Source organism: Solanum lycopersicum, chromosome 3, assembly GCF_036512215.1.
Source record: "Solanum lycopersicum chromosome 3, SLM_r2.1".
In the NCBI taxonomy this organism is placed as follows: domain Eukaryota; kingdom Viridiplantae; phylum Streptophyta; class Magnoliopsida; order Solanales; family Solanaceae; genus Solanum; species Solanum lycopersicum.
Genome location: NC_090802.1, coordinates 34,472,274 through 34,544,362, shown reverse-complemented (window position 1 = coordinate 34,544,362; position 72,089 = coordinate 34,472,274).

Below are 72,089 nucleotides of genomic sequence, written 5' to 3'. Positions count from 1 at the left end.
GGAATCATCGGTGTGCGATATGACCCTTGAAAATAGAATCCATCACGGCGTGTGATACGTCCCTCGAAATATTGAAACCATCACGGCGCATAATCCGTCATTTGAAATGATACATCTTCTTTAATTTCTTATTCTTTCGCAATAAACATAAAGTTTGTCACAACCATGTCTTAGTTAATGTAAATGACATGTTCACACAAATAAGAGGAGATGACCATTTTCATAACAAGGAAAAATTCACAACAATGCAATTGTGGTACAACATTAACAAATAAGCAATAAACCTTCAAATCATTCTTAAACATCACACACCAATAATTTTTCACATTACCTTTTTTATTATGCTTTTTTCCATTATTAGAATTACTCAATATGGACAAGTCAACCCATCACCAATTCTTATTACTCCCAAACACATATTACAAGTAAATACTCCAATTCCATACACTTAACAAGGTTTAGATATCCACTTGTCTCAAGTAATCGAACAATCACTTCAGGACTTGAGTCTACTCCTTTCTTTTGTATTCCAAATTAATGCAATCTATTCAAATAAATATTTCTAATAAGATTTCAAAACTAACAAAACACATATTATTATATGTATAGAATTGACCCAAAAACTTACTTAATTTATAGTAATGTTCCTATGCCTTGATTCCAACCAATATGTCAAATCTTATATTTTCAAAATTTCAAGTATATGGTTAACTCATAATTTCTTCAAACATTACAACCCTAATGATTTTTATATAATATAATACACTAAATATTTCATTACATATCTAACTAAATCAAAACGTAATCATGATATAATTAATTATAATGCGGATTTGGAAAGGAAGAACGGTTAAAACAGAATATAAGATTATAAGTCAATGATAAATTACAATTTTCTAAATCAATAATTCATTCCTTTTGTTTTCTTCTAATCTAAAAGTCCAAGGGTCATTCTAATCAAATTACTGGCCATCATTAGGTAATGATGGCCGTCAAAAGTTTGTCTCTTCCAATTCACATATATCTAACTTTTATTACTATAATCTCACTACTTTATATCCATATACATACATTATAAACTATTACTCATAACTAATTGTGGCTACAAAGGTAATTCTCTTACCATAATGTGAACTCGTTCGTTCCCATGCCCCTTTGATCCAGTAACCTCTTCCTCCCTTTAATTTTTTTTATAGTTATATATATTTAATGTGATAAACCCTAATGTATTTTAATATATGAGTCAAATAGTATAAGGTTTTAAATAAATTATGAGATTTCCCATAAACCATTAACCAAGTAAATCAATTGTAATATATTCCCCGCAATTAAATAACCGTAGTTATCAAATAATTTAAAATTCTGAAAACAGCTTCATCGATTAATCATATATTACTCGACTATCGGAAGGGATAAAACTATATTTTTTAATGAAAATTTCTAAAGATGACTTTTTCGGGTCATTACAATTGTAATGTAATGTTTGAAACATGAAAGCAAATACCTAAGAGTCTCCAAATAGGAAAAAAAATTACTCAAGTACTTAGATTCTGATAGAATTTTCAATTTCAGTACAACAAAAAAATATGAATTCTATGCTGAAACAAATTCCTCCCTCAAATTACTCTACACAACCCTCGAAATTAATGTACACTAAGTTATGAACCATTAGAAAAAAAGTATAAAGTTTTGATGATTGTTAAGATTTCAAGTAGGCCCACAATAAGTTGAATTTTCATTTTAACCATAGATAACGAGTGATTAAAAGAAATTAAAAACATCGTTAATTTTTTACAAGTCTTAGTGGGAATATTTCTCAATACAAAATGTTATTTATCTACATATTGAATTATTTGAAGAAATAATATTTGCATTTGATTTTAGAGCTAGAACTCGGATTCAATAATGATATACATAATAATATAATTGACTAGAGATTGAGAAAGAACAAATTAGTATTGTTAGATTTGTTTATGAATATTTCTATGATTAAAATGATTTGTGTATTGAAAGATATATTTGATATCAAAGTGTAGAATTTTTTTTAATATAGAAAGCCACTTCATATGCTAAAAAAAAGGTTACATTACTTGTCACAAATTATAATTTTTAATTGTGACCTTTTTGTTTTTAAAATTGATTTGCTTGTTATTTGATTCTATAAAGTTAATAACATTGTTTTTGTGTCCTTTTGTTTCGTTGTCGCTTCAATTGGATCAAATATTATTTTTTTCCTTTTTTATATTAGGTGTTATACCTGTTAATGTGTACGTTATCAAATAATTAAACAGAAAAAAGTTCATTAAAGAATTCTTCTCAAAATGTAATACGTTATATTCTTTCTATTTTCAAATTTGAACTGAATAAAGTGTTTAATGTGACATGGCATGTCAACTAAAAGAGAACATTTCTTTTTATTTAGCACTTTTGAGGAAAAAAATAAATGAGTGATTTTTATAGTATTAATGATCAAATATAATATTAATCAATTGATAATTTTCTAATAAATGACTGTGTGAGAAATTAACTCAATCATAGCATTACTTGTCTATAATGTTTGATATATGTAATCTGGCTAATCTTTGTAAAGAGACAAGACTCAAGAGAGACTATACAAATAGAAAAAACATTATTCTTTTGGTTTTATAGATAAATAATTGTTTTTTACGGTTTTGAATATATAAATTCAATTATTTTTTAATTTTAATTAGTTTTTCTTTTAATCCTTTTTAGTTTGTTTCATAAAGAATGATTCTTTCTATTTTGACAAGTGATTTTTAATTTAGACTTTTTCATGTGGTATATGAACTAAAATTGTATTTAATAAATATAATATATATATATATATATATATATATATATATATATATATATATATATATCTTTAATTTATCATCATATATATACATAATTCAAAAGTCTTATTTACTTTATTAAATTTCATATTAAGTCAAGTCAAAAAAAGATATTTTGGATTAGATTAACATAATATAAATTTAATCCAATGCAAATGCTTTAATACAAGCAGATAATAAAGTCAAACAAAACATTTAATGAGGAAAATTTAGCCTGCTTATAAAATCTTGCAAAGAAATTACTTTGAATGACACAGTCTTCAGTCTCCACTTAGGATATAAATATGATATATATGAGAAGAATTCCTTCTCTTCCTTAAGAACTTATTGCTGAAATATGCCTATGGCATCCTGTTATGTCATTGATGCACTTTAGGCGTGTTCCCAATGTTTTGGATGTCCTTGTATTAGATTCAAATTTTACTCATGTTCATCACCTACACTCTATGACTCGATCTGGTGGAATAAAATTTCTTATGGGGAAAGCTGAAGATCTATACGTTGTAGATCTAAACGAAGAAGGAAATACATCTCGATGGAATTTTAATTGACACGATCAATAATTCAATAGACTGTTTGTTAATGGTTCGTACTGAATCTTGAAGCACGATAACGAGAGTTAGAATTTTCAATCCCAATACAAGAAAAATGATACTACTTCCCTATTAGAGAAAAAATAGACTCGGTCAAATCTTTATATTACTATTCGCTGGATTATGACCCCATAGAAAAGAAGTACAAAGTTTTGATGCAAGTTCCTAATTCAAGTGGGCACGTAGGAAAAAAAATTCACCTTAAGCATAGACAAATATGTAGAAAAGTTAAAGATATCATTAATTTTTTCCATGTTTCAGTATGAAAAGTTGCTCTATTAAAGGATTTATATATATATGATGGATTAGTCAAAAGAATCAATAATTGCACTTGTTTAAGAGCTGAATATTGAGTTATTGGATTGAATAATGATATATGCGACAAGATATTTAATTATAATTTGATAGAAGTGAAGGGCAAAGTATCATTCTTGGACTGTTGTGGAAGCTTCACCGATGAAAATGATTTATGAATTTTAGATAATTCTGAAAAAGAAGAATGAAAGATTCATGGAATTCACATTCCTTTGCATTGGAAAGATGTGGAAGATATATTGAAATCAAAATATGGACCTCCTCAAGAATTCTGGATTCTCGTAATGGCGAAATTATATTTATTGCAATGAAAAATAGTATTTTATTTTTTTAGTTTTATAATGTTGAGAAAAGTACTAGGAGATATTTGGAAATTCACGGAGCTCCAATAGAGGATGAAAATAATGGCAATAATATTCATCTAGAAGGTCTCTACTCATGCTATAATAATAAATAAAAATATTTCAACTTATTACTAAGTTTGGACTTGTGACCTTATTTTTTATTTTCTTTTTTAGTCGCTCTAAATGAATATTATTGCTCTCTATAATATTATTAGGCTTTATATATGTCAAAGCATAGGTTTTTTATATATAAAAAAAAAGTTTATAAAGTATGAGTTGTCTAATAATAAAAAGCATAAGAAAAATCTTCTTGAATGATAATATTTTATGTTTTTCTTTTTGTCTAATAGTTAAGAATTTCAATTTTGAATTGAACAAAATATTTAATGTGAAATGAAAGGTCAATTATGAGAGAAGAAATCTTTTATAATATTCATTATATTCTGAAAATAATAATAAAAATAACAGTTTGAGTGATTTTACAATTTACAAAAAATTATAAAAATTGATTATGTCATACACATAAATAACTATTCAAGGAATTAACTCAAAGACTCTGCGTATGAAAAGAGATTACTAATTTACTCTGAGAGAGAGAATTAATGGGTTATCTTGCAAATAATAATTACTCCAATTACGCTAGAAAGGTTCTCATATTTTGTGTATAAGAATTAATTTTATTTAAAAGAAAAATATAAATTTTAAAATATTAATCAAAATTAATGTATTTTAATCTTCAAAACACAACATAAAAGCACCTAGGGAACATACTTAGTATGCATTTGATCATATACATTATTACTTTTAGATTTACAGCTTCATAACCTAGCGAAAGTAATATAAAGATATCATTAATTTTTTCCCATGTTTTAGTATGAAAAGCTTCTCTGTTAAAGGATTTGTTTATATGATAAATTACTCGAAAAAAATCAATACTTGCATTAGTTTAACAGCTGAATATTTCAGAGTTATTGAATTGGGTAATGATATATGTGACAAAATATTTAATTATGATTTGATAGAAGTGAAGGGAAAAGTATCATTGTTGGACAGTTGTGGAAGCTTCATCGGTGAAAATGATTTATGGATTTTAGAAAATTTTAAAAAAAATGGAAGATTCATGGCATTCACATTCCTTTGCATTGGAAAGATGTGAAAGATATATCCAAACCAAAATATGTACCTCCTCAAGGATTTTTCCATTCTCGTAATGGTGAAATTATATTTATTGCAATGAAAAATAATATTTTATTTTATTAGTTTTATGATGTTGAGAAAAGTAGTTGGATGTATTTGGAAATTCACGGAGCTCCGATAGAGGATGGAAATAATGGCATTAATATTCATGTAGAAGGTCTCTACTTATGCTATAATAATAAATAAAAATATTTCAACTTATTACTAACTTTGGACTTGTGATCTTATTTTTTTTTTCTTTTTGAGTCTCTCCAAATGAATATTATTGCTCTCTACAATAATATTAGGCTTTATATATGTCAAAGCATAGGATTTTTTTTTTAAAAAGTTTATAAAGTATATGTTGTCAAATAATAAAAAGCATAAGAAAAATCTTGTGGAATGATAGTATTTTATATTTTTCTTTTTGTCTAATAGTTAAGAATTTGAATAAAATATTTAATTTGAAATGAAATGTCAATTATGAGAAAAGAAATCTTTTATAATATTCAATATATTTTGAAAATAATAATAAAAATAACAGTTTGGGTAATTTTACAATTAAAACAAATTTGATAATGTCATAAACATAAATAATATTCAAGGAATTAACTCAAAGACTCTGCGAATGAAAAGACGTTACTAACTTACTCTTAGAGAGATAATTAATTTGTTATCTTCCAAAATAATAATTACTCCAATTCCGTTAGAAATATTCTCATATTTTTTATTTAAAAATTAATTTTATTTAAAATTTAAATATACATCTTAGACTATTAATCAAAATTAATGTAATTTAATTCTTAAAACACAAAAGAAAAGAATCGAGGGAACATAGTTAGTATGCATTTGATTGTATGCATTATTACTTTTTAAGTTATCTCTTCTGTCACTGCAAAGATTTTCGAAGTGAATACTAAAAAAAATGAAGGCCAAATTAAGATAAAAATGCAGGCATGACTATAACTTTATTAGTCTATTACTTAAAACTCGATTTAAAAAATATTTCTTGGATTGTAATGTAATGTTTGAAATATGAAAGTCAAGACTTGAGAGTCTCCAAATGAAAAATAAAATAAAATTTACAAAAGTACTTAGAGTCGGTAGAAGTTTCAACTTCAGTACACGAAAAAACATTATTGTTGATATTTCACAAGTCAAAATTATTTTTTGATTCTAGAAATTCTGATAAAGAAGAATGGTAGAGGGATGACATTCTCATTCCTCCACAATGGAAAGATGTGGAAGATAAATAGAAACAAAAATATTATCCATTTCATGGATTCTATGATTCTCGTGATAGAGAGATTATATTTATTGCGACAAAAAATAGTACTTTATTTCATAACTTTTATGATGTTGAAAAAAATAGTTTGAGATATTTGGAAATTCATGGAGCTCCAACGGAGTATGGAATTAATATCATTAATTTTATGTAGAAATTCTATACTTATTCTACTTGCTAAATTTGGACTTGTGATTTTATGCATGAAATAAGTATGTTCAACTGTGTCTTGGATCTAAAAGAGATGAGGATCCTTCAATATCATTGTTTCTCCCGCTTCCCATTTACCTTCTTCTACTTGTTGGTTCCTGTATCGTCTTGAAAATCTAAGACACATTGTAAAGCCTAACATAGATGTAATGCGGTCTAAGAATTGATTCAAAGTTAGTTTGAAATTAATATAGGTCATTTAAGAGGTTTAAGGACCAAGACGTCCAAGAACGTTCATGACGTCTATGAAGTTGGTTGAAAAGGATGTTAGTGAGTCTTAGGCTATTTGACTAACTTTTAAGTGTCAGAAATGTACAAAAGTTGGTGGAAAGGTAGATAATAGATCTTTGAGTTTTTTCATTGCTTAAACGTTTGGGTAAAACTCCCCGAGGACAACCAAGTGTCCTTGAGCAGAACCGTTGTAGTTTGATGCAACACTTCCTGACATTGTGCATCAATGGGGAAGAAAATGTCCCTTGTTTGGATCGGCAGGGAGTCGACTCCACCGTCATTACACACTTACACTAGTGGAGAAGGCCCCTTCAACCACAAAGCCTCTGAACTCATCGATTGAGTGAAGAGGCACCGGCTACAGTTCATGTGTTGATCGACGGAATGTCAATGTCGTTGTTGTCCCACACTTAGACAATTGGAGGAAGACCCTCGCATGCATAGTCTCTTACCAAGAAGACAGAGTGCAAGATGGGGGGGGCTACACGTCGACTCAAAAAAGGCCCGTCGATCGGGATTTTATTTGTGAGGGTCAAGTTTCCAGCCTAATTTAAGTTGGTCTCATTGAAGTATTTAGGGTGTTAGGTGATTTAATTAGAGGTTAAGGGAGCCTAATTAAGTTTACTTAAGACCCAATTTAAATACTTTTAACCCTCATTAATCTAAAGACACTTCTCAAATAAACTTATCTATTTTTCTCTTATTTCTCTCACTACATGAACTCATCATTGAAGACTAGCAAGGACTAGGGTTTGGGTGATGTAAAAGGATGAATTCACCATCAAATTGTTGACAAACGTTAAGGTATGGGTCCTATTAACCTTTGAGACTCTTTCCTCAAAGGGTTCCTTCAAAATAGATTTCAAAAGTTTTGTTTTCTTACTGGTTTCATCCAATTACGAGATTGAAGTTATAAATTGAGTTGTTTATGATATCTTTAGTTTATATTAAGTATATTAACATGTAATTCAACTTTTTTAAGTTAATTGTTGATGGTTTTGTTTAAATTGAAGAATATGATCCTCCATCCCTAACCCTAGGTAGTGATCTTGACCTATATTGCATTGTGATAATTCAATTGAAATGGTTTTTTATTAGATTACTATCCTATGGTGTTACTATGATTAAAATAAGAGTAATTATAGGACTATAATGCTATTTCTTTGGATGTGTTTTATGTTATGAATTGTAAAGGTTAAGATATGTATGTTGTCACAAGTTGTGATGTAAAGTTGAATTGTGTAATACATATGCAATTGACCTTGTTATCTTATTGGTTATAATTATGTGATGATGTTACTCCCCAAATTGGGTTGAGTTGTGGGTTGATGATAAGACATTGATGCTAGAATAAAAGGAAGACTTTGTATGTCTTGGAATCTCTATCTTTACTTCAAATTGGGATTAATTGTTTCTAATTAATGATATTACACTAGGGTATGCCTTATACTAGTATTATAGGGTTGTATTATGTTGAATTGAAATATATTTAACATGTTGTGAGTTTGATTAAGGTGTATGTGATACAAGGATGGTTAAAACTATAAGCGTGCCATAATATGCTTTGAAATAGTAATGTGTTAACCTCACTTATATGAATTGTGATGAAAGAACTTATACTCATACAATTTTTATTGATTTATTGATGATGATTATTACACAAGGGTAGACCCTATGGCCTAAATTAATCTATGATTGATAATTAAAGTCTAAAAGACATCTCTAAAAGGGATTCTAGCTTAGATCAAAATGAACTTGATGGAGGAGTGTCCCTTCCCACATAGGGAAGGTAGGAATACTACATTGTTCTTGAGATTGGAGACCATAATGCATGGTGCATAAAGATGGTCCAATTTATATATCCTAGTTCTTGAACTATGTTACCACTATAGAAATATTAGCTAATGGATCCACGTAGTTGCTATGTTTCATTTTTTGGTACTACCATGGCAAGTAGACAGCCTTCTTTCGGTGTCAGGTATTATGACATTGGATTCCACAGTAGCTCATGTGGTCTATGTTGATTAGGGAATCATGTTCCCAAAAGTTAAAACTAATTAAAGGACTTGAACTCTAATTTTGATAACCTAAGTGTTCTAGCTTTGTCTAGGTAGGGGTATGGTACTCTACCTAAACATTGCACTAGTTAGCGTTGAGGGGAGTCTTACGAGAAAGTTCTTATATATGTTTATGTTATGATGATATACGCTCTATACATGGTGACCATGGAACAATGTTTATACTATATGTTTATTAGTTCATTTATGAATATGCCTTGACATATAATGTTAATATATGATGAAATGTAAACCTAAACGCCATGATGCGTAAACTTGGACATTGGTCATGTTTTATTTTTTATGATACTTTATTGAGTAAGGTTATGCTCTTTGCTTTGTTATTGCACTTGTTAACTTGATTAGGACTTCTTATTAGTTGTCCTACTTATTATGATATGTTTGACTCTTTTCATTCTTGTTATATTATTCTTCAATGTTAGGGTTGTAGAAAATCATTGTTTTGCAGTATGTTGAGATAAGTATTACTTGTTATGATAGTAATCATTTTTAGTTGATTCATATGTCTTACTTCACTTTGCATTAAGTTCCTAAAGGGGTAAAATGGCATGTTTTTTACTAAAACGTCCCTTTTAGAATGTTATGCTTCTGTATGTGCATAAGATACCATACATAGTACATGTGGAGTACTAACCCCATTTTCTTCACTTTTTCCCAAACATTTTAGGTTCTAGTCATTGCAGAGTATTGAAGAAGACATCATTAAATTCTTTGATTCTTCCTTTCATCTAAGTAGGGTAGGTCCTCAACATTCGAGGGCGATTCAATCCTCTAGCTTACGGATTTTGTAATGAGGTTATTTACTCTATCATTCCTTTCGTTTTTAGTAGAGTATATAACTTTTGTATGACTTATACATAGTCTTGTTGAATTGATGTTAAGGCTAAGCCTATATTGTGATAATCATTTAGATAGTATGAGATGAGAAAATTGTTGAGACTACTTCTATAATTTTATAGGTGATGAATAATAAAAATAAAAGGCTATGTAACCTTACTATATGAATGGTCTATGTATACTCGATATAAATATATATTATTTGTATGTAAAGGTATATGTAAAACCTCCAAGTAGTGATAATGAGAATTTTAAATTTTTTCGCATTTTTCAATCTATGAATGTAATGACTTGAGACTAAGAGACTAGTCTTAGTCTTTGAAAAGGATGACTACGCCGGTTACATCTAGGGGGTAAACCCGGTTGTGAAAATCTTGGTACCAGAGCCAAGTTGAATATATTTGAGGTAGTGTCTCTCTCTCTACCACATCTATGTAGGTTTGTATTCATCAGTGTGAAGCGCTCCACACTTATGAGTAGAAACCGATATGATGCTTAAGAATCACTCTCTTTCATAGAAATCTTGTATCGTGTCGATAGTATATACTTATGGCATGCTTTTACATCTAATCCTATTGTTTTGCTTATAGGAAGGATGAACACTAGAAGGACTGCGGCTCGAAGAATTTAGGAGGAACTTGCTAATGCGGGAGCTCCTCCCCATGATCACCAAGTTCCTTCATTTGGGGAAAATGCAAATTTTGACCAAGCCTCGGGTAACCTTAAATCTATGACAGAGTCGAACATGAGGGCTATTCTTACTCAAATGGCCCAAGCCATTACTATAAATAACAAGTGCGAAGGTTCAAGCCCAAGCCAATCAGCAAATTACTCCCAGTCCTCATCAACAAGTCACTACTATGGCTTCCCGTTAAGAAATCTTACTCGAATAAACCCTCCTACTTTCGATGGGTATAATATAACATTACAGAAAAGTTACATGTCTGCTGAAGAGCCCAATATATCATTAAAAATGTGAATTGCGGGTACATAGGCATCCCAATGCCCACTATTCATAAATGTTGGGCATAGTATAGAAAATTGGCAAGAGTTATCATCCAATTTCTATATAATACCCCAATAAGCAAAATATTGGCTATATTAGAAAATATTGGCTTAAACGGTGTTAGCCAGTTTTCTATCATTAATGAGCTTGTTTCAGAAATGCACCTGCAATGAAGACCCTAAGCTAAAAACATTTATTCACAACTCAGCAGTTTAGATACGAGACATCCATGTGTCAAGCCTGGGTATCATTTCACATGACCATTTGAAAGGATCATGTAGATGAAACAATGCCCAAGGATATAGTGGATCCTTGGAACAATAAGTAAATATTTCCAAATGAACCATAAATAATGGTTTGTTAGGAAAGTGCAATCAACCCATGTGCAAGCACTTGTGCAGGACATGTGAAGAAGATGCCAAAGGAAGGACCACCCTAACCGAAATCGGTTAGGCTAGTTAGGTGGGAAAACGTGAACAAGGGACCACTCCATGTGGGGCCTAAACTCCCTAAAAATTCTAGACTCTTACCTACTGCCTTTAATAACTAAATCACCTAGGAGTAACCTAATTGGATCGATTAGTGCACCCAACAACCTAGGACCAAAACCGGGTTGACACTAAACTAGTACTGGTTTAAGAGACAGCCTAGTACCTAACCTACGATGGTTAAAAAGGTTAGTTATGGTCCTAAAAACATAGGTTTATCTCAGTAATTCCTCTATGATATAAAAATAATTAGTTTATAAAATCAAATATTTAATTTAAAAAGTCAAAAACATAAAATAAAAAAGAAATTTTAAGATTTCGGTGAAGAGAAGAAAGGGACAACGTAGTACCTAACCTAGGATGGTCCAAAGAGTTAGTTATGATGTGAAAGACTTGAGGGTACTTTATTAATTACCATATTCTACTTAATTAAATAATTTCGCAACTAAATTAATTACTTTAAAGGGGATAAACCGAAATCACAAAGCTATATCTAGATTTCGGTAAAAATATGAAAAACACAACCTAGTTCCTAACCTGAGATGGTTCAAAGGATTAATTATAATTATAAGGACTTAAGGGTACTTTAGTAATTACCCTAGGTAACTTAATAATTAAATTTGACATTTAATTAATTAAACTAAAGGTGTCAAATCAATATCATTACACTTAGAATTAAAGAAATATCATAGTACCTAACCTAGGATGGTCGTAAAGGGTTAATTATAGTTCCAATGACTTAAGGGTACTATAATACTTACCCTAGGTACCTAAATTAATTAAATTCAGGATTTAATTTATTAATATAAAGTCAAAATGTTTAATAAAATCATAGTCCACACCAATTTCGAAATTTGACTACGTTTTATGTTCTCCTATCTTTAGTCAACTTAGGAGGGGCGTTTTAGTAATTGGTTAATTAATTTATTAATTAACTTATTAAACACTAAGTGGAATGAGTCTAGATAAGTTATTAAACCTAAAAATCACTTACAAACTCATATACAAGAAGTCGCAAACATAGTAAGCGACAAACGAAGGAAAAAGGCAAAAAATTTATCGACTTTTCTAGGGCGATTTCAAGGTTTATTCAATGTTTCGTTAAAGGTGGTCTTCGTACATTAAGTTCTACATAAATAGGTTTCTCTCACGGACTTCTTTCTTGAAGATAACTTTCTTTCGAATGATTCAAAGATCTTGAAAACTATTGGTCTTTCCCGTCGTTCTTGTCGAACGCCAATCCTAGTATCCTTGTTACGATTTCAATGTGAAATAGGTTAGAAATCGTGTTGTTGGTATGTGTTTCTGGATGATATTAATGTGTATGGTTTTTGATTCAATTATGATTTAATGAACCTATTAATTGGACTCGTTTAATGCGAAGTGTTATTATGTGAATTAAAAGAATGATACTACGTTAAAGATACGTCAAAAAATTTAATGTATGAAGATGTTAGGGTCTGGTGTGCATACTTGCTGTTAATATGACATTATAAAGATGATATATCTATCAAATGCTAATATGATTATACCCAATATGTTTGAAATAATTATTCCTAAAGTTATGTTATATGGTTGGCTAAACATATCTCCATGAAATCATAAGTTAAATTAATGTTTAAGTTATGCCAGTAAAATGGATAACATTGTCTTTCCCAAAAGTTGAATGGAACTTATTTATTTTAAATAATGATTAAAAAATTGACTAATGAGAATTTCATGAAACTATATTAGAATGAAATTTTGGCTTGTGCCAATAAATTGGGTATGAAGTCTTTTCCAAATTTTCTAGGCCAATACTAAATTTACACCAATCTTATGTGCCCAATATATTGCAATGTCAAATTAAGCATGACCAACATAACAAACTGAATCCATACTAAGGGAATTTCAATCAATGTTACAAGTCTCAACATACCCTATACTATTTTATATGACTAAAATGTTGGAATTCCAAATTAATAAGCACATCTAAAGTGATTCAATAAATACATAACTAAGGTCATGCCATTCATTGGAGAAACTCCCAACATGCTCTAAAAGAAAGACATATGAACTAATGAAACTCTTTGAATGAAGTGTTCATCGTCCATAAGCATTGATATGAAACTACTACACTAAAGTAAGTATGTAACGTGAGTTATGACATAATAAAAGGGGTCTAAAGTAAGTGAGTGACCAGAATTGGGTGTTAAAGGAAGTTAGACAAGTTTCACTTACACCTAACCTACTACGTTTAAAGAATACGCACGTATGAAGGTGTAAGAATGTGTGAGGCAGTATCATTAACACCAAAGGATTATATGTAAGGAAAATTTTAATTAATCAATGTAAAGTAAGGATGAAGAGTTATAAATAGAGTAAGTTAATCTCAATCTAGAAATTAACGTCTATAATGTTTGAGTCAACATTAGAAGATAATGAAGAAACGAACATTCACTTGATGAGGTGAGTAATTAAGTTAATCTATGATGCTAATTAAAATTTTGACAACATTATAAGAGGATAAGATGAATGGTGAAACAAGTCTAAACCAAGAATAAGTAAAGGCCAATAAAAGTACTCACCTAAGAGAGTGTTGAATATCAGGAGACAATTCTCAATCATACTCTATATGTAAGTGTAAGGACAATTCACAATTAATACTAACGATGAGATAAGAAATTATCTAATGATAAATGATGTTCTTATTCTATCATCCATCTTCCATGATGTATGAGTTGAATGTAATGGAACTTTATACTGAGCACCAAAAGGCAAGATATGAGGGGTGATTCCTTCATTCGGGAAGGCCGAGGTTCACGTAACTCCCATGCTATGAGAATGTCCGGCATGACGGGTTGGTTCTCCTTATATCTCCTAGTCATTGAATCTATTTTTCTAATATAGGGATCTAGCAGGGTGCGACTCGCTATATACGCTATCATATTCAGGTCACTTTGGCCAGTGATTCCACCTCTTTTCGATGTGCGGTAGACACAGGATTTCATATTGCTCACATGATCTATGTCGGTTAACGATAAAGTTCCCAAATAAAGAATGAGTCCATACTCAAAGTATGAAAGATAATGAAATAAACAATACTAAAGGTGTTTGTTCAAGACAATCAGGAGGTGAAATCAAATTATAGTAATGACATTAGTTTATTCTTTGTGATTGCACTGCATGATCCCGATGAGAGTCTTAAACATTATCTTAGGTATAGTTGGTGTTTACATCAGCTTACGAATGAATGAAATGAATAATGTGAGTATGAATGAACGAATGAAGCAGAATATGTGTTTGCTAAAGAAGTCCCTTTGGCTGAGGTCCCATATGTTGGGTCCTTACTTGAGATGTCTTGATGCTACATAAATGATGCCAAAGTCTCATGTATATGAACTGTATAAAATATAAAACACGAAAGTATAAAATCAACGGCTTTATCAAAAGAGAATTGCTTATGAAAGGTAATGAATATATAGTATAAAGAATGACTCACTATAAGGTAGGGAAATCATTATTTTGTCCTTGGGTTATTTACATCGATTCATTGTGGTATGGGACAACAATGAATCATTGAACTTGTAAGTAAAACATAGTACAAAAAGCATTATTGAACTACACAACAACAAGAAGAAAAATCATGAAAAATAATGTGTACAAAGATGAGCTCTTGGCCTAAGAGGATCGAAATCTATAATCTTAGCCCGAGTTGTTCTAAAAATTATGTTTATGATACTAATGTTTTATAATCATATAGAAAATTAGTTTTGTGCTTTGAATGCATTAAAATACATCATATTCATACCATAATTCAGAACGAACAATTTAGGAAAGTCTAGTAACTAGGCTTTCCAAAAATAGTATGTTGTTTCGGAAGAGCATTCTTTGATCATACATAGCCTTATGTGTATGTGTGCATACGCACATACTTAGAACAAGTGGCATACTAACCGTTACTATTTACTATTTTACAGATGCTGGTTAAGGGACATACTTACAACTCTTGCAATGATTTGGACATCAGCATTTCTCCAGACCATTTGGTAAGTCCTTTTAATTTCGAGGATGATACAGTTTTAATGGATGGTCTCCCAAGCGTTTCTTTCGTACTTTAATTTCAATGCTTTTCAATAATTTTGTGTTTGGAAAATGTGTTTATGATATATTTTTATTCTGTTTCGAATTGATTGTTATGAAAGATGGTTGTTATATTTATCTTAAGCTTAGTATATGATGAATTAATTACATAACTATATGAAGAATATGTATACTTTATACTTTTAAAAGTTCTAAATTTTTTGCTAAAATTAACCATATGAATGAGACGAATGCAAGATGAGGCTTGTCTGAGCACTGTTCGAGCTTAACAACGCCGGTTGCGATTCGGATTCCCAAATTCGGGTGGTGATAAAATTTGTATTAAAGAATCAGGTAAAAGTACCTACAAACTAAAGCTCAACACAAACTAGAGTCTATTCAATGATTGAAAATTCTCCCTTATTCTACTCTTTATCGTGATATCTAGAGCTTTGACACTTTCTGTCAATATAAGTATGTAACCTCCTTATTGTGTGAATTCATTGAAGAATACACATAATAATTAGGATAGACAAGTGGTCTATGGCACTAGGATCAAGATCTAGCTTTCCTAGGAAGGGGCTGTGGTTGAAATGACAACCATGGAAGGAAGACGTGTGTTGAGTTTGGTTGTTTGCATGGAGGTGAAGGCATGGTAATGTCTAAAAGCTTTCTATGAGTATTGATGAGGAGAAGAAGGATAATTTGGTTGCATACAAAATCAAGAATATGTCTTAGAGATTGGTTTTCTTTAAAAGTGTTATATTATATTAGACTGTAGAAATAGGTTAGTATGACTTAAGTTTCAAAATAAGTTGAACTAAAATGAGAAGGGTGTGGTTCAAATCCAACAGGGAAAGGTAGATGCTTAGACTCGGCCAAATGTGTTAGCTGAACCCCCCATGAGAACCTGGCTCTATGCGTTGAAAGGAAGAGAGGAACAAGAGAATTCCATTGATGTTGATAATGGTAACTTGCTTGTCTTCTCCTTTCTTGTGTATGCATTATTAGATCCAGAATCAACCTTGTCTGTGGTAACTCCTTTTGTGGCTAATAAATTTGACTTACTTCCTGAGATCTTACATGAACCGTTTCTAGTTATTACTCCCACAGAAGACAGTGTTATGGTTGAAGGGGTATTTAGGGAAATAGAGGGCATAGTTGCAAGTCCCTTTGAAATTAAGTTGGCTATCACATGTTTAAAATATTAAGGCCAACAAGATGTTATATAAGGGTTAGATATACTCTTCCTAGGTCTGGTTTATGTTTAAGAAACATTAAGTTTAATTGTTTTAGTAGATTTGGTTTGGTAAGTCCCTAATCTTATGTCGTATAATAGCAGTATGTGAGTTTAAATAAAGTTATGTTGCATTTTATGTTGTCGTCTTTGTTTAGCATAGGAAAGTTTTCTTTGTCACATGATCTGTGATGTGCATTAAATTAAGTGTGATTGAGAAGGAAATTCCTAAATCTAATATATGAAGATTCCCATAAACTTGAAGGTTATGAATCATCCAAATAAGTGTGATTAATATATTCACAAAGTAGAAACATTTAAGCCTGATATAGTAACTTTCGGAAATCACATTCTTTATTTAAAATGATGCGTAGTGTCATTCGGGGACGAATGTTCCTAAGGGGGAGATAATGTAACATTCCATAAAAGGTACATGTCTAGTGAAGATCCCAATAGGTCTTTAAGAATGTGTATTGGGGGTACATAGGCATCCCAATGCCCAATTTTGAGAAATATTTCGCATAGTATAGAAAAATGGCTATGGGGTATTAGCCAATTTTTATATAGTACCCAAATGATTAAAATATTGGGCATATTAGAAAATATTTGATTAAAGGGTGTTAGCCAATTTTCTAACATAAATCAACTTGTCTAAGAAATGCATCTGCAAAAAAAAATTATTCAGAACTTAGTACTTTTTATATGAGGCATCCAAGTGTCAAGCCTAGGTACCATTCCACATGACCATTTAAAAGGATCATGTAGATTAAACAGTGCCCAAGGACATAGTGAGGATCCTAGGGAAAATAAGTAAACATTACATAAAAATACATAAATAATAGTTAGTTAGTAAAGTGTAACCAACCCATGTGCAAGAACATATGCAAGACATGTGAAGAAGCTGCCAAAGGAGGTTACCACCCTAAACGAATTAGGTTAGGGTAGTTAAGGGGGAAAACATGCACAAGGGACCACTCCTAGTGGGGCCTTATCTCCTTATCAATTCTAGACTCTAATACACTTTCCTAAATAAGTAAATAACCTAGGACTAACCTAATAGGACCCATTAGTGCACCAGACAACCTAGGACCGAAACCGGGTTGAGACTAACCTAGTACTAGTTAAAGAGACAACCTAGTACCTAACTTAGGATGGTCGAAAAGGTTAGTTATGGTCCTAAAAACATAGGGGTACTTTATTAATTACTTTAGTCTACTTAGTTTAATAATTTAGAAACTTAATTAATTAATTTCAAGGGGAAGAACTGAAATCACAAAAAAATATCCAGATTTTTGTTAATATAAGAAAAAGACAACCTTGTAGTTAACCTAGGATGGTTGAAAGGATAAGTTTTGGTTATACCGAATAAAGGGTAATTTATTAATTACCCTAGATAACATAAACAATTAAATTAACCATTTAATTAATTAAATTAATGGTGGCAAACAGAAATCCTTACACTAACCTAGTATAATTCCAGAAACATTATAAAACATAACCTAGGATAGTCCTAAAGGATTCATTATAGTTCCAGTGATGCAGGGGTACTTTAGTTCTTACACTAGGTCCATAAATTAATTAAAACAAGTATTTAGTTAATTAATATGAAGTCAAAATGTTGACCCCAAGCATAGTCAAAACTAATATCCAAATTTCACTAAATGTTAATTTCTCCTATCTTAGGAAACTTAGGAGGAGTGTTTTAGTAATTAGTTAATTAAAATTTTCAATTAACCTATTAAACCCTAAGTTGAATGATTTAACTTACGTTCTTATACCTAAAAATAACGTTTAATCTCACAGACAAAAGGACGCAACGACAGTAAGGGAAAAACATAAGGAAAAGGTAGAAAATTTATCGATTTCTCTAGGGCAATTTCAATGTTTCTTTAAAGTTTTATTAAAGGTGGCCTTCGTAGATTATGTTCTACATAAATTATTGTTTTCTCTACTGTACTTATTTCTCCAAGAGAACATTCTTTCTTATGATTTAAAGATCTTTAAAGCTAGGGTTGTTTCCCTAGTATTCTTGTCATGATTTCAATGTTGAATAGGTTAGAAATCATGTTGTTGTTATGTGGTGCTGCATGATATTAATGTTTATGGTTTTTGATTGAATAATGATTGAATGAACCTAATAACTGGACTCGTTTGATGCTAAGTGTAATTTTGTGAATTTAAAGAATTATGTTATGTTAAAGATATGTACGAAAATGTTATGTATGAAGATGTTACAGTCTGTTGCGCATACTTGCTGTTTATATAACGTTATAAAGATTATATATTCATAAGATTCTAATATGATTCTGTCCATGATTTCTAATAGTGTTATGCCTAAAGTTATGCTATAACTTTTTTAGTGGAAGGGGGGGAATTCTATTTTTAGAGGTCATGTTATTTCGTGTCTAAAATCTTGCAAAATGATATAAAAGGTTGTCCATATAATATATTAAGTGTCCAAGATCTACACTCTAAAATTCCTCCCATCGAGTTGGTACCCGTAGTTAGTGAATATCCGGAGGTCTTCCCTAATAACATTTCCGGTATTCCTCCCAAACAGGAAATTGACTTTGGCATTGATTTTCTACTGGCTAAAAATCCCACACCAATTCATCCTTTTCAGATGGCTCCGGCCGAGTTGAAGCCTCAACTCAAGGATTTACTATATAAGGGTTTTATAAGGCCAAGTATTTCTTTGTGGGATACTCCGATTTTTTTTGTGAATAAGAAACATGGGTCCTTGAGAATGTGTATTGATTACAACAAACTAAACAAGGTCACTATTATGAATAATTACCCTCTCCCTCAGATTAATGACTTGTTTGATAAACTCAAAAGGGGTTGTTAATTTTCAAAAATTGACCTGGGATCGGGGTATCACAAACATAGGGTGAAAGGGGAGGATATACCAATGATGGTCTTTCATACTAGGTGTGGGCATTATGAGTTCTTGGTCATGTCTTTCGGTCTCACTAAGGCTCTAGCGGCGTTTATGGACCTAATGAATAAATCATTTTGAAATAACTTAGATTCAGTTGTCATTGTCTTCATTGAAAATATATTTGTATATTCAAAGAATTGAGGATTATCACATAGTTCATTGAATGGTAGTATTGTGAACCCTTGAAGAACATCAATTGTATGCCAAATATAACATGTGTGAATTTTTGTTGAGGTCAGTGACTTTTCATGGGCACATCATCTCTAATGAGGGGGTTGAGGTATATCCATGTATAACGGAAGCGGTGAAAATCTGGCCTAGACCATTGACTTTAACTGACATTTGGAGTTTCTTGGGCTTAGCGGGTTACTACCAGATGTTCGTGTATGGTTTTGCGTCCATTGCGTCTCCTTTGACCCAAAATGAAAAGATGTTTGAGTGGTCGGATACATGTGAGAAAAGCTTCTAATAATTGAATGATAGGCTTACTTCCGCTCCAGTGTTCACTTTAACAGAGGGCACAAAGTGTTTTGTATTGTATTGTGACGCATCCCTAGTTTGTTCGGGGTGTGTTCTTATGAAAAACTCTTAGGTGATATCCTATGCCTCTAGGCAATTTAAGGTACATGAAAGAAATTACCCCACTCATTACCTTTTATTAGCGGCCGTGGTGTTTGCTTTTAAAATTTGGATGCATTATTTGTATAGGGTTCATGTTGATGTTTTATCGATCATAAGAGTCTAGAATATTTGTTTATTAAAAAGGAGTTGAATCTTCGATAAAGAAGGTTGCTACAGTTTTTGAAATATTATGATATGAGTGTCCTTTATCACCACGGTAAGGCTAATGTAGTATAGGATGCCCTAAGTCGTATAAGTATAAGTAGTGTATCCCATCTTGACAAAGCCAAGAACGACCTAGAAAGGCAACATATGTTGTTTAGGTCTGGGGTGAGATTGGAGAGTTCTCTGGATGTTGTTCATTACTCCAAATCAGATTTAGTGGTTTAGGTGAAGTCTAAACAAAACCTTATTCTAGCCTTAATGTTGTTCAAAGAATCGGTTCTCGGCAAGTTGAATAAATCATTCTCCTTAAAGGGGGATGGTGTATTAAGGTACAAAGGGAGATTATGTGTTCCCAAAGTAGATGAGTTGAGGGATCAGATCCTAGAAGAAGCACATGGGTCTCGCTACTCAATTCATCCAGGGTCGACAAAAATGTAATCTTGACCTAAGGGAGATATATTGGTGGTAAGGTGTAAAAATGGACATATCGGAGTTTGTGACTAATTGTCCAAATTTAAAAAAAGAGAAGGCAAAACACAAAAAGTCCAGTGGCGTACAAGAAGAGATTCCTACTTGGAAGTTGAAAGACATCAATATGGACATTGTAGTAGGTTTACCTCAGACTAAAAAGTCATATGATTCAATATGGGTGGTGGTGGATCGGTTGACTAAGTCCTCTCACTTTATTCTCGGATAGTCTACATATTTGGCGAAGGATTATGCAAGAATCTTCCCAGATGAGATTGTGTGCCGCCATGCATTCCGTTATCGATCATATAGGATCGGGGCGGACAATTCACATCTAGATTATAGAGGTTGTTCCAAAAAGGGTAAGGTACTATGGTGAAGTTGAGCACCCCCTTTCATCCCCAAACGGGATGGTCAAGGTAAACGTATGATAAAAACCCTTGAGAATATTCTTAGGGCGTCCATTGTTGATTTCAAAGGGAATTGGGATAAACATTTACCTTTGGTGGTGTTTGCCTCTAATAATAGTTTTGATTCATCCATTTTCTTCACTTCGAATGAAACATTGTATGGTAGGAGGTGTAGGTCTCCTATTGGATAGTCCCAAGTTATTTATACGATTTTGGAAAAGGTTCATATCATAAGGAAATGGTTGCAAACGGCCAATACTCTACAAAAGTCTTATGCCGATCATAAGCAAAGGGATTTGGAGTTTGAAGAAGGTGATAAAGTGTATTTGAAAGTTTCACTAAGTTTGTTAGATTTTGAAACAAAGGGAAATTGAGTCCTCATTATGTGGGTCCCTATAAAATCTTGTAAAGAATTGGTAAGGTTGCCTATGATTTGAAACTTCCTAGTGATATTCTTTTCTTCATTAGGTTTTCTATGTTCCAATTTTAAAAAGTGTATCGGTGATCCCGAGTCCATTCTTCCTATTGAAGGTCTTGGTGTGAAGTATAGCCCCTCTCGTGAGACAGTTCCGGTTCAAATTCCTTTAGGCAAGTCAATAATTTCGTAAAGGTGTAATGGAAAAATCATCTAGTTAAGAGTGCAACATGGGTGGCCGAGAAAGACCTGATGTCCTGTTACCCTATTCTTTTCCAGAAGTAAGGTTAGTTATTCTGTTGAATGATATAAATTTGACTAGAAATATAAGTTTCTTGGTTTTTGGGTGAAGTTTTCCAAATAATACATTTTTTGAAAAACTTATAGTGAAGTTACTGTAGAATTTCTTTTAAAAACTTGAAATCTCGCTTTTTGCTTGTTTTAAGTTATGTTGTGCATTTTTATATGGTCATTCTTTATGAAATGACATGTAATATGTTGTTAAGTTAAACTTTTTGTTAATTGACTCATGTAATGTATGTTGAGCTCATAAGTATTGTGTAAAGGAAATGCCTCATGATGAAGTATTTTGAGCCTTATGTGTGGTAATATTAATTTTGATATTTGACCTGTTGAAATTATATGATTTATGTTGATTTCATATTGGTGATTGGTTGGGCTTCTAGTCTTGAGACTATTTCTTCCTTCAACAGAATTTTAGTGTCAATCAGGGACGAATGTTCCTTGTGGGAGGGGGTAATGTAACACCTTCAAAATCAAAGACACACTGTAAAGCCTAACATAGGTCTCATGAGGACTAAGTACTATTTCTAAGTCCATTTTAATGAATATAGGTCTTTTAGGAGGTTTAAGAACTAAAATGTCCAAGAACATCCATGACGTGTGGGATTTTGGTTCAAAGAGATGTTAGTGTGCCTTTGACTATTTGACTAACTTTTATGATTCATAAATGTACCAAAATTGGTTGAAATGTATATAATACGTGTTTTTGAGTTTTTTAATTGTTCAATCTTCCGGGTACAACTCCCCAAGGACCAACCAAGGGCAGGAGGACTATTGTAATTTTATGCAACATTGCTTGGAAGTTTGCATAAACAGGACATAAGATGGCCTGTGTGTGCATCGACTTAGAGTCGATTCCACCTTCTTGTCACACTTAGGCGGGTGTATAAGGACCCTTCACCCGCACAACCTCTGAATTCATTGATTGAGTGCAGAGGTTTAGGCTACGGTTCGTATATGGATTGACTGGGCAGCAATACCACTGTCGTCCCATCGATAGACAATTGGAGGGAGACCATTGCCTACACAGTGTCTGACCAAGACGACAGAGTAAAGGACGGAGGGGCGCTGTCGGTTGACTCACTAATGGCCCGTCGATCGGGGTTTCATCTGTTAGGGTCTAGTTTCCTGCCTAATTTATGTTTATGTAATTTAATTTATTAGGGGGTTACGTTGTTTATTTAGGGTTTAAGAGAGTCTGATTTTTTTAATTTCAGACCCAATATAAATACTCCAAACCCTTATTAACCGAAAGACACCTCTCAAATAAACTATCTTCCTTCTCTCTTATTTCTCTCTCTACATGAACTCACCCTTGAACTCTAACAACGACTACAGTTTGGGGGCAGGAAAGGGACGAATTACCCATCAAATTGTTGACAAACATTAAGGTATGGGTTCTATTCATCTTTGAGACTCTTTCCTCAAAGGGTTCGTTCAAAATAGATATCAACAGCTTTGTTTTCTTATGTGTTAAATCCAATAAGGATATTGAAGTTCTGAATTGTGTTGTTGATGATTTCTTTAAGGTATACTGAGTAGATTAACACATAATTCATCTTTTTTATGGTAATTGTTTATGGTTTGGTCTAAATTGAAAAATATGATCCTCCATCCCTATCCCTAGGTAGTAATCTTGAACTATATTGTATTGTGATCATTCAATTGTGTTGGTTGTTGATTAGATTGCAATACTATTATGTTATTAAGAATAAATTAAGATGAATATAGGACTATCTTGCTAGTTATTTATATGTGATTTATTTTATGAATTGTAAAGGTGAAATTAGCCTATGTATCTTATCTCAAGTTGTGGCCTAATTTCTCCTTCTAATATAGAGATTCAATTGGCCTTGTTATTATATTGGTTATAATTTTGTGATGATGTTATTCCACAAATTTGGATGAGTTATGGGTTGATGCTATGACCATGATGATAGACTATGAGGAAAACTTGGTAAGCCTTGGAATCTCTCTCGTTGCTTCAAATTGTGATGAATGGTTTTTAAGTCATGATATTACATCGGGTATGTCTTATACTAGTATTATAGGGTGGTATGAAGTTGAACTGAAATGTCTTGACTATTTTGTAAGGTTAATTATGGTGTATGTGATATAAGGATGGTTAAAACTATCAATGTGCCTTAATATGCTTTGAAAAGCTAATGTTTTAATCTCACTTATACGAATTGTGATGAAAGGACATATACTCATAAAATTCTTATCGAGCTATTGATGATCATGATTATACAAGGGGTAGACCCTATGGCCTAAATTAAGCTATGATTAATAATTAAAGTCTTAAATACATTTCAAAAAGGGACTCTAGCTTAAAATCGAGTGAACTAGACCGAAGAGTGTATCTACCTACATAAGGATGGTACGAACACTACATTAATGTTTATATTGAAGACTAGCGTATAAAAAAGGTCCAAACTATACATCCTAGTTCGTGAACTATGTTGCACCATAGGAATACTAGCTAGTAAATCCATGTAGTTTCTATGTTTAATATTATGGTACTACCTTGGCAAGTAGACCACCTTGTTTCGGTCTAGGGTTTTATGACGCCAGATTCAACACTAGCTCTTGTGGTCTATGTCGGTTATGTCAAGATGTTCCCAAAAGGTAAAACAAATTAAAGGACTTAAATTCTATCTTGGACAACCTAAGGGGTCTAGCTTGGTCTACATAGTGGTATGGGACTGTACCTAAACATATCATTAGTTAGCCTTGAGGGGAATCTTAGGAGGACGTTCCTATATAAGTTTATGTTATGATAATATATGCTCTATACATGATAACCATAGAACATTGTTTATACTATATGTTGATTAGTTCATTTATGAATATGCCTTTAGTTATAATGTTAATATATGATGAAATGTAAACCTATATAGCATGCTTTGTAAAGTTTGACATTGGTAATGTTATCTTGTTGAGGATACTTGATTTAGTAAGGTTATGGGGCTTTGCTTGATCATTGCACTTGTTGACTTGATAAGGACTTGTGAGTAGTTTTCTTGCTTATTATGATATGTTTGACTCTTATTCATTCTTGTGATATTGTTCCTTGATGTTAGGGTTTTTGTAAATCATTGTTTTCAAATATATTGTTATAAGTATTACTTGTTTAGATAATAAGCATATTTTGTGTGTTGATATGACTTACTTGACTTTGCATTAAGTCCCTAAAGGGGTAAAATCACATGTTTTGACAAAAAAGCCCTTTTAGCATATTTTACTTGTGTATGTGCATAAGATCCCATAATTAGTACATGTGGAGTACTAACCCCATTTTCATTCCTTTTTCCAAAACATTTTAGGTTCCTCTCATTGAAGAGTTCGGAAGGCGACATTGTGCTTTGGGTTCTTCCTTTCAACAAAGTAGAGTAGTTCTTCAACATTAAAGGTGATTACCATCCTCTATCTTATGGATTTTTTTTATGAGATTACTGACTATATCATTCTTTTCCTTTTTAATTGAGTATTGTAATTTAGTATGACCTATACATGGTCTTGTTGAATTTATGCGAGGGCTATGCCCATAATGTGATAATCGTTTATATGGTATGAGATGAGACAATCGGTTAGACTAATTCTATATTTTTATATATGTATCGACAATAAAAGTAGATAGCTATGTGACCTTCCTATATAAAGGGTCGAGGTATACTCTATTTGAATATATATTATGTGTATGTAGAGGTCTATGTAAACATCTAAGTAGGGATAATGAAAGTTTAAAATTTTCCTGCATTTTTCAACCTATGAATGTAATGACATTAGACTAAGAGGCTACTCTTTGTCCTTAAAAAGAACTACGATGCTGGTTGGTCTAGGGGGTAAACCCGGAAGTGACAGTTCCTCCATAAAACATTTGCAGAAGATACCTGTTTATTTTTTAACATCCTAACTTGTTAATCTAAAATACCAATGAGACTTTTTCATAAGTAAGATCTCTTGTGACATGTACATCTTTAGTAGGAGTAAACGAAATGGGTCACCTAGGCATTTTCGTAGCACTGAGACATGAAACACCGGATGAACTGATGAAAGCTCTTGTGGTAGCACTAATTCATAGGCTACTAGGTTGATTTTCTAAATTATCTTATATGGCCATACATAGTGCGGACTCAACTTTCCCTTTTCACCAAACCTTACTACCCCTTTCATTGGAGACACCTTCAAGAACACCCAATGCCCTATAGAAAATTCTAGTCCTATCCATCTAATATCCGCATGTGATTTATGAAGCCTTTGAGCTTTTTCTAGCGGCTGTTGTATCACTTTGAGTTTTCCCATAGCTTGATGAACAAGATCTGGCCCAAAGAAGGCAGTTTCAGCTATTTCAAACCAGCAAATTGGTGATATACATAAAAACCCTATGCGTTAAGTTCTTGAAAATATTCTATGAAAGGACCTACTGGGGAAAAATATCCCAAGAGTTAATAACACACATATCCCAAGAGTGAACAGCTTATACCATATAGACGAATACTTCATGAAATTCAACCTAATATCTTGAAGTCTTCATCTTCTTCCTTAAGCTTTTCTTGGCCATCAATGGAGATTAAAAAGAGAGTGTTCTTGAGAGAGATCAGAGAAATTTGTTTAATAAAATTTTAAGTGCATAAAAGTGGTATAAAATTGACCTAAAACTATTATATACTCGTCCCCCATAATAACCAAAAGACCCCTCACTTAAATGGGTCCTTTCAGGAAATTAAATGGACATAAAAAAGATGCGGACGAATCTCGAAAGTGGCTCCGCGTTTCCAAGTTGATTGCTCATTTTCTTTTTAAAATCTAACTTGAGACAGTGGAACTCGTGGCGTGAATACATAGGGAGGCATCTTTTGCCAAGTTGTGTGTGGGCTCATGGTGGGCAGTAGCCCTCTGAATCTTGCCTCTAGCAGGCTGCTTTGGTAGCCTGCCTGCCCATGTTGAGTCCTCCTCAAGGACCCTTCAAATAGTCCTTGTGTTATCGTTACAAGATATTTGAACCTTTCTTACTACATAGTACCTATTTAAAGTCATTTCACATTTTTTGGACTTCATTTGACACTCCCAAACCTTCACCAAACATAGGGACGTCAACTAGTTCAACTTAGCTAGTTTTTCGGATGTCAAGGTCATTCATTATACTTTTGTTTGTAAACTTTTCTAAATGAGTTTAATATATTAATATAGGTCTTGAAACATAATTTTAATCAACATTTAATCGTATAAACTCTAGTATAAGTCATGGAACTTCCACAGTTTTACATTATCTCCACCCCCCCCAATAGGAACATTCATCCCCAAATGACACTAATATCTTTTGGAGGGTACAGATAGACTCAATACTAGCAGCCCATCCAACAACAGATAATCATATCATTACACATAGCAACTCAATTCATGATTTCATAACATATAATGAGGAACTACCTCATCAACATAAACATGAGCTCAAAATACATCTAAGAGTTACCATCCTATCATTCTTTTAAAGACAAGAACAAACAGCAAAATCTCAAGAAGACACCTGCATACACATTTCATATAAGTGCAAGAACACAGTTACGAAGGCATTTTATTAAGACTCAAGTTGGTATAATTTTTCTTAAAACATGCACCTATTTAGAAAACAAGTCAATTTCATATTTATTCATTATCTGCCTTATTAACAGGAATGTCTAACCTCATGAAGTAAAAAGATGATGATAGAGGGACTTCATGTCCGCTTCCGCCTCCCATGTTGCACCCTCAACAAGATGGTTCCTCCAGAAGACTTTTACGGAGGTAGCCACTTAGTTCCTCATCTTCTTGACTTGGCAATCTAGGATATCAACTGGAAAATCTTCATAGGATAGGTTCTCATCCACCCCTAAACAATAAATATGAAGAATAGACACCAGGTAACCTATGCATTTCTTGAGCATAGAAACATGGAACACCAAATGAATTGAGTCTAGTTCATTCGGTAGTTTCAGCATATCAGAATCCTTTCTAACCCATTGTAAAACCTCATCAGGACGAACATACAAGAGACTTAAATTCCCTTTCTTACCAAACCTCATCACCCCTTTCATAGGTGAAATCTTCAAATAGACATGATCACCTATTTAAAACTCAAGATCTCTTCATCTATTGTCGTCATAAGAATTTTGCCGGCTATAGGTTTTCTTCAATCTATCTCTTATGCCTCAAACTTTCTCTAAATACTAATAGATTATCTCAGCACCAAGGACTATGGACTCACCAAACTCAAACCATCAAATCGGAGACCTAATTCTTCTACCATAAAATTTTCAAAAGTTGCCATGGAGATTCTCGAATGGTAACTATTGTTGTACGAGAACTCTATCATGGTAGGTGATCATCCAAAATTCCATGGAAATCAATCGCACAATATCATTGCCTATCTTCAAGGGTCTGAATTGTATGTTCCTTTTTACCATCCGTCTTGACAAGAAAAGCAGTCCTAAGTTTAACTTTAGTACCTAAACCCTTTTCAAAGGTTTTCCAAAAACGAGAAGTTTATTAGGCACCCTTATCCAAAATGATGGACTAAGGAATACTATGCAGACTTACAACTTCATTAATTTAGATTCTTTCAGAATCGTCGACAGTATAAGTTGACTTAATGGGAAAAAAGTGGGCAAATTGGGTGAACCTATCCACAATAACCCATATTGAATCATCTTGCCTTCGGGTTTGAGGAAACCCAACAGCAAAGTCCATGTTCATGGCTTCCCACGTCTATGTAGGCACATCTATGATTTGGATTAAACAACCCGGTTTAAGATCCTCAGCCTTAACTTGTTGGAAATTTGGACACCTAGAAAAAAACTCTTCTATGTCCCTCTTTAATTAATCACACCAATAGACCACCTCTATAATGTTATGATACATTTTAGTGTCACCAAGATATATAGAATAACTAGAACCAGGGGCTTCTTCTAGAATTCTGATTCTCAAATCCTTAACATCGGGTACATATAATATCCTTTGGTACCTTAGAACACCATCCCTCCTTTGGGAGAATGACTCATTGATCATACCAAGTACCGATTCCTTTAACTCCATCAATCGAGGATCAACATGTTTCTTAGATTTCACCTCAACCACTAATTATGAATCGGAGTTATGATGGACCATTAAACCATCAATTCGAGAATCTTCCAACCACCAAGCTAAATAAGACAACCTATGAACATCTTTCACAAGATCTTTATTCACTTATTCCATTTGAGACACACCATCCATAGTCAAGCGAATCAAAGCATCCGAAACCATATTGCCCTTGCCTGGGTGGTAAATGACAATCATGATGTAATCCTTCAAAAGTTGTAACCATGTTCTCCATTGGAGATTCAACTCCTTTTATGTGAACACATACTAAAGAAATTTATGGTCAGTCAACAAATAACCATGCATACTATTCAAGTAATGTCTCCATAATTTCAAGGCAAAAACTAAAATAACTAACTCAAGATCATGAGCCGGTTAATTCTTTTAATGAACTTTAAGTTACCTAGAAGCATAAGCTATCACCATGCTATTTTGCATGAGGACAGATTCCAAGCCAACTGGGGACGTTGCAATACATTAAAAAGCCTTCATTATCCTCCAGTATGGTCAATACCACAACAGAGGTAAGCTTATCCTTAAACTCTTGAAAACCTTTTCTACAAACATCCGACCACTCAAATATCACATCCTTTTGGGTCAAAGCTTTCAAAGGATAATAAATGGATGAAAATCCACCAAAAAACCTTTTATATTTCCCGGATAGATCCAAGAAACTTCTTATGTTAGTGGGAGTCAAAGGTCTAGGCAATTTTCTAACTGCATCCGTCTTTTCGTGTCAACCTCTACACCCTCACTTGAGATAACATGGCCAAAAAAATCAACTCAGCTCAACCAAAACTCACACTTGCTAAATTTTTCATAAAGATAATGTTCTTGGAGGAATTACAAGGCAAACCTCAAGTGACTCTCATGCTCATTTTCATTCTAGGAGTATATCAAAATATCATTAGTGAACATAATCACAAAGGAGTCGAGGTAATCTAGGAAAACTCTATTCATTAGGTCAATAAACACCGCTGGGGCATATACTAATCCCAAAAAATATAACTATAAATTCATAGTGACCATATCTAGTTCAGAAATCTATTTTGGGAACATCATCAACTATCACTCTATGTTGGTGATATACCGACATTAAATCAATCATGGCAATGTAGCTACACCTTTGAGTTGATCAAATAAAACCTCAATCACAGGGAGAGGATACTAGTTCTTTTATGGTGTCTTTATTGATTTTACGAAAATCAATGCACATTCTAAAAAGGATCCATCTTTCTTTTTCACAAAGAAGACCGGAGCACCCCATGGAAAAGTACTAGGTTAAATAAAACCTTTGTCTAGTAAATCATTGAGTTGGAGCTTCAACTCTTTCAATTCAGCAGGAGCCATCCGATTTGGAGAAATAGAAATAGGATTCGTATCAGATAATCATTCAATATCAAAGTCAATTTTCCGTACAGGAGTAACTCTAGGAAGGTCATTATCAAAAACCTCTAGGAATTCCCTCACTATAGGGATGAACTCAATAGAAGGAGTTTTAGATTCTCGATCTTTAACCCTCACTACATGGTATAGACAATCCTTGGCTATCAACATATAAGCGTATAAGCAAGAAATTATTATACCACTTGGCACAAAATTTCCCCCTTTAAACTCTAAAATGGGTTCATCAGGCAATTGAAACTTCACTGCCCTCATTCTACATTCTATGGAAGCAAAAAAAGCATGAAGTTAATCCACACCCAAGATGATAAAAAATTAACTGTGTCAAAGTTCTAGAAAATGACCAAGACTAACTCTACTTGTGCAGCACTAAAGGACATTCCCTATCGACTCTCTTTGAAACCACTATGTAAACCATAGGGTTACAAACCGAAAAAGGTTTAACAAAACATCGGGAAGTACATCAAACTTCCTAGCTACCAAAGGAGTAACAAAATAAAGGGTAGCACCTGGATAAAGAAAAAAATAAACATTAATAAAAATAACTAATAACATACTCGTTTTACTATCGGGAGAGTTCTCTTGTTCACCCCTAGCCTTGAGTGCATAAAAACAGGTCCTTTTTGGAGCTTCAAACCTAGGACAACTTGATTAATCTTGGCTATTCAATTTTCCTTGAATCTTCACATTAAGAAAATATTTCACCATATGGACACTTTTGCCACAACCATAACAACTATTAGTTCGAACAATGCATTGACCACATGTTTCTTACCACACTTAAAACAAGTTAGTCTTTCGCTTGGTGGATCAACATTTCTCCCCTTTTGACGTTTATGATAAGGCACCCTATTATTGAGAGTCTTTGAGGAATTTTAGGGAACCTTGTTTGAAAACCTCTTCTTTAACTTAGGATTGTCTTAAATGTCAAGCCTACTCTTGGAAAAACCACTTTCAAATGATCTTGCCTACTTAGCTTCACTATTCATCTTCCTTGTATGAGTCCCCTCTACTTGTTGAGAATGAACTATCAATCTAGAATGATCAATACTGTCATGAGTTATATCCACACGACATTCTTCTTCAATGTCTCCAGACACATCCGCTAAATAACGACTTATATAATCCCTAGCATTGGAGACAAAAGAGGAAGAATATTATGACAGTTCAATGAACTTTAATGAATATTCCTTAACACTCATATCTCCTTCATCAAGGTTGATAAAATTATCTACTTAAGCTTCGGTTTGCTCCATTGGGAAGAATATTTCAAAAAAGAACTTTTTGAAGATATCACATGTTGCGCGATCACCTCCTATATTCCTACTATACTTCTACTATTGTGCCATGTCTGAACAACATTCTTTAGTTTATAGGTAACATGCTCTACTTTCTTAGTAGTAATCACCCCCATAGAAAGAAAATCTTGTAGAACTTATCAAGGAAGACTTAGGGGTCTTCATAAATCTTTGATCCAAGGGAAATAGGAGAATTCATCCTCTTGAAATCCCTCAGATGGTTAGCAATAGTACTAGCATTTAGTTCTCTCGAAAAACAATTTCCATGTTATCTTGTTCCGTAATGGACTGAGCTTTAGTGGAGATGGATTTGTTCATTTGTAAAAAGGCTTCCCTCACATCACTGTCTGTCATGTCCGCATGATTGATTGGAACTTGATCATTTGCAACATCTTGCAGTTGAGGAGGAATTCAATTGCCTTGGGGAGTATCTATCTAATTAGCAATCTCTTGTCCCACTCTTCTCGCGGATGTCTTTCTTGTGTTCATCTTCTATTACCACAAGAAAGGAATTAGATGATAAAATACACCTACTTTGGAAACTCTAGAGACAAAACATACGATTACAAAGAAAGAGAATTTTCCAAATCATCACATAGCCTCCCATAGATTATTGTGGTGCGCTTAACAAACATGAACAAGAAACTAAGAAATGTGGTTTTAATATGAAATTGAACCTACATTATTTAACCTCAAGATCTGATACCATGTTTTTCATGACTGGAGATCACCCTCAAACTTGACCAGCATTATCGTCCTCTCAGAAAACTCAGATAAGCCCTTTGTGTTAGTCATAACATGTTTTTAGTTAAAAATTGGGAAAATTAAAAAAAATCCTTTTACTGGGTGTGGTATACTTATACCTCTCACATAGATGCTTACTTAGTATTTTCTAACAGCAACATGAATAATACGAAATTCTAAAAGTAGTCTCACATAAAAACAATCTAAAGAGTTTGAGTGTTGGACTTAGACAATACAAAGTTAATATTAAAAATAGGCCTTACTAAAATAATCTAAAATGATAAATGGAAATAAAGAGTATCTCTTAAAACTATTAAAATCTTCATAAGCTAAAATAACGAAAAGATCAAATCCTCGAACATGAGGACTTACCAAAAGTTTGAGAAAGAGTTCCAAGATTCTTCAATCGACCTTCTTATCATTAATTGGCAAACCGTACAGTTGTAGTAATGTAATGTAAGTGGTTAGTACGCCACATGTACTAAGTATGGGTATATGCACATAGCATTTAAGGACATGCATGTAAAAGGACCATTTCTTCTGAAGCATGCTAAGTTATTTGAAAGCCTTTGATGCATATAAAATAGAGCATATTCAAGTCGAATCATAACAACAAAAAGTATGATCATAACCAAAGGCATAATACTCATAATGTCATATTAAAATTTTCATGTTAAGTAGTTCATATAAACATAACAAATAAAAAACATACCAATGATCCCTATCCAAGCCTACAACTGCAATGATCATTTGAATCCTTATAACACCACATAATAAAGTAAACAATATAGGAGACCATAAGAAATGCCTTTCTTTATAAAACTTACATCACAAGTAGTCATCATCACATATAGCAACATAGACCATTTCATGAAAATTAACATAGCCAATAACATATAAGAGCAACATCATATATCATAAGAATTATACATTTCATATTCATATTACATGAGAACAATCTCCTAGAACTTCCCTTAGATTGAACTTGTTCAATGTCTACGTAGAATCCCATGCCCATACCTATACTTAGTACACTTGTCGAGTCCCCCTAGTTAATGTACATTTCTTGTCTTTCATTTTTACTTGAGGGAAAAATAACCTTAACAGACTTCGCTCATATTGATTAAACATTAAATCAGGTACCATGAAACCCATACAAAAAGAAGGTGGTCTATCGTCTAAAGTAGAACTAAACACATAAACATAACTTTCTAGGTGGATCAACTAGCTAGTATTCCTACGATGGAAACATAGTTCAAGAAGTATTTGAAATATTAGAGACCCGTATTAACACATTACATGGAAACGTGTATCTCATGAGAGTCATTCTAAACCTACCTTAAAAGTAGGGAAGGGACCCCTCTCGTATATAGTTGATTTGTGCTAAGATAAAGTCCCTTTGTGAATAACCTTTAAGTCATAAAATATTCAATCCTATCATAGGTCATAGGAGGTTAAGTCCTTGACTCAAAATGATCATGAGCTTTTTAGGTTTAATGATGATAATTTCCTTTCTTTACAACCTTTATTTGTGAGTTAACAAATCATAGTGTGTAATGCATACAAGATAAACGTCATTAACTTGCATTATCATATCCTTAAAATGATCCCACATCTAAAATATTCATAGGTCAATATATAAACGTAGGAACATCATACGTGCTTTAATTTCATAGTTACATTAATTACTGTCCAACAATAAACAAAATAGATAAATCATGACTTGGCAAAACATACCAATTTTTTCAAATAACATTCATCAAAAACATATGTTCACTTTTAAACAATCATCCAAACAAATAGTTAAATACTCGACAACATAACCACTCCAAACAATTTTAGTCATCTACAAGAACAATTAATAGTTAAGGTTAAGGGAGGGGGTCATTAAAGAGTTCATTCAATATATGGTTCCAATCCCAACATTTACATGACCTGAAGTAGTAAATGCAACATAATCTGAATCATCATTAGAGATTGAATATACTCTATACGAAATCCAACAATACCATATTAGTAAATTCAACAATAAATCCTTAATTAGGAACAAAAAATCATACATTTCAATCATTAGTCATAAATATAATTTTTGGAAGAAAGATCGTTTGTTGAGTAAAATACCTAGGTGTTGAGTTCTTGAAAATTATCATTGACAGGACCACTTTGGAAAAGGAATCCCAAGAATGAATAACCCATACTGTAAGACACAAAAAAATGACCTAGTTTAACTAGAGCATAACATTTTGGTATTGATGTTATAAGGTCCTAAATATGTATGTCTACTGCATTATATATAGGCAGTACCCAAAATATTAGAGGTGTTGAAAATCAAACGTTAAGGGACGACTAAGACGTTTGATGACTAAGTCACCTAAATGTCAAAAAATGTGTTTTTATGTGTTTCTGTGTGTTTAATAGTATTTTGGGGTTATCAATTGATTTAATATAGCATTTATAGTCAGTGTTTAAATTTTCAAGAAGGTTGGAGGTAAAACGACCAAGAACGTCCAAGGCGTTCGAAAGATATGCCTTGAGTCGTCCTTGTACGACTAGGCATGTTTCGTTGAGTTTTACGCGTTTAATTTAGTTAAAATTTATGTGATATGTGTTAAAATTATGTACGGTCGTGTTTGGGTCGGAGACGTCCGAGAAATTACCCTTAAGGACCACCAAAGGGTCCTTGAGGAAGGACCCAAAATATGTTGACAGGCTGTTCAAGGTAGACCCTGGTGACGGAAAAGTTAACGGCCAGTCGTGGATATGATGACCCCTCAATGGGTCCCGTCGTGAGGTAATTATACTTGTATGAAGTTTTAAAGCTTGGCCACCCTCTTTTTCCACAGACAGAGGCCTGTGACGTCCCGTCAAAGGCAGGCGTCACACGCACGTGTGTTTTTGCACATGCTTCTGTCCACTTAGCTACAAATTAACCCCACTTATGAAATAAGTCTTGGACGGTTATTTAAGGGTTATTTGGTTATTTTAATTAAATATATAAAGTTTAATCACATGGAAGACATCATTCGTCAAAAATCATAAATTTGAAACACTTATAAAATATCTAAAAATCTCCATTGAAGTCCAACGTGAATAGGAATCTTGGTGAGGGGTTTTTGTATTTAAATTCCTCATAAAAGTGAATAATTATTATCCATAAGGTATGGACTTTAATACTTGAAACTCGCTCCATCAAGCAACCCAACTCTCAAGATGTTTTTTCAATGTTTTCTTAAGTAAATTGTCCGATTTCATGATTCTACAATGGGTTCTTGCATAAATAATTTGTAAACATTGAATTATCATCTAATTGATATTTTATTGATGATTTCGATATAAATTACCGATGAACCCATGTAAAGTGATGAACCCTAGTTTTTTACTATAATGTAGGTTACTTTATATTAAGCTAATATTGTTAAATTTTTATGTAGTTTCTTATGGACATTCTAATGATATAGGAATTTTATTAAAATTTTATTTGATTTATCCTATATTTTTAAAACTAGATTAATTGAATTGATAGAGATTTTATTAGATTTTATGGTTATTGCTTGAATTGTTGGTTCTGGCCATTGTAAGGGCTTTATGATGATAAAAGGTCGATTAAGCATTGAATTAAAGTGTGGATAAGGGAGTAAAGGTATGGTGACTGGTTATTTTAATTTTATATAAACTATACCTTCATTCTATTGTGATTGGTATGGTAAACTTATGATGGCGGTGTTTTGTGTTTTACTTGTAGTTGACGTTGTTTTGTCGAAGCTACTTTACGTAATATGATAAGCATGAACTTATTGACAATTACTTGAAGTTATGTGGCTATTTGTGTAGTTTGATTATGTGAAGCATGAAATTATCTATCTATATGTGAAGTTTTGTAGTCATATATGTATTCTTCTAGTTGTGTTGCTTTAAATGATCATGTTAGAGTTTGACTTGACATTATGAGTATAGTGTTAGGTTAAGTCTTTGTTATTCCTACTTGACTTTGTGAGTCTATGTGGATTATATTAATTATGTTATGATATAAATAGGATGACTTGAAGATGTTAGGTTGTTTTATAGGTGTTTCTAAAATGACTTGTATTATGTGTTAAAAGTGAAATATGTGATGTATTATATTAGTTGTCTTGTATAACATGCTTGATATGTATATGGTTATGAATATGTGATGTTTTGATTTACGGTGTTATAACTCTTAGTCTTGAATGTGGTAACAGTGTTCTTCAAACTAATGGAATGATGAACTTAATGTTAATTGGCTAGAACAGCATCACATTAATCCTTAGGAAAGTCATCATGAGCTTCTTGTGTCCATTGTGATGTAACCCTAGTTGACCATCCTTGGTAGGGTAAATGTGATTGGGTTATGAACTTGTTATGGAACCCTTTTATGTTAACCTAATGTATGAAATATTCTATGAAAACGAAGGCTAGCACCGAGTAAGTATAGTATTGAAACACTATTTTAGTTAAGTATGAGACTCGAGTACAGACTATGCCCTTCATATTCCTTAACCATGTGCCTACATGAGATGTGTCATAGTACTACTATTTGCAAGAAGAAAAGCTCATTGAAGTAGGACGAAACTCCAAATTCTATGTGTAGCTATCATGGTCTATGTCGGTTATCGCCTATTCTCATCATATTGAATACCTATTAGTATTAAAGGAGTTTATGGAGTTTAGGTGGTGGTATGGGACGCTATCTAGACATTGCACAATAGATTACGAAGGTGTTATGTGGAGTTCCTATGTCTTGTCCAAGACCATTTTTTGAATGTCCTTTATATGATGCATGAGTCTTAATGAACTAATGAAGTAATGACTTATGTTATGGAGTATATATAACCAATAAGTACTTATGTATAGTAGTTAAGGGTTCTCTAGTTAAGGTGTGAAGGAGGCATAGGAATGGTCACTTCTTACCTTACCTCGATGAGTCTTAAGAATGACTCTAATTAGGGAAGATGTGGATTATGTGGACATGATCCGAACATAGGAAGTGATAAGGATTATGTAGGTCGTCATGAAGAGGTCAATCAGGGACGTTATCTTCTTGACCTACTTAAGTAAGTCTTTTGATGGAGTTTAATGAGGAAATTACATAGTGTCTATATGTTAATATGTTTTATGTCTTGATGTTTTTATGTGACTAATTGTAAGTAATCTTAAGGGTCGCTTAGGCACATCTAAAGTGTGTGTATGAGCGGTCTCTCTTTGCGTGACTTAACATAATCTTAGGAAGACTTTAAGTGAGTAAATTACATGTAAGTGAGTAAATTACATGCTAGAAGTATCTTATGTGTTTTTAAATTTATATATGTTGTTATTATGATTAAATATGTTTTGAAAAATGAAAAGATGCATATTTCCAATAAAGTCCGTTTTCATGATTTTTATGCATAAAGTCATACCTAGTACATATGGTTGTACTATTCCATGCTTTAATTTATCTATATAGTCTTGGTAGGTGAGGAACTTTGTGAATTGAAGACTTGGACATAGAAGATCGTTCAATAGAAGTTGAAGTATGTCCTTACTTGACTGGAGGGATATATGTCTTTTATGCTTTCATTCAAAGTGTTGTAATAGACAAAGTATTTCTATATTTGTACGAAGTATGGGTCGTGTCCCAAGTTTTCTTGTGTCTTAATATGATGAGATTGAGACTTAATATTTCCTTTTACTTTTATATAAAAAAATTTTAAGACTATATGATGTTTTGTGAAAAATGTTTATTCCAAATTACTTTTCATTAAGTATATACAGTGAATGATAAGAAAGGGCTTGTCATAGACCTCAAAGAGGTCGACGACGCCGGTTACAACACAAAATTATACCCTAACTTCTAGGATATGATTTCACGTATTCACAAACTTGGTATCAGAGCTTAGGATGGTGAAGGTAGTATAAGAAATCAAAAAGTCTCATCAAGTCAAGTCTAGTAAAGTGTTGACCATCGATGTGAGTAGAGACACATCTATTGGAGAAAGGCTATAAGACGATAGAGTTTCCCTTCTTTTCTACTCCTATTTGTGCGGTAGAGTAGATGTTATGAGTTTCCTTGTGTTTTCTAGGAGATGAATACTTGAAGGATGGCCAGTAGAAGGTTAGAATAGGAGAGGGTGAATGATGAGGTTTCTTCTAATGTGGAGCAAGTTGACCAAGTTCCTCAAGGTGGGCAAGGAGTTCATGGTGCTCAAGGTTCCCAAGTGCCTCCCAAGGTGATCCTATTCTTTATATGGAATGAGTTATTGAGGATCCGGAGATGTCATATAGGGTGATTAGAGAGGCTTTGATTGCTATAGCCTGAGCCTTGACTATGCAAGTTATTTTTAACATGATGCATAGGGGTTGTGGAGAGCACTATGACATCTAGATTTAGAGATTTTTTTAGGATGAATCCTCCTATCATTCTTTTCACTAAGGTAAATGAGGATCCCCAAGATTTTCTTGATGGAGTCTACAATGTTTTTAGTGCTATGGGGGTTACATCTAGGGAGAAGGCAGAGTTGGCTTGGTACCAATTGAGGGATGTTTCTCAATTTTTGTACACTCAATGGAATGATAATAGGCTGTAAGGATCGTGTGCTATTCAATCGGAAGAATTTATGGAAGCTTTGCATGGTATGTACTTTCCCCGAGAGAGGAGAGAAATTATGGTGGAGGTGTTTATCAATTTCAAGCAAGGCAATATGAGTGTTGAGGAATATTCTTTGAAATTCTTAATTTTGTCTAGGTATGCCCCTTCTCTTGTGTCCAATCCATGAGATGAAATAAGTCGTTTTGTGACGGGGGTAGCCGACTTTGTCGGGGAAGAATGTCGTATCGTTATGTTCCATGATGATATGACCCTAGATAGACTCATGGTGTATGAACAATAATTGAAGATTCTAATCTTAGGAGGATTTCTAGAAGTTTGAAAAGGATTAGTGCTAGTGATCAAGACAAAACAAGGTTTAAGAAGAAGGTTCAATCTCAAGGAGAATCTAGGAGTGCTAAGTTCAAGGTTGAGAAAGGAGGTTGTTCCAAGGATGACAAGCCTACTTGTTAAAATTTTGGCAAGAAACATTATAGTGAGTGTCTATTTGGTACCGTGAGTTTCTTTGGTTGTGGTAAAAATGGGCCATAATGTGAGTGATTGTCCTACGATTGCTTCTAGCGGTAGAGAGGGTATGCAAGTTTCTACTAGTGTTCCGAAGGATGATTCTTCAACAAAAGGGTATTTCTATGCACTCCATTCTAGGGTGGAGAAGCACGAATAGAAGGAGAGTGATGATGATGTTGGTAAATTCTCTTTATTTTGTTAAGATAAGAGTTTCTTCTAAGTGGGGGAGTATGATTTGTAGATAGGATAGAAGTCCTTGACATTATTGCTTGTGCATGGTGTTTGGGATATTAGTTTAAATTGAATTTCAACTTCTTGCATTGTGTGTTTTATTGAGTTATGATTATGTTGTAATATATATTTATTTGATGTTAATGTGCATATTAGCATGTTTATATCATGAGTTGTCTAATATTAGAACTTTTGAAAAATTGCTTTAAATTGCCTTAAAAATCCATTGTAGAGTTAAAATGCATGCCGCCATATTTTTTAAACAATGGATAATTAATTTTATAGTCTAAAAGTATTGTAATGTGGATACAACTAACGTATATAAGTAGGGTATTGAGTATAAAATGAGTTTTTACAATTTGGATTGAAGAATGATAGTTTGGTAGCATAATGAGTTATACAATTTTTTTCTAGTTTCTTGTTTTGTTTTGAATATCTTGACTATGTGAAATTGATGTTTTCTCGTGATTATGTGTTGTATGTCATGTTTATTAGCTGCTAGATTAGTCTCTAATCTTGAAAGTGGTCTGAGAGTTTAAAGTGTCATTCGAGGACGAATGTTGTCAAAGTGGGGGAGATTGTAAGACCGCGAAGATGTCCTAGGTTAACTATATCCTAACATGTTTGTATTAATTTCTAAGGTCTTAAATATGTCTACTATATGGTACATTGGCAGCCCCTATAATATTAGAGTTGTTGGAAGTCAAACGTCAAGGGACGACTAAGACGTTTGACGACTAAGTCACCTAAATGTCTAAAATATTGTTTTATGTAATTATGTGTGTTTCATGGTTTTTTAAGGTTCTTAATTGATTTAATATATCATATTAGGCATTTTTTAAAGTTTCGAGAAGGTTGGATGTCAAATGACCAAGAACGTTCAAGGCTTTCGAAAGATATGCCTTGAGTCGACCTTGTCCGTCTAGGCGACTTTCGTTGAGTTTTAGGTGTTTTTTTTAGATGAAATTCAATTGAGAGGTGTAAAACATATAGATGGTCCTACTTGGGTCGGAAATGTCCGGGAAATTATCTTTAAGGACCATCAAAGGGTCCTTGAAGAAGGACCCAAAATCAGTGTATAGGTTGTCACAGGCAAACCCTGGCGACAGAGAATTGAACGGCCAGTCGTTGATTGACGCCCCATAAAAGGGTCCCGTCATGATTGATATAGCCTTGTGTGAATAATGGAAGCTTGTGCAACAACTTTTTCCTCGGGCGGAGGCCAATGACTGCCCGTCGTGGCTGTGATGCCCCGTCAAGGACATGCGTCGCATGCATCAATGTTCCGGCGTAGGTTGCTGTCCTTTTGGGGGTGAATAAGTAAATTCACTCACTTATAAAATAAGTCATGGATGGTTATTTAAGGGTTATTTTTGTATTTTTATTACGTTTATAAGGATTAATCACATGGAAGACTTCATTCATAAAAAAATCGTAAACCCTAAAAACATAGAAAGTATCCCAAAACCTCCATTCAAGTCTAACTTTGATAGGAAGATAGGTGCGGGGTTTTTGTGTAAAAATTCTTCATCAAATTGAAGAATTATAATTTTTTATTTATTTCTTTGGATTCTTCAAATTCGTTTCATCAAGGAGCCAAACTCTCAAGATATTTTTCAATGTTTTCTGAAGTGAATTATCCAATTTAATGATTCTACCATGGGTTGTTGCATAAATTATTTTTAAACATTGATTTATGATCTAACTGATATTGTATTTATGATTTCAATCTAAATTATCTATGAAGCTATGTAAATTGTTGAACCCTAGTTTTTGACTATAATGTGGGTTACTTGATATTTAGCTAATAATTTTTATGTAGTTTCTCATGGGCTTTCTAATGATATAAGTATTATATTCAATTGTTATCTAATTTATCCTAGATTATTAAATCTAGATTGCATTGATACATATATCATTGGATTTAAATATTATTGCTTAAATTGTTTGTTATGTCCATGGTAAGGGCTTTGTGATGTTAAAATGGTCAATTTAGCATTGAATTGAAGTATGAATAATGGATTAAAGGTATGATTCCCGATTTTCTTCAACTTGATATCAATTATACAGTGATTCTTTTTTGATTGCTATGCTCTAATTATGGTTGCGGTGTTGTGTGTTTTACTTGCAATTGACGTTGCCTTTCGGTGTTATTATGCAATATGAGGAGCATGCCTTATTGGCAACTACTTGAAGTTATTTTACTATTTTTGTAGTTTGATTATGTGAAGCAAGAAATTATCTATCTATATGTGAAGTTATATAGTCATATGTGTATTCTTCTAGTTTTGTTGTCTTAAGTGATCATGTTAGACTTTGACATGACATTATGAGTATAGTGTTAGGTCAAGTCTTGTTTATTGTAATTGACTTTATGAGTCTATGTGGAGTATATTAATGATGTTATGATTATATATTGGTTTACTTGAATATTTTATGTTATTTTAGAGGTGTTTCTAGAATGACTTGTATTATGTATTAAAAGTGAAGTGTGCAATCTCTCTTCTTAGTTGCCTTTTATCTCATGCGCGATATGCTTATGGTTATGAATATGTGATTTCTTGATTTAGGGTGTTATAACTCGTAGTCTTGAATGTAGGAATGACATGTAACATTAAATGATATTGTGAGAGTCTCTTATGTGTAAACCTTGACTTAACGGTAAGGTTAAGATTAATTGAAGTGTAAGCCGTAACGATATTTATCAAAGTAAAAGAACGATGAACTTAAGGTTAGTTGTCTGGAACGACATCATATTAATCCTTAGGAAAGTCATCATGATCTTCTTGTCACCATTGTGATGTAGCCCTAGTGGACCTTCCTTGGTAGGATAAATGTGATTGGGTTATGAACTTGTTATGGAACCCTTTTATTTGAACCTAATGTAGGAATGACTCTATGAGAACGAAGGCTAGCATCGAGTGAGTATGTCTTGAAGTTTCTATGTTATTCATTGTAAGTAATTCTAAGGGTCGTTTAGGCACATCTAGAGAGGGTATATGGGCGGTCTCTCTTTGTGTGACTTAAGTGAATATTAGGATGATTTTAAGTGAGGAAATTACATGCTAGAAGTATCTTATGTGTTTCTAAATTGATTTATGATGTTATTTTTATTAAATATGTTTTGAAAAAATAAAAGTTCATATTTCCAATAAAGTTATATTTTTATGGTTTTTATTAAATATGTTTTAATTTATGATATGATTTTTATGCATAAAGGCATACTTAAGTACATGAGGTTTTACTAATTCAATGCTTTCATCTATCGATATAGTTCTTGGTAGGTGAAGATCTTTGAGAAGTGAAGAGTTGGACTTAGAAGATAGTTCAAGAGAAGTTGAAGTATGTCCTCACTTAACTCGGGGGCATCTATTTCTTTTATGTTTTAAGTCAAACTATTGTAATAGACTAAGTATTTTTATATATGCATTTTGAAGTATGGGACATGTCCCAAGTATTCATGAGTGTTAAGATGACGAGATTGAGACTCAGTATTTCCTATTAATTTTATATGAAAAAGACTTTTAAGACTATATTATGTTTTGGGAAAAGTTTTAATTTCGAACTACTTTTCATTATATATGCTATGAATGATATGAAAGACCTTATGTTAGACCTCCGAGAGGTCGACGACGCCGGTTACAATGAAAAATTGTACCCTAAATTCTAGGGTATGGTTTTGGGTTGTGACATATACCTTATTAACGAATATTCCATGAATTTCGAACGAAAATCTTCTGGTCTTGGTCTTCTTTCTTAAGCTTGTCTTGTTCTTCGATGGACATAGAAAAGAGAGAGTTCTTGGGGATATGAGAGGAATTTGTTTAATCTGATTTGAAGTTTTTGATGCGATCATAAAAAGACCTAAAACCATTGTATATCCGTCGCCTAAAATACTTAAAAGTCCCCTCACTTAAATGGGTATTTTTGTGAAGATAAATTGACTTAAAAATGGCCCAGACGAATCTGGGAAGTGGCCCCGTGTCAGGAGATTTATTTCTTATTTTATTTTTAAAGTATAACTTGAGACAGTGGATCTCATGGATTGCATGCATCACGAGCCAACTATTTTCAAGCTGCATTTAGGTTGCGTGACTTGCAACTGGCCTCTAAATCGTGCCACTCGCAGGCTGCTTTTGCAGCCTGCCTGCCCATGTTGAGGTCCTACTCAAGGACCCTTTAAGTCATCCTTGGGGTATCATTACTGGACTTTTGGATCTTTTGTATTACATTTTACCTATATAAAGTTATTTTTACATGTTTTAGACTTCATTTGAAAATCCCAAACCTTCTGCAAACATAGGGTCGTCAACATATTCAACTTAGCTTGTTTCCAGACGTCAAGGTCATTCTTTATCGTTTTGGATTTAACCTTTTCTGATTGAGTTTAATACAAAAATATAGGTCTAGAAATAATATTCAATATTTTATAGGCTAAACTCTTGTCTAAGTCATGGAATTTTCGGAGTGTTACAACATCATATGCAGTAACATCACTTCGAATATATATTTATAAGTATCATAACTCATATTTACAGATTGTAGATCTCTTTTCCATCTAAGAATCAACATCATTAGAGTATAATAGGGACACTATCCTTTAAGTATAAATCATAATGTACCATTACAGAACTTTGAATAAAATTAGGCATAGGTCATCCTTGAACTGAAGGATTCCTTTCTAGAGCTTGGGCAACACATATCAAGATCTTCACCTTAGATACATCCTTTTAGCATCCATAACCTACACTTTCTATAATAGGTAAAGAAGAATGGTGATGGTACAAGAATTCACTAAGTATGACAACCATGCAAAAATATGTATTTAAAAGGGGACATTTTGCTTTGTAATCATGCATTATGCGTTTTTTTGAAAACATTATAAAACGTGATACATTAAGCATCATAAAACTCATATACTTCATTTAGGAATATACAATAGTCATAATATCACATAAAATCATACATTGCTTTTTTGACCTATTTTGGACCACTTTACAGTGAGTACCCTACTTTTTACAGTAATATAATCATTTTCTTTATTAATTCATTAAACTTTCAGATAACCCTTTAGTGATACTTAGTGCAATGTATAGACACTGTCCCATTAAACTATCCACACTCAATCATTACCTTAATACCACAAGGAAATCATGCAAGACCACCTTCAATAACCCAAAAAATGCATTCATAGAACTATTTCATATAACAAGACCTACACTTTGCATTTGACCCTATAAACATTATGGACCACATAAAAGAACTCATTACAAGAGCACATACAAGTCAAGACATATAATCATCATCATAGTAAGACACTACTCATCATTAACATACTTGGACTTCACTTCACAAGAAATCATATAACTCTACTCAATTCTATTCTAAGCCTACTTGTGCAATCTACATCTGAAGTCCCATAACCTCACGTACACTAATAAATCTACAAAGCGACTACAAGCCTTATCATACACTTCATTCATAAACAATAAAAGTATAGACAACCTCATTCCTGACAAGCAAGACCTTCATCATTTAAACCAACATTATATATATAAAGGTAAGACCACATCATCTTGACTCATACAATGAATTTAATCACAACAAGTAGACAACACTATAATGTCATGCATAAGGACATAAATATAATCATATACATTATAACACATTCCTAAAATTCCCTTAAATATATACTTGTGCAATGCGTACGTAAATTCCTATACCCTCACCTACACTTAGTAACTTCCCTTAGGTTATCCCAGCTATGGTCCACTTCTTTACTTCCATTGTACATTTTACTTTAGGGAAAATATAGTTTTGTTTGAAACTAAGACCATGGGTGCTAACATGGAATTTAGTTTTATAGAGACTTACACCAAAGGTGCTGTTCCTTTCAAAAGTAGATCATTAACACATGCTAGCATATTAGGCCATACCACTTGCTAGATCCTATAGGTCAAGGATAGTTTATGGAACTTTGATACATATATGGAAAATCACTCTATGGCCTTTGGTATGTGAGGATAATCACATCTTCAGAACTATGGTGAACCTATCTTCTCACATTAGGAAGGGACACCCCTCTTCTTTAAGTTCACTCGGTGCTAAGCTAAGTTCCCTTTGTTAAAAGCCTTTATTGTTCATTACTTTAATTAAAGGGTTTAGAAGATTGAGTCTCCATATTCTTAGCTCATAGGTCATTGATGAAAGTTCATCAACCTTAATCATGTGAGAAGACCATTCACATGGACATAGAATGTTCAAGCAAAATCTAGTATAGGATACCCGTGAGAAGACCTTTTAAGATCCCCTCTATTGACAAGATTATCATAGATACGTAATGGGCATACTTTTATGTGTATGTGTATGCATATGAGTGAGGAAACCTGTGACATAAACACCTAAGACCACCCATGTTCATACTTCATTCCATTTATGCAAAAGTCATGCTCAGAACTAAATCGTGCATTCATATTCATGTACATGTATAACCTACCTAGGAACTATCCTAACAAGGCATACATGTGCAATTCATAGACAAAGTCCTAGACCCTTCTCCATACTAATACACCTATCAAATCATCCAAGTTAACAGATATATAACATTCTTCATGGACATATATTACATGCATAGCAGTACACATTATTTCATATGAGAATATATTTTCAATAGGCACCATGAACCTATAGTACTTGTAAGAATGCATAAGGTGTAAGTGTTTGTACATTGGTCTACAAGATCAAATAATGTCTATTAACATCACATTGACACAGCCACCCTATTAACACCACAATGCACATTCAGTTATAGCAGGCCGATTCAACTAGCAATAATATAAAAAAGTAGAGGAATAGAGAAATCTGATCGAAACTCCCTTGCTTTAATCATCAATCATACCTACTAATAATTCATCAATAATATAATACATGGAAGTATCTAATAAGATCATAACCTTAACGAAATCATACTTCAATTTTGATAGAATGGAGATCATATAAAGTGCTCTACATTGACAACTAATAGAATATAGAAGAACATAGGTAAATCCTTAACAACTCTCGGAAATTTGATCCACATATATCACTCATTAACAATTGACCATAAATTTGAGTATTAAACAGTAGTGATAGCTAATTCAACCTAATAGAATCACAATTCAATTAACACATAATCAAGACAACAATGCCCATAACATAGGCTAATTTAAAAATTGGAGGGAACATGGGTTCATCATGGAATGGGATTAAAATTCACTTTAAAATCAGTACATTATCTTAGATTCATCATGACAATTCTTTTGAAATTTTTTTGATAAAGAACCCATGGCTAGATCGAAAACTAGGAAGTATGATCATTAAATTTCTTTGAAAAACATTGGAAAGAGATCTTAAGATTGAACATTATCTAAATATGAAGGATAAACATACCTTATTTAATAAGACAACAACGAAATCTTCATTAATAATCCATGGGAATTGAAGATAAAAAATTTTCCTGAGCTTCATCTCAATTAGAGATTTCTAGAGAGGTTTCTTTTGGAGAGGGAAGTCTAATTTTGAAATATGAATTGGGTTTGGGTGTTTATATTATTAACAAACTTATTATACCAAAAAATTTTTAAAACAAAAACATTGGGACATGTTAGGACTTGAAAATTCACCCCTTAATGAAACAATGCACCTGGGAGCATGTTCTAGGCATCATCGACGCCCACCATCGACGGCCAGTAGACCTATCGACGGGACGTAGTGGAAACCATCATTTGGGTCTAAGGATTTTCATTTGGGGGAATTAGCTCTCAGTCTATGTTCAAGATTACACCCCCATAGGTGCACGGACGAGGCGTCGTTCTAGACTAGAGGTAAACACTGCTAGGGCAGTGACAAGGCATTCGTTGGGTCCTCCTTGTGAGCATTTTGCGGTACCCTTGGGGATTTGTACCAAGACTTTTCAAAAGTAAATACACTCATGATAATTCTAGGGATATTCCACATTAGTTTCAACAAAAATGAACATGTAAAACATGTCAAGACACACATGCACGTCTCAAGGCTAACATTCAACGTCATGAGACGTTCTTGGACGTTTGACCTACAAATGATTTCAAATTAACTTGCATACTGTAAAACACTTACTTAAAATATTTTAATCCTTTTTAGAAACATGTGAGGCTGTAATAACCTTAATTCATTTTGAAGGTCTATTTTTTCATTACTTCTTTTGATCAATATAATTATTAATAAAATATCAATTATCTTATAATTTGTAGTAATTTTCAATTAACTTTTTTTTAAAAATATAAATCTTTTATAATTGGTGTAAAATCATTATGTTTTGGTCAATAATTAATTGTTCACATTATGCCTCTCTTTGTTTGAAAATTTGTAGAGTTTTCATGCTAATATGTGAACAATATGAAAAAAAATTTAACTGAAACATTTATCCCAAAAGGTGAAAAATAAAAGAGAATAGGTTTGATTGCGTCGTAACTTTTATAAAACTACCTATCCGGAGTTGACTAGAGGAGTTAGATTTCGTTTCAATGAGTTAGGTAGTCGAGTGAGGTTTTGTCGAGGTTCCGATTGATAGGTCCAACTATTACATTAAAGGGCAACATACGGAAGGAAGAAAAAGGAACGATATAAAATCCTATGTACTCCGATGCTGTTGAGTCTTCAATCTGAATCTTTGGTTATTGCTTCACCGTATTTGTAGGTTACATCTTAGTTTAAGACTTCAAGTTTTATGACTTAACTTCAGACGTTTATGTTCTTCCTCGTGATATTCTTGAATACTTTGTTTCTTGAATAGATGATTATTTACTCTTGAACATTAAATATTGTATTACGTATTATTCTGCACGTTATAGTCCCAAAACTACCTTCCCCGTAGCTTTATAAGTACCTTTTCGGGATTAACATTTTGGTGATCACGCTAGTCATGACTTTATTCTTCTAGTTGGGTATATTGGGTACTTTCAGTGGGGAGCTTTTATCTAAATGAACATTTAGCTCATGTGGTTTTATGTCAGCTATTAGTATCTCCTTCATAGTAAGATTCTATTTCATTGACCATATTATATGTTGCAATCGATTTTCAGTGTCACGTGTAATAAGCTTGGTAATTGCATCAAGTTAGTTTATTTTCAGTATTCTTAGTGTAGTATCGTGCTTATCTATTATCATTGTTTTATATATGGTTTGGTTAAATTTTTTTTAATGTTAGGCGTTACATTTTCGTGCACTCTTAGTACCTTTCAAGTACAAACACATACTCTGTGATACATCTTCTCATGATGTTGGTTCATGTAATCAGTATCCATATCACACATAGATTGGTTCCTAATCTTAAGATCACCAGTATCAATGGTGCATCCTCATTTACCTAAAATGGAATACATGTTTCCTTTGCTTCTAGTCTTAGTTTTAGATTTTTCTAGATTTAGCATAGCCATGTTTCAGCACTTCTAGTAAGTATAGGCTATTTTGAAACACGTTAGTGTCAGCTTTGGAATTTTAGTTTGACCTTTCATTTGTGTTTAAATTCTAATCTTTATATTCATAAAATTGTATATGAATTCCAATCATTGTTGTTTATCTTATGATTTAGCTTCACCATATTTCCTTAGTTTAGTTTATTCAATATGCTAATGATATGCAAGTAAGATTAGCTTGCGGTCACTCTTGTTATTGTGTCCGCATCCTGGGGTAGCTTCGGAGTGTGACTATCATTAATGCTATCAATCAACTTATTTGGATACTTAAATCACCTTTGGATTGTTCACCTGTGTGCCTGCTTTTGGATGTTAGTGCACAATCCTAGCACCAAAAAAAGTAACAAATTGTACAAATGAATTCAACATATGAACCAATATATATATATATATACATATATATATATATGTATATATATATATATATTACACTTTTAGGTAAATTTAATATGGTGACCATTTGTTGTGAATGACGTTGAGTGCTAATATGTTTTTCTTTTTTCTCTTACTAAAAAATTGCTTAGAAAAAATTGCACGTCAAAACAAAGACTTCTACTCAATGTAAAGAAAATTAAGTGAATTCATTATGTTATTGTTATATAGTGTATAAAACCACACAACTGTATTTATAATAGGACTAGATCTTTGAATATAATTAGAGTCATCATGCATGTCTATTAATATCTAGTTTCTAAATCATTTAAAAATATTGTTCTATTTATTAGTTAATAACAGTTTCGTCATACTTTATTTGAACGAGTTAATGAAAAAAGTGAGGGCTTTGAGTTAATTAATGAATGGAGTGAGGCTTTTACACCTTAAATATATAATGCCAGAGGTTTTCTAAAAAAATAGTGACTTTGAAATTATATAATGAGTAATTAGAAAACACTTGAATCGTCAACCACTTTGGTCTTATGTGTAACTATAAATGTCATTAAATTATTTATCCATACATTATATTAATTAATAATATTTCATGGTGATTTTTATTTTTGTGTTGTTTCTATATGATAGTTGATGTGTGGTTCTTGATAACCACATATCTTTCTTTTGACTATAAATATTTTCTCACTATTTTATAGTTTAAAATGCTTTACTGTTGACTACAAGAGTGTAGAGATGTTTGGTGAGGATAGTTTTGTAGCTATTTGGGCGATGGATATCTTACGTTTTCCCTTTATTTTCTACTTCTTTATGCATTTTTGGATGTCTGTCTACTTTTTTGCTTTTCCATCCAATTTATATTATTTATTTCCTATATTTAGTATTGTATTTCTGCATATAATTTTGTAACAAATTGTTTAAATATTTATTTTGTATTTTTCCTTTTGATTTTTACTACATTCGCAAAATATTGTTTCCTTTTTCAAGTCTAATTTTACCAATATTCTAGGAATTCTGTTATTTTATAAAACTCTTCCTTGCTTACTCGATTTTATATTTGCACTTTATTTGATGCTTATATTGTGTTTTTATTGTTTATTTTTGTCATTGTTCATTCTTTATGGGTCAAAATCTACACTCTTTTTTGCTTTTTCTCTCTAGGTTCTACGCCTTGTAATTGTAATACAAATACTTGATCTTTCTTATTTTATTGTATGCATTTAAATAATTTAGTATATACCCTGAATTGTTTCTTATTTTTATCGTGAATCTAGTTTTGTCAATTTGTCTCTGACTTTCCGCTTAATTAAGTAGTTTTATGAACTTCGTGTTTTATTTACATCTTGTCTAGTTTCATCTCTAGTTTCTTTGTAGTGAAATGTGGGTCAAGATATCTCCTTAGCTAAGAGTATGGTTATTAAGTGGAAAGTTCATAGATTTTTTGAAATTTCATGAAGAAAATGTCACACCCCGAGAGGATACCCCAATAGATATGGAACTCTCGGATCGCAACATGGTGTACTCGACCTCTTGGAGGTTATCAACAAGCTTTTTTACATCATTCATTGCATACATGTATGAAAAGTAGTGCGGAATTTAAACTTTTAACATGAGATATCCTAAAACATCTTTCATATTAAAAATTATATGAAACACTATGTGTCAGCATATGCCAATCTTAGACTAAAGAATACTTGGGACACGACCCATACAATACGAATATACAAATATTTAGTTTATTACAATATTTGAATTCAAAGAAATCTACAGACGATTATGCCCTCGAGTCAAGTGAGACATACTTTAACTATGCTTGAATAATAACTAGAGTCCAATCTTGCTTCAAAGATAGTTATCACCTTCCACCTACACCTTTAGATATAAAAAATTGTATGGAATTAGTACAAACACATGTACTAAGTATGACATAATGCATAAAATAATGAGAACATACATTTATGAGAAATATGCTCTTTTTAATATTAAAAGTATCAGAACCACATTTAATCACCAAACATCCGATTTAGAACATAAGACAAGTAATATACCATTTATAACAATTTAAATAACATCAAAATGTGCATACCATAACCCTAAATTTTGGGTGGAAGCGTAAAGAGAGAGTATTCAGAAAGAAGAGAGATGTAAGGATGAAGGTGTGTTTTATTTATGAGGAAAGTTCCTCTATTTATACACATAAATTACACATAAATTGTTGGCTGTAATTTATGTGTATAAATAGAGGAACTTTCCTCATAAATAAAACACACCTTCATCCTTACATCTCTATTCTTTATGAATACTCTCTCTTTACGCTTCCACCCAAAATTGGTATCAGAGCTAGTTAAACAAATAATTATGGAAAAGAAACCAACTATGTCGGAAGATCTACAAAAACAGGTATACCATTTTATATTCATGAGTAGCTAAATTAATTTATTCTTGAAAATCTCTTGTTATTTATAATTGTTTATCATGTTTTGATAATGTTATAATAACCATCTTTAGAAAGTTTGCTACAGAAATATTCTTCGAATAAGTATGCCCAGACTATGCCATCCTAAGGTTGAAACCGGTAGGCAGAGAAGGCCATTTAGGGGAGTAAACAAAGTTGCGGCGCTGTTAGGGTAACTAATCAAAGAAGAAAGTTATAGTAGTGACCAGACGAGATGATTATTAAATTATTATTTTTGCATAATAAACAAGTATAATTTACTAAGAGGTTGGAAGGAATAAAATTTTAGTGAAAAATGAAAATAATAAAAATGGAAACATACCTATTAGACGATAATGTTGATTATAAGATATTACTACTCTATATACAAAAAAATTTTAATACTGATATAAAAAGAGAAATTTATAATAAATTATTAACATATGAGATAATAGAAATAACAACCCAAGGTTGGACTGAGTTAACCATACAAAGAATACAAGATGAGCTTTACTATGACATGTATGATTTATATGATGATTTAGATAATGGAGATTAAATATGACTGAATATTGGCTAAGGCGATATGGTAGAAATTACAGGTTAAAAAAGATTAGATATCCAGATAAATTAAGTAAGCTTTTTAAAATATTATATAAAAAGTTATGATGAATAAAAATAAAAATACTAAAATAAAAAGAACTAAGATAGATAAAAAGGTAAGAAAAATATGGAAAAAATTAAGATCTTTATATACAGAATATGAACTATCACAACTAGTCAAAAAACATAATGATAGAAAAGATCAATTGATAAACATAATTTCAAAAACATAATATAAATATGTCTGCTATTTGAAAAAACAGTATGAACAGAGAAATCTATAAACAACAATTAATAGAAGAAATAATGGAAAAATGGCTGAAAAAGAACAAGAATTACAACATAGAAAAAGAAGGTTTGAAGAAAATACATTAGCAGGAGTATGTAATAAATCAATACTAGCACAAAGAAAAAATATATTAATGTTAAAATTAGAATTAGATTGCCTTGAATATGAGTTACAGCATAATATAATACATAGATTATAATGAATAAAGAAGAATTTGCAGTAGACGAAAAAACATATGAAAACCAAGATGGAATGATAATAAAAATAGTATTTTCAAATTTAGGAAGAAGATACAAGAGAATAGTAAATAACTTATACTTAATGCTAGAAAAAGAAACAGCAAAATTAGAAGATAGTTTAACAGCTATGGTAAGAATAACAAAAGAAAATGAAGAAATAGATAAATCAAGAGAAATTGAAAAAATAAAAACACAGGCAAAACAAGAAGTACAAAATTTAGAAGAAATAAAAAATACAAGAATAAGTGAATTAGAAAAAGAATTAGCTAGGTTAAAATTATTATATGTACATAAAAAAAAAAAAAAAGATAAAGAGCTAGAATTAACAAATGAAATAAAACAAATGGAACAGAAACTAAATGAAGATCTAAAAGATCTAAATGAAGATATTGAAGTAAATGAAATAGACGGAAATGAAAATGACCAACAATCAGAAATAAGTGATATAAGTGAAACATATATAGAAATTCTAGAACAGATAAATAAACCAAAAAAATTAGAAATAAACACCGGAGATATGAATAGACCTAGTACGTCAAGAGTAAAAACCCCAGATAATAGTCCCAGAAATAGCCCTAGAAGTAGTCCTAGGTGGACACCACAAACTTATTATACAGAAAGCTACCAACAATCAGACAGAAATAATGCAATATGGAACAGTAGACTAAATAAAAATTGGACACCTAAACCAGCAAATGAACAATACAATTTCTTAGATTTAGATTGTGTTGCAGATATAAATAAAGCAATATTGTTATGGATAGGAAATATGTCTAAACAGTTAATAGATAACAAAATAGAAACAGCAAAAACACCAAGATACGTAGAAAGAACATTCGTAGGAACAACAAAATTATGGATAGAAAATCTACCCTCGGAAAGTTTAGAAGTACTTAGGAATGATAAAAAAATGGATGGATCCGCATCAGCAACAAATATAGATATACTAGATAAATATGAATCAGCAATAAGAAATGAATTTGGAGGCATGACTACAGATATAAGAGAACAAAATAGAGAAAAAATAATAAATACACAACTTATAACAAAATTAGCTATATGTAAAATGTGTTACTTAGAAGAATATACTTGCGCATTTAAAGAATATTATTACAAAGCTAAATACAATTTAGACGAAGGAAAAGAAATAAGAAGACAATATTATACAAAATTACCAGAACCATTTAGTACAAACGTAATAAAAGATTGGAATAATGAAGGAATGGTAGATACCTTAGGATCTAGAATAAAATTTTTAAATCAATGGTTCATACAACTATGTGAAAACCAAAAAGAAAAATTAAAAATGGAAAAAATATTAAATAAAAATTTATCATGTTGTAAAAATAAAATGGCACCACAATTTGGATGCACAACTAAAAAACAAAAATCTAAAAGATATAAAAATTATAGAAAAAACAAAACCATATATAAATATAAACAACCAAGACGGAGGTATTATGTAAAAAATCATAAAATAAAAAGACCATACAGACCAAAAAGAAAAATATCCCAATGTACTTGTTATAATTGTGGAAAGATAGGACACATAGCTAAAGATTGTAAATTACCCAAAAATCCAAAAAGAAAACAAATAGCAGAATTAATAATACACAATGAAAAATATATGCAAATAGAGTACATAGATTATGAATTAAGTGAAAATGATAGTATATATGAAGTATCAGACATAGAAACTGAGAATGAACAAGAAAATATTAACATAGATAATAACGAAACAGATGAAGAAATATAATGTCTGAAAATGAAATAAAAATAATATCTAAGGAAGAATATCAAGATGAAGAATCATCAGAACAGAAAATTATATTTGATAATACGATATTTGAACAAATAAAAGGAAAAGAATTAGATTTAAGTGTTGAAAAAGTACTAGAAATACCTATTTTAAGAAATTGGTTTAAAAGACAAAAAGAAGAATACTATGTAGTTAGTCAAAAAGAACATATCATAGATTGTAATACACAAGAGGAAAAGCATATATACCTATAATAAATAAAAGAATGATAAACAAAGAAATACAAGATATAAAAGCTAAAACACCAATTAAATATGTACATTTAGGAGGAACAAAAATATTAATAAAAGCTTGCTTTAGAGAAGGAATAGATACACCTATAGAAATATATTTGGCAGATGATAGAATTGTACACCCTATAGAAAAAAGAATAATTAGTGCAGTAAAAGGAAACTTAATATATCAAAAATTTAAGTTTACAATAAGTGCTAATTAGTAACGACCTGTTTAGTCGTTTTGAGCAACAAACTTCAATTCTGGAAAAACAGGCTGAGGCGACAGACCAATTGACGATCCGTCATGGGCACGACGGACCGTCGCAGGGTCTCATTTCAAAACACTTAGAAAATCTGAAATTGGGTACTGAAAATTGACTCTCTAAACTTCGTGACGGAATGGCAGGACGGACCGTCACGGGCGTGATGGGCCGTCACGGAGACTTCAGTGAAAATCCATTCTCTAAACTTTGCGACGACCTGGAGGATGGACCGTCGCAGGCACGACGGCCCGTCACAGGTTGCGCAAATCCCAAACAGAGTCGGATTTCTGGTGAAGTTTCAAGGGACGTTTTTGGACTATTCTTTCCTTAATTATAGATTTCGTGGGGTTATATTAATAACTAAAATTCCTGAGGGGTTAAAAGAGGTAACCCTAAGTTAATTAGTGGGGTATTATTACCATATTTTATTGTTATTTATATACTAATTAGGGTAAAAGAAAGAGGGTTTGAATAAAGAAAATAGAAAGAACAAGAGAGAGAGAGACAATCGAAGAAGAAGGGAGAAACGAAGCTTGGGGAAAATTCTTGCTTGATTTAACTCTTCGGTGGAGGTAGGTTATGGTTTTCATGCTTTCATAAGTAAACTCTTAATAGTGAATGATATGTATTGGTAGTATTGTAAACCCTACTATATGCTTAATGGTATGTTTGCATGAATATGATTATGTGATTGTGATAAGATAAGCATGATGAAAATATTGAATCCCAAATCTTGAAAAGAAACTTTAATATACATTATTAATGATGATGCCTTGGTATAGAAGAAGGCTTGATGAATTAAAGTAATGGGATTGATGATGCCTTGGTATAGAGAACGCTTGATGATTTACAGAATGATATTAGTGGATCGGAGTGTCACGTACTGACACATAGTATTAGTGGATCGGAGTGTCACGTTCCGACACATAGAATTAGGGGATCGGAGTGTCACGTACCGACACATGTAGGGGATCAGAGTGTCATGTTCCGACACATGTAGGGGATCGGAGTGTCACGTTCCGATACATAGAATTAGAGGATCGGAGTGTCACGTACCTACACATGTAGGGGATCGGAGTGTCACGTTCCGACACATGTAGGGGATCGGAGTGTCACGTACCGACACATGTAGGGGATCGGAGTGTCACGTTCTGACACATAGAATTAGGGGATCCGAGTGTCACGTACCGACACATAGTAGTAGGGGATCGGAGTGTCACGTACCGACACAAGAGGAAGAAAGATAATGAATCTTGGAAGATGATAATATACTCAATTTAATAAAACTTAATTCCCAAATGAGTATGATGTTGAGGCTTGAGCCCTCACGGATGAACTTGATGGTACTTATTGATGATTATAATACTTGTTGTTGCTACATGTTGAGTTTTATAGTTGATTTACGATAATATTGATATATACTGTTCCCTATTTTGAGTTGGCCGATGATATCTACTCAGTACCCGTGTTTTGTACTGACCCCTACTTTTATGTTTTCTTCTTGTTATTTGTGGAGTGCAGTAAACGTGCTGTCATCTTCGACTCAACAGTAACCCAAGCCAGTCTTCGTCACAACGGATCTTCAGGGTGAGCTAACGCTTCTAGCTTGGATTGGATCTTCTCCTTCATGTCTTGATGCCTTGAACTTCCGGCATGGACTAGCTTCTTATGTATTTTTAGCTTCTTAGAAACTCTTAGAATTAGTAGTTTAAAGTAGATGCTCTTGTGATGATGACTTCCAGGTTTTGGGAATAATAGATGTTGAATATTGATAGTTATAGAAGTTGATTATTGATTTTACTTATGAGTTTAAGTCTTCCGCATTACTTTCTGTTTATATTATATTGAAATGTTAAGGTTTAGATTGGTTGGTTCGCTCACATAGGAGGGTAACTGTGGGTGCCAGTCGCAACCCGGTTTGGGTCGTGATAAACTTGGTATCAGAGCATTAGGTTCGTTGGTCTCATCACACAAGAACATGTCTAGTAGAGTCTTAAGGAACGGTAGGGGGACGCCTTTACTTTTCTTTGAGAGGCTATAAGACTTTAGGAAAAATTTCACTCTTTCATTCTTCCTTTCGTGCTACTACTTGAGTCCAATTGGTATCTAGGCGATACGAATTGGTATCTGACCATCTTCACTCTCTTTCGCAGATGGTTAGAACTGGAGCAACGACTACGTCAACACCAACACCGGCCAGACAAGAAACAACTGAGCTAGCCACTGGGGCTGTGGCTCGAGGAAGAACAGCGGCGAGGGGCCGCGGAAGAGGTCGTGGGAAGACGTCCTCTAGGGGAAGAGGACGAACACCTATCCCATCTAATACTAGGGCAGTGACTCCTCCACCGACCGAGGAAGTAATAAGAGAAGGGGAGGATGGGGAAACTGAACAAGTGCAAAATGAGGAAATGCCACCCCAACATACCCCAGAGATAATCAATCAGGTTCTGGCTTATCTTAGCGGGTTATCTGATCAAGGTCTGGCACCTCCAGTGTTTTCTGCACCAACACCTCCGGTTTCAGAAGTACAACATGCGGCTACTATGGCTCCCCGCATGGATGTTCCATTGGAAATAGGCACGTATCCACGTCTGACTACTGGGCCTATAATGACAAGTGATCAGCATGAACTTTTCAGTAAGTTCTTGAAATTGAAACCTCCAGTCTTCAAGGGTGCTGAATCGGAGGATGCTTATGATTTTCTGTTTGAATGTCACGAGCTACTCCATAAGATGGGTATAGTAGAATGGTTTGGTGTGGAGTTTGTGACTTATCAGTTTCAAGGGAACGCCAAAATGTGGTGGCGGTCACATATCAAGTGTCAACCAATAGAGGCACCACCTATGACTTGGGCCTCATTCTGTAGTTTGTTTATGGAGAAGTATATCCCCCGGACTTTGAGGGATAGGAAAAGGGATGAGTTCTTGAGCCTAGAGCAAGGTAGGATGTCGGTTAATGCTTATGAGGCTAAGTTTCGTGCACTATCCAGATATGCCACTCAACTCTGTTTCAGTCCTCAAGAGCGGATTCGCCGGTTTGTGAAGGGGTTGAGGTCAGAATTGCGGATTTCGGCCTTACAGGTAGCGGCAACGGCAAAATCCTTCCAAGAAGTGGTAGATTTTGTGATAGAAGTGGAAGGAGTGAAGCCAGACGACTTCACCCCAACATCGACATCAAAAAGGCTTCGAAAGGGAGGTGAGTTTAATGGTTCTTACACTAGAGGACAGGGTTCGGGAAGTTACTTAGTCCGACCAACTCAGTCTTCACTACAGACTGTAGTTGGGGGACCACCTCAGACCGGTCAATACTTCTCCGAGGGGACTAGGATTGACTCCAGAGAATGTTATGGATGTGGGGAGATTGGACATATTATGAAAAATTGTCCCAGACAAAGTTATAGACCCCCAATAGCTAGAGGTAGAGGTGGTCATGGTAGAGGCCGTTACTCTGGAGGACGTGGTGGTCGAGGTAATGGTGGTCACCAAAACGGCCGAGGTGATGGGCAAACTGGAGCCACTACATCACAACATGGTAGGGGCAACGGACAGACGAACGATAGGGCCCATTGTTACGCTTTCCCTGGGCGGTCTGAAGCGGAGGCATCTGATGCTGTCATCACAGGTAATCTTCTGGTTTGTGATTGCATGGCTTTTGTATTGTTTGATCCTGGATCCACGTTTTCTTATGTATCTTCCTCATTTGCTAATGGTCTAAATTTACATTGTGAATTTTTTGATATGCCTATTCGTGTTTCTACTCCGGTGGGTGAGTCTGTGGTAGTTGAAAAGGTATATAGGTCTTGTGTGGTAAACTTTGTGGGGAGCAACACCTATGTAGATTTGGTTATCTTAGAAATGGATGATTTTGATGTGATTCTGGGTATGACTTGGCTTTCTCCGCAATTTGCAATCTTGGATTGTAATGCTAAAACGGTGATGTTAGCTAAGCCTGGGACAGACCCGTTAGTGTGGGAGGGTGACTACACTTCCAATCCGGTCCGCATCGTCTCCTTTCTTCGTGCTAAGAAAATGATTAGTAAAGGGTGTTTAGCTTTCTTGGCAAATCTCAAGGATTACACTACCCAAGTACCTTCAATTGAGTCGCTTTCAGTAGTTCGTGAGTTTCTGGATGTGTTCCCTGCAGATCTTCCTGGTATGCCACCAGATAGGGATATTGACTTCTGTATTGATCTTGAACCCGGTACTCGCCCCATTTTTATACCCCCTTATAGAATGGCTCCCGCGGAGTTAAGAGAGTTAAAGGCACAACTTCAAGAGTTATTGAACAAAGGCTTCATTAGACCAAGTGCATCCCCTTGGGGTGCTCCGGTTTTGTTTGTAAAGAAGAAGGATGGGAGTTTTCAAATGTATATAGACAACAGACAACTAAACAAGGTAACCATAAAGAACAAGTATCCTCTTCCCCGCATTGATGACTTGTTCGATCAGTTACAAGGTGCTTGTGTCTTCTCTAAGATTGACTTGAGATTCGGTTATCACTAATTGAAAATACGAGCAACGGATGTGCCAAAGACTGCTTTTCGAACGAGGTATGGGCATTACGAATTTGTAGTGATGTCCTTTGGTCTTACGAATGCCCCTGCTGCGTTCATGAGCTTGATGAACGGGATTTTTAAGCCATATTTGGACCTCTTCGTGATTGTATTTATTGATGATATATTGGTATACTCAAAGAGCAAGAAGGAACATGAAGAGCATTTTAGAATGGTATTGGAAATGTTAAGGGAGAAAAAGCTTTATGCCAAGTTCTCTAAGTGTGAGTTTTTGCTAGATGCAGTGTCCTTCTTGGGACACGTGGTTTCTAATGATGGATTGATGGTGGATCCTTCTAAGATTGAGACAGTGAAGAATTGGGTAAGACCTACTAATGTGTCAGAAATAAAGAGCTTTGTTGGGTTAGGTAGCTACTACCGCCGATTCGTCAAGGGATTCTCTTCTATCGCTTCCCAATTGACAAACTTGACTAAGCAGAATGTCCCATTTGTATGGTCAGATGAATGTGAGGAAAGCTTTCAGAAGCTCAAGACTTTGTTGACTACCGCACCTATCCTTACCTTGCCAGTAGAGGGTAAGAACTTCATTGTTTATTGTGATGCATCCTACTCTGGTTTGGGTGCAGTACTAATGCAAGAGAAGAGGGTGATTGCTTATGCTTCAAGGCAATTAAAGGTGCATGAACGTAATTATCCGACCCACGATTTGGAAATGACTGCGGTAGTGTTTGCATTAAAACAATGGAGACACTATTTATATGGGGTTAAGTGTGATATCTATACGTATCATCGTAGCCTACAGTATGTCTTTACTCAGAAAGATTTGAACTTAAAACAGAGGAGATGGATGGAGTTACTAAAGGACTACGATATCACTATCTTGTATCATCCGGGGAAGGCAAATGTTGTAGCGGATGCTTTAAGTAGGAAGGCTGGAAGCATGGGAAGTCTAGCTCACTTGCAAGTTTCTAGAAGTCCATTGGCTAGAGAGGTTCAGACTCTGGCTAACGGCTTGATAAGGCTAGAAGTAAATGATAAGGGAGGATTGTTGACTAGTGTGGAGTCAAGATCTTCTTTTCTTGACAAAATTAAGGGAAGACAGTTTGATGATGAGAAACTGCGCAGAATCCAAGATAAGGTATTGCGAGGAGAGGCTAAGGAAGCACAAATCGATGAGGAAGGTGTCTTGAGAATCAAGGGAAGGGTATGTGTACCCCGAGTTGATGATTTGATCAACACTATTTTGACAGAGGCTCATAGTTCAGAGTATTCGATACATCCGGGTGCAACCAAGATGTACCGTGACCTAAAGCAACACTTTTGGTGGAGTAGAATTAAGCGTGATATTGTTGATTTTATTGCCAAATGTCCAAACTGTCAACAAGTAAAGTATGAACACCAAAGGCCCGGAGGAACACTTCAGAGAATGCCCATTCAGGAATGGAAGTGGGAAAGAATTGCAATAGATTTTGTGGTTGGTCTTCCGAAGACAATGGGTAAGTATGACTCCATTTGGGTGACTGTTGATAGGTTAACTAAATCTGCTCATTTCATTCCGGTCAAGGTGACTTACAATGCAGAAAAGTTAGCCAAACTTTACATCTCGGAAGTGGTGCGATTGCATGGGATTCCACTATCCATCATTTCAGATAGAGGTACGCAGTTTACTTCTATGTTTTGGAAAATATTGCATGCAGAATTGGGTACTAGCTTGGACCTTAGTACTGTGTTCCATTCCCAGACCGATGGTCAGTCATAGCGAACGATTCAAGTGTTGGAAGATATACTTCGTGCATGTGTGATAGAGTTTGGTGGCCATTGGGATAGCTTCTTACCCTTAGCGGAGTTTTCATACAATAATAGCTATCACTCAAGCATTGATATGGCTCCATTTGAAGCATTGTATGGTAGGAGATGTAGGTCTCCAATTGGTTGGTGTGATGCGTTCGAGGTTAGACCTTGGGGTACTGATTTTTTGAGGGATTCAATAGAGAAAGTGAAGTCTATTCAAGAAAAGCTTCTAGCGGCGCAAAGTAGACAAAAAGAATATGCAGATCGAAAGGTTAGAGACTTAGAGTTCATGGAGGCGAACAAGTCTTGTTGAAAGTTTCACCAATGAAAGGGGTGATGCGGTTTGGTAAAAGGGGTAAACTAAGTCCAAGGTACATTGGACCATTTGAAGTACTTAAGCGAGTAAGAGAGGTGGTTTATGAGTTAGCCTTGCCTCCAGGGCTGTCCGGAGTACATCCGGTATTCCATGTGTCGATGTTGAAAAGATACCATGGGGATGGGAACTACATTATCCGTTGGGATTCAGTTTTGCTTGATGAGAACTTGTCTTATGAGGAGGAGCCTGTTGCTATTTTAGATAGAGAAGTTCGCAAGTTGAGGTCAAGAGAGATTGCATCCATCAAGGTGCAATAGAAGAATCGACCCGTTGAAGAAGCCACTTGGGAGAAGGAGGCGGATATGCGAGAAAAATACCCACATCTGTTTACAGATTCATGTACTCCTTTTCGCCCTTGTTTTCCTTCTTTTGATCATTCGGGGAAGAACGATGGGTAAATTGGTATCTATTGTAATGATCTGTTTAGTCGTTTTGAGCAACAAACTTCAATTCTGGAAAAACAGGCTGAGGCGACGCACCAAACGACGATCCGTCATGGGCACGACGGACCGTCGCAGGGTCTCGTTTCAAAACACTTAGAAAATCTGAAATTGGGTACTGAAAATTGACTCTCTGAACTTCGTGACGGAATGGCAGGACGGACCGTCACGGGCGTGAGGGACCGTCACAGAGACTTCAGTGAAAATCCATTCTCTGATCTATGCGACGACCTGCAGGATAGACCGTCGCAGGCATGACGGCCCGTCACAGGTTGCACAAATCCCAGGCAGAGTCGGATTTCTGGTGAAGTTTTAAGGGATGTTATTAGACTATTCTTTCCTTAATTATAGATTTCGTGGGGTTATATTAATAACTAAAATTCTTGAAGGGTTAAAAGAGGTAACCCTAAGTTAATTAGTGGGGTATTATTGCCATCTTTTATTCTTAGTTACATACTAATTAGGGTAAAAGAAAGAGGGTTTGAATAAAGAAAATAGAAAGAACAAGAGAGAAAGAGAGAATCGAACGAGAAGGGAGAAATGAAGCTTTGGGAAAATTCTTGCTTGATTCAACTCTTCGGTGGAGCTAGGTTATGGTTTTCATGCTTTCATAAGTAAACTCTTAATAGTGAATGATATGTATTGGTAGTATTGTAAACCCTACTATATGCTTAATGGTATGTTTGCATGAATATGATTATGTGATTGTGATAAGATAAGCATAATTAAAATATTGAATCCCAAATCATGAAAAGAAACTTTAATATACATTATTAATGATGATTCCTTGGTATAGAAGAAGGCTTGATGAATTAAAGTAATGGGATTGATGATGCCTTGGTATAGAGAAGGCTTGATGATTTACAGAATGATATTAGTGGATCGGAGTGTCACGTACTGACACATAGTATTAGTGGATCGGAGTGTCACGTTCCGACACATAGAATTAGGGGATCGGAGTGTCACGTACCGACACATGTAGGGGATCGGAGTGTCACGTTCCGACACATGTAGGGGATCAGAGTGTCACGTTCCGACACATAGAATTAGGGGATCGGAGTGTCACGTACCGACACATGTAGGGGATCGGAGTGCCACGTTCCAACACATGTAGGGGATCGGAGTGTCACGTACCGACACATGTACGGGATCGGAGTGTCACGTTCCGACACATAGAATTAGGGGATCGGAGTGTCACGTACCGACACATAGTAGTAGGGGATCGGAGTGTCACGTACCGACACAAGAGGAAGAAAGATAATGAATCTTGGAAGATGATAATATACTCAATTTAATAAAACTTAATTCCCAAATGAGTATGGTGTTGAGGCTTGAGCCCTCATGGATGAACTTGATGGTACTTATTGATGATTATAATACTTGTTGTTGCTACATGTTGAGTTTTATAGTTGATTTATGATAATATTGATATATATTGTTCCCTATTTTGAGTTGGCCGATGATATCTACTCAGTACCCGTGTTTTGTACTGACCCCTACTTTTATGTTTTCTTCTTGTTATTTGTTGAGTGCAGCAAACGTGCCGTCATCTTCGACACAACAGTAACTCAAGCCAGTCTTCGTCACACCGGATCTTCAGGGTGAGCTAACGCTTCTAGCTTGGACTGGATCTTCTCCTTCATGTCTTGATGCCTTGAACTTACGGCATGGACTAGCTTCTTATGTATTTTTAGCTTCTTAGAAACTCTTAGAATTAGTAGTTTAAAGTAGATGTTCTTGTGATGATGACTTCCAGGTTTTGGAAATAATAGATGTTGAATATTGATAGTTATAGAAGTTGATTATTTATTTTACTTATGAGTTTAAGTCTTCCGCATTACTTTCTGTTTATATTATATTGAAATGTTAAGGTTTAGATTGGTTGGTTCGCTCACATAGGAGGGTAAGTGTGGGTGCCAGTCGCAACCCGGTTTGGGTCGTGACATAATTATACAGTGTCATTAACAGATAAAAATATAGACAGATCATTAGTTCTATATTGGAAAATGTCTGGAATAGAACTAGCACGAGGAAGCAAATTATTTACAGCAAGATGTAAAAATTTATATATATTAACAACAAAGCATAAAATAACAGCAAGAAATAAAATTAATAAAATAAAAATAGAAAATCCTTTTGAAAAAATAATTACTGTAATAGACAATAATGACTATAGTTATAAAGAAATTGATATAGAAGAAGATTTAGAAATAGTAAAAGAAAGATTAAGCACTTCAAGCGTACCAAATACATTGACAAGAGCTACCTCATCAAGGATGAGTACATCTAAAAGGAAATATGAAATTCCACAAAGCTTATTAGATAAAGAAGAAATAACACCATATCATTATTTCATAACAGGAATAATAGACCAAAGAAAATATAAAATATTAATAAATACAGGACAAGAAGAGAATTATATAACAAGGGAGTTAGTATTAGAAGAAGAAATTATAAGAACAGGACATACATGCCCTGGACTACCTAGTGAGATAGTGAACACGAATGAAGAAACAACAGAAAAAGAAATAATTATAGGAGGAAAACCCATAACAATGTTTGTTCAGATACAGCTGCAGGTACAAGTAAAAGAACTAGTGAAAAACCAAAAAACACAAACTTAAACCAGTTATTTGCAAAACCATTTACCCAAAAACCACAAATGCAGATACCAGCAGAACCACAAACATCAACCTATGCATTAAGCCTACAAAACGACAAAAAAAGATATAACTATATTACCCAATCTTACATTGAAAACATATACAAAATCCAAACATACCTAAACCTAAACCCAAGATCTATACAAACAAAAAATCCCGAAGAAGATTATATAACCCAGAAACTACAAGGATATAACAAACTTATTGCACAACCTAAGACCAACCCCAACCTAGTAAAAACATGTTATAACTACGGACTACTAAATACAGTATACACATATACCGGAGAAGAGATAGTAGGAATACCAGAATTACATAGAGCATTTCTAACATATAAAAGAATTACCAAAGGAAATTTATTCTATATAAAATGTTATACAGCACCAGCAGAGATATTATACGAAGAGATAAAATCACCAATACAGGTGGTAAATATAGGATTAACGAAAGATATGATTATTCCAGAAGAGAGAAAAACAAAATGAGATACCAAATGTAGAAATACCTAATTTTTATGCAAATAAAAGAATAATTGGTATAGCTACGATTATACAAGAACTAGCAAACAATTATTTAAATGGCAATGCTATTTGGAGCAATTATGCAAGAGAACAGGTAATGATATATGCAAACTCCAAAGAACTAGGAAAATCAGATATGGACGATGTTCAAAGATGGATTTTGTCATTGTTACAACAAGAAGAACAACCATCTACGAGAGCTTTGAAGAAAGGATTTATTTCAGAAGAATTATTAGTAAGGTATTGCAAACTTATCAGCAACAAATATCCAGACCACAAATGCTCCAAATGTAACGGAGAAGACAATGTGATACATACAGTTGATTTAGAATAAAGATAAAAAAAAAGTTATTATTGTTGGCTGAATAATAGCCATATGTATAAAGTATTATATGTATTATTGTGTCGGCTGAATATCAGCCATATGTATAAAGTAAAAATCTTTTTATTTTTGTCCTCTTGCGTCGGCTGAAAAAAGCCAAATGTACAAAAGTCGTAAAGTAAATAGTTTGTCGGCCAATCATGTAAAAAGTTTGTCGGCCAATTATGTAAAGTAAATAGTATTTATGTGTAATTTATGTGTATAAATAGAGGAACTTTCCTCATAAATAAAACACACCTTCATCCTTACATCTCTCTTCTTTCTGAATACTCTCTCTTTACGCTTCACTGTATCTTCATATAGAACTCATAGATAATAAAATAAAATCAAGCATACATTAATAGATATCGACATGAGACTCTACTACAAAAGGTGATTCTAAGGCTCACTTCAGTGAGTTATGAAGCGAACGCTTATCTAATCACACACCTAAGATATCCTTTTGACTACCTACAATAACATCATTCTCACTTCACATAATAGTATATAATATGAAACTCTACTCACAGAGATTATCAAAAGACTTACTTAAGTAATGCAATAAGAGAACGCCCATACACTCTCTCTACGATTACCGAAATAATTCTTAAGACTACCTATGTTTAGATCCCGTATACTAATTCAATTTACTTACCCTATGTAGAGTCATTCTCAAGTCTCCCTTAAGTCATTCTATTTAGGGTCCTATTCATTTCATTCCATTGTCCATTTAACATTAGGGAAACTATAGCTTTAATCGACTTAGACCATGTGAAGCTAATCATTGAATCCGGTGTCATAAAACCCCCCACCAAAAGGTGGTGGTCTACTAACCAAATAGAACCAAACGTGACATAGCTTTCTAGGTAGATCCACTAGCTAGTATCGTGTGGTAGCAACATTGTTATGGAACTTGGAGGTTCATGTTACACTCCTCTTTACGCATAAATTATCCATTGAAGTTATTCTCTTATAGAAAACCCTATTTATGCCCATGGAGGCATTGTTGTTATACACCACATGAGATTTATGGTTACCTACCGTCCTACAATAGGAAGGGACACACACTCATATTCAAGTTCACTCGGTGATAAGCTAAATTCCCTTTATTGAAAACCTTTATTATATTTTTACTTTAGAAAATATTGTTTTAGGTGAGTCATCCCCTAATATTCTTAATTCATAGGTCATAGATGGAAATTCATCTGCCTAAATCATGTAAAGAATCCCTTCACATGAACATAGCATACGTAAAAAATCATCTAGTTTAGGGTACACATGAATAACCATTCAAGGCCCTTCAGTATACTAGGTCTTAAATATGTGTGTGTGTATACATATATGTGAGCAAACCTTTCACATAACACATTAACAAACACATGTTCATACATATAGAAACCAAAACTAGAACTATCCTATAAAGGTACACACGTGCAATGCATAGGCAAAGTCCCACACCCTTGCTCATACTAGTACACCAATCAATTAATCCTATTTAAGGAAAGACATATCATACCTTCATAAACATCATGTTTGCGTGCATAGTAGTAGACACAAGTGAATATGACAACTACCTTTCATATAGACTGCATGACCTATACTACTTGTAAAATCCATGTAGTGTGAGTGTGTGTGTGTACATTGGTCAACCTGATCCCTTAATGACTATCAACAACATATTGAGGCAGTCACCCTCTTAGACAATAATACTCTTTCAAGAATAAACCACACAACACACAATACAACAGGATAGAAGTCAATTTCATATTACACTTAAGACACCTAACTTGTGCTATTCATGAATTCACATAGGGGCACATAGCTAAGGGATTATTAACCATTTTTAACTCATCAATTGAAGCACCTACGCTATATCCTAACAAGGATGTATACATGCTAATACAATAGCCATACAACCTAGATCACATCAAGAATATGAAAGTAGGCATAAGTTTCACATAGTATAATCTTAGGCACATGGTCATTTATTCATCAATTTGCCTTCAAGACCATGGTCAACACATATAAAATGACAATAAATTGAACACCGCCCCCATAAATTGATCATACCACACAATGCAATTTAAGGCTTCATCCACTACAGTATTATATGGAAAGTAGAAGAGATAAACATTCTTACCAATTTCTCACCCTTTGATCATCATTGATCAATACACCTTGTTCATCAACAATTAATATACAAGAAAGTACATAAATGTACTTTAATCATAAAAGTAACCATGCAGAAGTAGCTATAAGATCATACTATAACATAATACAAGGCATCTCACATGTACTAGAGAGTAGAAAGTCCTAAAGAATCAACTAACCTCCCCTATTTAGTTAATCAATCATCATGTATAAATTATATATATTTAGATCAGTAGGTAAATAGATATAAATCAAATATAAATCATGCTTAATCTACCCTAGAATTAAGATCTCATAAGGTTCATTAAAACATTCAAATTGTAGACTAGAAAAACCTAGATCAATTCATGCCATGATTCCTTTTATTTGATCATAAAGAATCCATAACCATAATCGATTAATACCATAAATATATGGCAATAGATAAGGCCAAGATGCTCTACACGAAATCCTAGTACCATTGCTATAACTTTTAGATCAGAGTAAATATGTTATTCAAGACATTAGTGGAAAGTAGAAGAATCATAGGCTAACAAACATTTATCTACATGAATAACTTAATACAATACAATCAATTTATTAGCCTAAGTGATTATCAACATGGATCATAACATAATCGAACTACACTTTTATACCTTAAAAGGTTAATATTGCAATGAACCATGGAAAACTACACCAAATATGTTCAAATCTTCATACATTGATTCACATGGGTAATACATCAATGATTCACCGTCAGTATATATATTAAACAGTAGACATAAATATATTAACATAATTGAATCACAAATCGACATGCATAAGATCAAGATCATACAGCCATACATTTGCTAAAATCAAGTTTGTGAAAGATGCATGGGTTCATCATGCAAAAGGATTGAAAATCACGTCCAAATCAGTATTTAATCATCAATACATTCATATTATTCTTTTGAAATCAATTTACCAAAAAACACATTGCCAGAATGAAGAAGACGCACTTGATCATATTTTCAATTTGAAACCTTTTAGATTATCTCTCTAGATGGAAGGATAATTAGAGATGAAGGACCACCATACCTTGTTTTAGTTTAAAAAATCTAAAACTTGATGATTCATCTATCTAATTCCAATCTCTAATCACTTCTTTAGCTTCAACAACAACGGTGGTTTCTAGGGAAATATTTTCGGAGGGAAAGGCTTCAATCGGGTGAATTGATTTTGGAATTGTTTGCTCACATTTTTGATGACTTATATACACCTAAAAAATTAAATATAACCTACTAGAGTAAGTTTATGACATCGTATTACTTAATTTAGTAGTTGCAAACTGTAAATTACAAGCCACCATTGACGGAGCCATCTACTGGTCGTTGGTCAATCGAAGGGCTATGCATTAGCTTCCGTCGTTTGGTCCTTGGCAAACTTTTTCCTTGTACCATCTAAGTAAAAAATTATGATACCTCACCTACGGTCCGTTGCTTGACAAACCGGCCATCGTTTGGTCTGTCAATCGACACTCCAAGGCAGTGCCTCGACCCGCCTTAGGTCCTTCTTGTGAGGCCTTTTGCGAGGCCCTTTAGAAGTCATACCGGGAAGTTTCCAACATATATATAACACTTAATAAGTTATATACATACACATAACTTTAAACCAAATTAAAAACCTTCAACTCGTCCAAAAAGGCTAGGCCCCATCAAGACACACATTGAGTGTTTGAAGGGCTATCTTTCAAACACTTTGGACGTTATTTGTCGTTTGACCTCCAAACTTCTCGAAAATCAACATACAATATTTAAACATAATTATAAATAATTTTAATAATTAATAATATAATGACATATAGTCTATTACATGCATGGACACATGAGGCACATAAGCGGCTAGTCGTCGAACATTTTGTCGTCCTTTGATGTTTGACTTCCAAATTAAATCAAATTTGAAACACTGCTTCTAAACAATATTATATTTCATTTTAGGACCTTAGAACCTTACGACAAACTTGTTAGGATATAGACACCCTATCTCATTTTGGGGTCTTACAATATCCCCCATTTGGGAACATTCGTTCTCGAATGAACTTAGGCTCTTTAATAACAAAAAGGACTTCAATATATCATAGAACAGTTCATAACATATCAAATCATTATAGCACTCAATGCACAAAAGCAAGCAAAACCATTACTCACTTACTCTTTAATGCATCAAACACAAAGGCTCTTATCAAGTTCATAGGAGGAACATCCTTCTCCTAATCATAACATGGTCTATACAGTCAATTCATTTAGACCTTATTTTTGCAGCTATTCTCTAATTCACACATATGAATATTTCAACAATACTCATAACAGGTAGACACTCATACTTCAATGCATATAGACTTGTGTTAATTTAATCAACAAAGATCTTGATTAGTTAGACCTAGTGCCATGAAGGTAATACTCAATCATACCATGTTTATTGGTGTCCATGGACGAATGTCCTTCTCCTCAACACACTTACATGTATCATGAGTTCACACCTTAGCAAAGTACAAGGTCAATTCCTTAAAAATGAGATATTCTAAACTTTTAACCAAGACATGCTCATGATTTTTTCTTAGTGAATTCTAAATGGTAAGTCACACAAAGAACATCACAAAAATTGGGAAGTAATTTCATAAAAATGTCAATTTCTAACATAGTACTCGCCTTCACAGTAAGCATATTTTTAGAATAATGAGCAAATCATAAGCACACACGCAATCAATATGCTAAACATACTTTGAATTTTCAAGAATAAGAGTATAATTATGCCTTCCAAATCATAAAAGTCACATAATTTTCAAGATACTCAACATATTTCGTTTTAGAGAGACTAAACGTTTCATTATAAGGCTAAACATTACACCTAAAAAGTGACTTCTATCATGTTTCTTATCTTATTTCATGAAGTCAAATGCACAACTAGTATATCAAGATGCAATTTAACATGAGAAAACATGGATTTTATAAAAATTATTCCTTTATGAAATTTGAAACATTAAAATATCATTAAGGTAATGTCCATATGTAGAGGTCATGCAACTCATACATTATGCATCACTCCTATTCGTGAACAAGTTTATCAAGACATCATTAGATTCAAGTTCAAGTAAGAATAGATGGTCAAGGTAGACAATTTCTATAACATTACTACTCGATCACCATCCCCCAATTAGGTTAATTCCAATTAAGGGAAACTTAACCGAAACTTAATGAGGATCTTAGCTAAACAACCTTCATTTTCAACACTTAAAAGTGATTACAACTTTGAAGTAATTTATAGTAGGTTAACATAGGAACACCAGGTATTCTAAACCTTCATATCCTAGGAAATGTTTCCCCAGTTATAAAGTTAGGTCAATCACATTCAATTACATAAGGTTTTCATACAATACAATATACATCGGTCATACATCATTAGGGAAAACAATATAGGAGACATAGTCTTAAGGACTCTTTCTTTTCTTTTAACATTAATGTGAGGTATCTTTTAGGTCAATCAAACCAATATCATCACCCTACATAGATAAGATTACTACCCTCAACTCTAGGTAAACAAAAATTCAAAAACATAAAGGGAC